This window comes from Monodelphis domestica, chromosome 5, assembly GCF_027887165.1.
Source record: "Monodelphis domestica isolate mMonDom1 chromosome 5, mMonDom1.pri, whole genome shotgun sequence".
Classification (NCBI taxonomy): Eukaryota; Metazoa; Chordata; class Mammalia; order Didelphimorphia; family Didelphidae; genus Monodelphis; species Monodelphis domestica.
Genome location: NC_077231.1, coordinates 294751440 through 294823528, shown reverse-complemented (window position 1 = coordinate 294823528; position 72089 = coordinate 294751440). Strand labels below are relative to the sequence as shown.

The 72089-nt window shown below is 35.9% G+C and overlaps 1 long non-coding RNA gene across 1 annotated transcript; it reads left to right on the top strand.

Annotated features, from left to right (window-relative positions):
- Window positions 1–31420: 31420 nt before the first annotated feature.
- Window positions 31421–71368, top strand: LOC130454666 (uncharacterized). Its single transcript, XR_008912482.1, has 3 exons — window positions 31421–32761; window positions 61313–65481; window positions 71122–71368. It is a non-coding gene; the product is annotated as an uncharacterized LOC130454666 (long non-coding RNA).
- Window positions 71369–72089: the final 721 nt, after the last annotated feature.

Below are 72089 nucleotides of genomic sequence, written 5' to 3'. Positions count from 1 at the left end.
CTCTGGTTAACTAAAGGGATTCCATCCTGAAACTAATTCACAGTCATTTCCATGAATGGCTACTTCTTATCTCAAAACTTAAATAATAACTCTGGAAAGTGAGTTGATTTCTTGGTAACTTTTCATGTAAGGTAGCAATTTTCAAGATTATTCTTTATTTTTTTGTAGCATCCCAAGCATATTCACATCTATGAAATATAAATGACTGCATGGCTACTGTGTCTCCAAGCATAAGGTTATACCAATGAGGTTTGTGAATGTAACCTTGAACTGGCCATGAGGCCCTTGGCTAAGACAAACTCATTAACATGCTCGGACTCAATTCCCTGGGAAAGCACCACGGTTTGCAATCTACACGCCCAAAGGTGTTCCCTCTACCTTGCCACCCAATCTTAATTGTCTATACTTTGTGATGTGGTTACTACGTCCTTGGGAGTACTGCCTAAGCAGGACAGGAATAAATTCAGAGGCAATCCCATGAACTTCCTCTTGGCCTTTCCCTTCCATGGAGCTCCACTGGGCTCCTCAATGACTATGTCTCTCTCCTCTTGACCTTCTCCTTCCCCAGAGGCTGTAACCATCTGGGCCTGCATTTCCTATCTTAATCTCCTCCTCCACCTCATGTTCCTTTGTACTCATACTCTCCTATCAAAGGGAGTATCATAGGGTTTGCCTGCCCTATCCAACCACTGACTTGTCCATGTCTTTCATTTCCACCCTGGTTCTAGGTTCCTACCTCTCCTCGGGTCCCATCACAAAGGTGAGCCCCTTCCTTTGTGGGACCCTGCTGGTCAGGGAAATCCATTAAGGGAAACCCCACATTTTTAATATTAGTAGAATATTTAGCTATCTTAGCATGTTGTGTGTGATAGCTATCATTGTTAAAATAGTGTCCTCTTTAGGAAGTTTCATAGAAGAGGTAATATTTTAGGCAATATGTCAATCTGGATAAGTTTCTGGTTTTGAAAAAGCATTAGAAGAACATTATCAGAAAGAATCAGAAGGAAAATCATATACATATATGATTTTTCTTGCTTACTCACTGATATCCAGATCAAAAGAATGAAGAGTTTCTTTTTTGTTTGGCTTGGTTTTGTTTCTTTTATTTAAAAAAAAAAGTGAAACAGCTACATTAACAAGGAAAAGAAAGAACAGCTGCAAAGGTAGGGGAGAGCCAACAATCTGATTGCAATCAATTAATCCCTTGTGTCTTCTCCTAAGCAGACATTCTGTCACTTGAAAAGCCCCAGGGTTTAGCAGAAACAGATTATGAAAATAAACTCTTTGGAGGCGAGAGGACTATATTAATTGAACTGAGAGGGTATGGACAGCAGGTAGCAAGGCTGGATTTTCCATCCATGTTGTTTTTGTTCTAGGAAGGGATAAAATTGCTTCATCCTCTAAATGCCTTATTATATTCTTTGTAGTTGATCAAAATGCTATGACTTATACGTAGTAATGCTTTTTAAAATAAGTTAAATGAATAAAAAGCTAGTATTGTAGCATTCATATCTATAAAAACACACATATATATTTTTATGCTACAATACTAATCATACAAAATATATATTTAGAATATACATATATATGTATTCCCATTTGAGTACAAAAATATGGTTATGGACGTGCTTAAGGACCTGTTATTCCTATTTTATAGATCAGGAAAATGAAGCTCGGAAATTATCTGTCAGATCTATGGATAGGAGAAGAGTTCATGACCAAAAAAGAGAATGATTCACAGGAGGTCATGTTTTTAGTGCCAAATATTTTTAAATAGTTTTTGCCAAACAAAACAATGCATTATTAGGAGAAAAGCAGAAAACTGAAAAATAGATATTTGTATCAAGTTTCTCCAATAAAGATTTCATTTGGGAACTGAGTTAAAGTTACAAAAAAAAGGAAAAAAAAGAAACTTTCCCTAATTGAAAAATGGTCAAATGGTATGACTAGGCAGTTTTTAAAAGAATAAATCCAAAATATCAATAAGTATACCAAAAATATTCTAAATTACTAATGACTAGAGAAAAACAAATAAAAGTTTTCAATTTCATTGTAACTGATCAGAGTGGCTAAAATGACAAAAATGGAAAATGCCAAATATTGGAGACTCTGTGGAAAAACATGTATGCTGATTCACTGCTAATAGAGGTTTGAACTAGTCTAACCATTCTGAAAGCAGTTTGGAACTATTCCCCCAAAGCTATTAAACTGTATATACTCAGTGACAAAGTAATTCCACTATTTCTTCTCTACTCCAGAGATCAAAGAAAGAGGAAAAAGACCCATCTGTACAAAAATATTTACAACCAGCTTTTTGGCCTATTTTTGTTGTTTAGTTGTTTGTTTTCTGTGGTTAGAAAAAATGGGAAATTGATGGAATGTCACTAAATGGATATTGGCTGAACAAGTTATTTGTGAATGTGATAGACAACCATTGTGGTATAAGAAATTATGAAAGGGATGATTTCTGAAAAGCACATAGACATGTATGAACTGAAAAAATCTAAAGTAAGAATTAAGAAAACAATTTTTATTTTAATATCAACATTATAAAGATAAATAACTTGGAAAAACTTAGCGACTTAGATCAGCTTAACAACCAATCAGAGTACCAAAGCTCTCATGATAAAACATGCTATCCATCACAAGATAAAGAGAATAATTAAAGAGAAAATGACTTAACCAAAACAAATGCTATCAAGGCAGAAGAGTCTAAGTATGGTCTCACAACAGTCTGGCTCTCTGTCCACCAAGGAACAGACTAGGTTAGTTGTGAAAAGATCCTCACATTCTTGCCTATAGTTTGATGGATTTTTTATTTTCCTCAGTCGCAGCAACTTAGGCAACCTTCAGCTTAGGTTATAGAGGACCTTTGCTCAGAGTAAAGACCCTGCCAGCAAAATGAGGGACCATTGAATTATTGGATAAATGAAATTAACAGGGGGGACTCAGGCTACCACAGTCAGAAAAAAAGTCTCCCTAACTAGGTATTCAAATGCATCACCTCTAAGCAAATGCCCTTATGTTTGGAGTTGACTCTCAGATTCATTTATTGTAAATCTGTACACCAACAGTATCTGACACTGGGTCACACATCAGCTGATGGCCCCTTTAAAAAAAATCAGCTTTCTCAACTCAGGACTAAAAATAGTTCCTAATCCTCAGCAAACAGAACTGTTCTGAAGCACAGCTGTGATTTCCTTGAACCGTTTCTGAGACTCCAGAATCAATTATCGGTCTTAGTCTATTGTGCCTTATTTTTGCAGTGAAGGGTCAGGTTAAATTAATTAACTTTAAATAACTACAAAAGTCTATGTGACATTGCTGTCAACCTCCTAATTAAACACGTTTCAGTGAATTTGTGTGTTAGGGAGAATCACAAGCTCAAAGTATGGGTCATATATTGAATGTGCTTCCTTTGAATCGATTTCTTCAGTGGCTCAGAATTCCAGAGCATGGCATGTTTGGTCTACAGTTTCCTGTCTCAGGGAGGCTTGCTGCAGTTCAGTGTCAGATGCTGACTATGATTTTTGCCTGGATTCCAGATCCATATGAATCTGACAAATGCAATTGTCAAAACCCTTATGTCTCAACAAATGGTAAAAATACCTTTGAAATGGATACCATTTTTGCCTTTATGCATAGATTAATGGTGGCCTTAGAAGGAATCAAAGAAATTAAATAGTCCAACTATTTCATTTTAAGATGAAGAAACTTAGTGCAAATATCAGTACATCAGTGGCACCTGTAAACCCCAATGGAATTGCTTGTTGGCTTCGGGAGAGAGGTGGGAGGAGGAGGGGGAAAGAATATGAATCATGGAACCATGGGAAAATATTCTAAATTATTTAATTAAATAATTTTTTTCCAAATTTAAAATAAAAAAATGAGGAAACTAAGGTTGAGGGACCTAAGGAATTGGCCCAAGACAACACAACTTATTTAGTCACAAGAGCTGTAACTAGGACCTGAGTATCCAGCGTCTTAAAGCAACTGTCTTTTCACAATGCCATGTTGTCTGTGCTCAAAAGGAGTATTTTCATCTCTCCTTCATGTACCTGTCCCATCTTTTTGTACAAGTTTATTATGTAGGGATTTAGCCCCCAAATATATTTCTACAACGGTGTAAGACAGAACAAAGGAAGGACATTCTCTAGCAATAGACGCAGTAGACGATGTAAGCTCATTGACAGAAACCTTTTTTAAGTTTCTTTTTCTTTTTATCTTACTTCCTATTGTTTATTGAGGTTGTGGTTGTTCAGTCATTTTTTGACCCTGTCCCACTTTTCATGATGCCATTTGTGGTTTTCTGGGCAAAGATATTGAAGCTGCTTGCCATTTCCTTCTCCAGCTCATTTTATAAATGAGAAAACTTGGGCAAAGAGGGTTAAGTGACTTGCCCAGAGTCACATCATTAACAAATGTCTGAGGTCAGAATTGAACTCAGGAAGATAAGATTTCCTGAGTTCTGACCAATCACTATCCACTGCATCACCTAGGTGCCTGGGACATTATGCAAATATAAGACAGAAATAAGGTCTGATTTCACCAATGGAGGAATCTTCCCCTAGATCATAAACACTATCTAACCCTTAGTAAGGAAATCAGTATGGGTTCAAGAAGTTATGATACACCTAAGAACCCAGAGCTTCAGAGAGCTTTTAATTTATGTCCTCATGGTTCCAACTCTTTCTGCTCTATCGTGCTACTTCTACCTACCTGCTTTGTACATAGAGGCAGCTAGATTCTGAACTCCATACCTACAATAAGGAAGAGCTGAGTTCAAATGTGACCTCAGATACTGGCTAGCTTTGGGACTCTAGGTAAATTACTTTATCTCTGTTTGCCTCAGTTTTGTCATCTGTAAAATGGGGATAAGAGTAGTACCTCCTAGAGTCATAAAGATCAAATGTGTAAAGTGCTTAATACAATGTCTAGCACATAAGTACTATATAAATATTAGCTATGGGGTGTTAAAGGAAGATTAGCACCTCTAGTGTTAGGATTTGGTGAGTCCTTTTTAGGACTGCTCATCTACCTCTGGTGTCCACATTTTATCCAACTCTTTCCTGTGATTCCAGGAAGCTGTAATATGTGCGTCAGCCACACATCTGTAAAACTGTCTCTATAGATGGGCTAAAACCAGACTGACAGATTTTAAATGTCAGTGAGTTCATGGGATGCCCACCCCAGTCATGTGAAGACTTCCTTTTCCTAGTGGAATGACCAGATGAGAACACTTAATTCCAAAGGCTATGAAGGCAGCAAAAGCAGGTTCTGTAGAGTGGTTGGAGCTTAATGAGGCACTGAAGAAACCAAGTCATCTACCACATCCCGAACCATCACAGCTGGCCTAACTTTTGTCTTGCTTCTGGACTTTGATGGCTCTGGACTGAGCATGAGCCTGACAATTGGCACAATTCTGCCTCTCTTAAATCCAGTTCATGTATAAGTCAAAGCATTAGCCCATGATGTGATTGGTCCTCTCCAAAGGCAAGGACAAACAACAGCATCTATCATCATCATAATCATGATCGTCTATTGCTTGCTGAGTTAGTTTGGCCAGTTGCTTTCCAGAATACAAAGGATTCCATGGAAATTAAGTTGAACTCCATTATATCACATTTTCTCTTAGTGCTTTCTTCTAGAGGATTGGGGAGTAAGAGCAGCATTTCCTCTTATTCTGCAATGCTTCTTTGCTAGATTAATGATTTTGATGAAACCAATCAGATTAGAAATATTTGGATTAGAGTAACTTTGATGTTAGAAGGGTAGCACCTACCAGAATACCAGTAGATGAGGTCCTTCTAAATTTACTGTTGCAAAATAGGCACAGAATGTTGACAGTTTCCCCATATTATGCAGAACACTTAACATATGGACAACTTAGCTCAATTCAACATTTTCAACTATTAGGAGCTCCAACTCACCCAAACTTCCCTGAATTTCAGCCTTCAATGTCATTCACACAAAAGGCAAGGGGCTTGTGTTTGGCTAAGAAGATCTAAGTCATAACCTGAATTTGGAAAGGCCTTAGAGTTCATCTAGTCATCAGGTCATTGAATATAAGCAAGAAGGAATCTTAGAGGACATCTAGCCCAACCTTCTCATGTCACAGAAGAAGAAATTGAAGCCAAGAGAAGTGACCCACCAAAGGCACACAAAGTAGTAATTGGAAGAGGAGAGATTTGGACACAGGTCTTCTGAATATATGCCTTTGGCCCATTATTTTATAGATGAAGAAACTGAGGACCAGATAAGTTGAGCATTTTAATTAATGTAACATAAGTAGTATATCAGAGAGGGGTAGAATCCTCTGAATCTCAATTAATATTCTTTCTACTCTATCCCACTTCCTTTCTCTCTTTATTTTATACATGAATTACTAAGGTTGAGAAAGGTTAAATGACTTGTCCACAGTTAAGAAGTGTTGAATAGCTTGGATGGGATTGAGTTAGGGATGCATCTACCTCCTTATCTCTACTCCCCCACTGACTACACATCTGGTTATAACCACTGAGGGAATAGTAAGAAGAGCCCTTTCTGAAAAAGACTGGTGCAAAAATATTTATAGCCACACTCTTTATGGTGGAAAAAAAATGGAAAATGAGGGGATGCCCTTCGATTGGGGAATGGCCGAACAAATTGTGGTATCTGTTGGTGATGGAATACTATTGTGCTCAAAGGAATAATAAAGTGGAGGAATTCCATGGAGACTGAAATGACCTCCAGGAATTGATGCAGAATGAAAGGAGCAGAACTAGGAAAACGTACCTAGAGACTGATACACTGTGTTACAATTGAAAGTAATAGACTTCTTTACTAGGAGCAGCACAATGACCCAGGACATTTCTGAAGGACTTATGAGAAAGAACGTATCCATATTCAGAGGAAGATCTGTGGGAATAGAAACAGAAGAAAAACATTCCCTTGAACACATGGTTCAATGGGGATATGATTGGGGACTCTATTGCAAATATTAATAACATGGAAATAGGTCTTGATCAATGATACATGTAAAACCCAGTGGAATTGTTCATTGACTATGGGAGGGGGCAGAGAGGAGGGCAAAGAAAGAACATGAATCATGTAACCATTGAAAAATAGTATAAATTAATTAATTAAAATAAATAAAGTTAAAAAAAAGAAAAGGTCCTTTCTGTATTCAGTACTCCTCATCCCTAACAACTCAGAATAATAGTGGGTGATCAGGAAGGGGTAAAGAAGATTGTACGGCTCACCACTCACTCAGAACCTCTCCTAGTTCTTTTGGCATAGCCCGCAATCACTGCTGACCTCCAAGTACCAAAGCAACTGAAGTCACGGTTTTAATCTGTTAGTCTAGCCATTCCTGCTAGCTCCCTGCTTCCTGAGCACCCCAAGCCCATTATTCTTCAGTCATGTGTTCTGAGTTTGCCCTATATACACCCTCAAAAATAGAAGATTGTTTATACTAATGAAGGGAGAGGCCTGACAGGGGTCATTTTTTTCATATTAATTTACAGGGAAACCAAACGTCAGGGATACTTACAGATTTACTTTGTAAATGTCTTTGTGTACTTCCATTTGGGTACATACTGTCATAATAATGGACTTTCCTTCCAATATAACAGTGAATCAGAGGGCATCCCCTATATATTATTTATATTTCCTAATATAGGTGATAGATTTGGGCTTCTTTTTTTATCAGAATTTCCCATTTGCAACCAAGGTCATGCATGTGCTATTTGGATAACATGTTATGGCTATTTGGATATTTGGGTAACACAATGGATAACAATAATGATAATATAACAGTGATAATGACAGTAATAGCTTATATATATATATATATTTATAGCGATATAAATATATATGTAATGTGCTGGTATTTGCTTTACTTTATCACATTTGATCCTCATAGAAACACTGTAATGTAGGTGCTGCAGACTATCAATACCCCCATTTTATCAATGAGGAACCTGAAGGCCCAGAGAAACTTGATCACATAACTAATAAGAGTCAGAAGTCAGACTCGATCTCACATTTTGCCCTTGCTAGCTCAGTGCCAGATAGATTAAATTAAAATCACTCTTTCCTCTGCTGCTTATCAGACCTATGATTGGGGGGAGGTAATCTTTGAAATGAGCCTAAATGTTGAATTGAATATAGATTTCAACCCCCTTCACCTTGGCTCTACATGCAAACTAATGTCTTAGATCTACTGTAAAAGCCCAGGTATCCTGAAGTCCAGAAGTTTGTTTAGAACGTGACTTCTGCATATTTAGTTGGTTAATACAAACAAGGAGCTCTCAGTTTGGATGTGGAGAAATCAGTACACAATCATATAACTGCTTAAGTGAATTTTGGTGTGCCATATTTCAGGAAGCACGTTGACAAACTGGGGGGCTTCCAGAGATGGGGAATGTAGATAAGGAGAGGATTTGAGAGCCTATCCTGAAAGAATCAGTACCAGGAACAGAGGATGTTAACCTTAAAGAAGAAAATACTTTAGGGCAGTGGTTTTTTCATGTAAGAGCCTCTGACCTAGTTTCTTTAAAATGTTGATAACTATATTTAAATATAAATGATTCCTTTGTAATCCTACATCATGTTTTTCTACCTTTACAACATAATTCTGAGAAGGCTTCCTTAGGGTTCTCCAAACTGTCCTGAAGCATGATACAAAACTGTTAAGAATTTTGCTTTAGGGCAAATCTTTTAACTAGGTTTCAATCCTGTCTGGCATTCTGGGATTTGTAGTGCAGAAGGGAGAGTCCACTTGGCAGTGCTATTATAAGTATTCTTATTCATGGAGAAATGTTCAAATTTGACTTCTGAGCATGAAATTAGTGCTGAAAGGTTGCAGAGAAGCAAAATTAACTTCTAGGTAAGAAAAACTTCCTAACCAGTATAAAGTTTTCTCTGTGATATTGCAAGTTTTTCATAATCTGAGACCTCCATATTTTTACAGTCTTCTGACCACTTCTACCTATCTATGTATTCTTTTTTCCTGGTTTATTTTTTTTTTGCTTATTTATTTTAATTAATTGACTTAGAATATTTTTCCATAGTTACATAAATCATGTTCTTTCCTTCTGCTCCTTCCATCCCTCCCCCGTAGTCAATGAGCAATTCCACTGGGTTTTATAGGTGTCATTGATGAAGACTTCCATATTATTGATATTTGCACTAGGGTGCTCATTTAGAGTCTACATCTCCAATCATATCCCCATTGAACCAGGTGATCAAGGTAATGTTTTTCTTCTGTGTTTCTGCTCCCACAGTTCTTTCTCTGGATATGGATAGCATCTTTCTCATAAGTCCCTCAGAATTGTCCTGGATCATTGCATTGTGCTAGTAGAGAAGTCCATTACATTCGATTGTACCACAGTGTATCAGTCTCTGTGTACGATGTTTTCCTGGTTCTGCTCCTTTCACTCTGCATCACTTCCTGGAGGTTGTTCCAGTCTCCATGGAATTCCTCCACTTTATTATTCTCTTTTAGCACAATAGTATTCCATCACCATCATCATCAGGAGGAAGAAACCAACAAGAAGGTTCAATGGCTGAGATGGCGATGCAGCAAGGCACTGTGGAGTGCTTAGGGCGTGTTGGAGCACAAAGGACAACACGGCCATCCAATGCAGCTGAGGAAGTCTCCAGGTGTAATGGCTTTTTGTGCCAATGGACCCAGGCTTCCAACGCCGAGAAAGTGGGACTGTCACTGTGCTTCGACTTTTCCACTTAAATCTTCATGCACAGGTGTCTTTGTGCACAAAAACGCACAAAGACAATCGTCATCCTCAGTTGGAGAGACAACCAACCATTCCATCACCAACATATACCACAATGTGTTCAGCCATTCCCCAATTGAAGGGCATCCCCTCATTTTCCAATTTTTTTTTTGCCACCACAAAGAGCACAGCTATGAATATTCTTGTACATGTCTTTTTCCTTATTATCTCTTTGGGGTATAAACCCAGCAGTCCTACCTATGCATTCTGACCCTGTGCCACTGACTTCTTTGTTGGTTGCTGTTTATCCCACATAAACTCCATCTCTTGTCTCTGAAGGTCTTCTGTGGTTGGCTGTCATGTCTAGAGTGATCTCATCTCTTACCTCCTGGCTTTTCAGGCTTCTTTAAAGTCTCACTTCTATAAGAAACATTTCTTTCTTCCATTTATTGCTAATATCTTTTCTCTGCTGATTATCTCTTACTTAACCTGTCTGTAGCTTGTTTGAACACAGTTCTTTACATACCTGAGCTCCTTGAGGACAGAGATTAGATTCAGCCTTTCTGTGAATTCTCTGTATTTAGCATGGTGTCTGTCACATAGTAGATGCATAATAAAGCTTATTGACTTAGCTTAGGATTTGAGCTATTAGTAGTAAAGTATAAAGGTTGCCTGGAGAGAAGCTGAGCATTCCATCACCAGAAGTGTTTTTTTTTTAATAATGGATTATCAATTATATAGTATGTTGAACTTGAAAATTTCTTTTCAGAAAAATATCAACTAGGTGGCACAGTGGATAAAGCAATGGCCATGGGGCCAGCAAGATCTGCATTCAAATTTAATATCAGCTAATTATTAACTCTGTGACCCTGGGCAAGTCACTTATTTGCCTCACATTCTTCAACTATAAAATGTAGAAAATAACAGTACCTACCTCAGGGTTGTTGTGAGAATCAAATGAGATAATATTTTTAAAGTGCTTAGCACAGTGCCTGATACATGATATAAATGCTTATTCCCTTCACAGGAAAATGTCAGACTAGATTAGACTTTTTCAAATTCTGAGATTCTGATTTTCTAATAAATAGAAAATCATATTGTTCTGTTATGTGTAAGTGCATTTTAAAATGCTAAGGGAAGAAAAAAGGACAACGTTCCTTTAAAATTCTTGAAAGGGGCTGAGAGTTTCTAGGCAGGATAAAGGATAATCTCTAGCCATTCTCTTCAAATTAACAGTAATTCAAATGGTGAGCATCAAAGGAGTCAGGAGAAAGATGTACAAAGACTTTTGCCAGAGTAATCTTATAATGATTGGAAAAGAGAAAGTCACAGGGTTATTCATAGACTCAGATCAACGTCACATAGCTTGTCCTTTTTTCCTGCCTTTTTTGATCTGAAAGAGGAAATATGAAGCGTTAATGATCACAAGAAAAAGACCATTATCCTTAGACTCTTCGGGCAGTTCCCATTCTGGAGAAATGCCAACTAGCTGTAGCTAAAAGCTAACCACTGGGTAGTAGTAGCATCCTAAGGAAGTCTTCCACATAAATAAGGAGAAATGTTAACAGTAGTATAGTAGAAGGCACTACAGAGGCCAGTAGATTTGGGTATCAAAAGTAGGAGAAAATAGAAAGGAAAATTAAGATTTTTGTTAAAGACATATAGACGTTTATGCCTTTGCCCCTGCTCCTCTAGGGGATGCTGGAAAAAGTCTGGGAGGAGGCTAATGAATACAGTGTACAAGGTTTGTTTATAATAATTGGAGTTGTTGAATTTACTAATAAGGGTATTTTTCTCTACTTCTGTATTTCTTTTGGACATTTCTTTGAAAATATGTGTTGTATTTTAACTTAAAAGTGTTGTCAGAGTGATAGTAATTAGTCGCTAAATAATAATCTTTGTGATTATTTTAATTTTCTAAAAAGTTATGCTTTTAAAGTGGAGAGAATAATGGTAAATAGAAAAAAAAAAACAGCCTCAGAAGCCAAGACATCAAGTCCTATCCTACTTCTGACACACATTTACTATGTTATCCTGATAAAGTTGTTTTGTTTCTTAGCACTCTGAGTACTCTGGGAAACTCTTTGGTTATAGGATAGAGAAAGATACCACTATGCATTGGCAGAATTTCTATATCAGTGAAATCACAGGAATGAACTGTATTCTTACCCCTGTGTTTCTAAAGTGAAACCATGTATTAAGACTATAAATCTTTAAAAAAATCTACACTTGTAATTAAAATACTGGCTTGAATCCAACCTTTTATATTTTCTAGCAAAATGATCATACGTCTGCCACTTCAGTTCAATGACTCATAGTTTCCTTATTTGCAAATGAGAATACCAATAACAACAATATTTTTTACATGTTGATATTATTTTAAATAATCATTTTCTAATGTTTTGGGATCCATGTTCTCTCCCTTCCTCTCACCCACCTACTCCCACAAGATAACTGGTAATATGAGATAGATTATACATGTGTTATTATAAAATACATATTTCCATGTTCACCATGCATTGAAATGATTCATATATCATTTACCTTAGAGAAAAAATACATGCAGGATATAAAGTGAGGAATGGCATGCTTCAATCTGAATTCAGATTTCATCAAGTCTTTCTATGGTGATAGATAGCCATTTTTATCATGAGTCTGTTGGAGTTATTCTGGATCCTTGCACTGCTGTACCTGTATATTTTTAAAAATTTGTTTAAGGTATTATTTTCTTCAATATTTTTGTACATATTTTTAGCAAATTGTTAATTCTATTTTCATAATTGTCTTTCTCACTCATTTCTTTTCTCAATTTTCCCTCTACTCCTCTTATCTGTTTCCTTAACTCTTCCAGGAATTCTTTTTGGACTTGTGTCCAATTGATATTTTTCTTTAAGAATTTGATTGTAGCTATTTTGACATTGTTATCTTCTTCAGAGATTTTGTCTTATTCTTTTCTGCTATCAAAATAGCTTTTTTTATAGTAATTTCTATTTTTCTTATCTGCTTGTTTTCTCAGCCTATTTCTTGACTTTGAACTGGAAGTTAAAATTATGCTCTCCTCACCTCAGTTGGTGAGGAACTATCCCAAGCTTTAGACTATTTAGTGCTGCAATTTTCAGAGCTAGTGGTAGAGTTTTGCAAATTTTCAATGTTTCCAAGGAGACGTGATCTTGGGAATGTTGTGATCATTATTCTCCTGATCTTTGCTCTGGTCTTTTTCCATGAAGGGCCCCTGTTCCTCTGCATTTGCTAAGGTTTCCCATTTTTCTCATCCTTGAAATTCTGACTAGATTCCCTTTTTCCTTATAACTAACCACAAGTACTCCTCTCCACCCTGGAACTGTGATCAAGAACTGTCACTCAGAATTACAAATAGGCAATAATACAGTTTTCAAATAATGCCAGGAGACCTTAAAAAAACAAACAAACAAACAAAAAAACAGATTTGGCCTAATAGTAAAAAAAGAACAAAAAAATCACCAAAGAAAAGAAATTGCTAATTGGAAGAAAAAAAGTTGCAAAGACTTTGCAAAGAAAACAATTCCTAACAAATTAGAATCAGATATGTGGGAGCTAACTCCATGAGACATGAAGAAATAATCAAAGTTCTCCCATTTCTATTTTTTTTTTTTGCCTTCCTTTCTATAAAGGAATTGAGGATAGCCATTTTGGATACCTATTTCTTTATTTTGCATCTAGAGTTTATATTATTTTTATCTATGAATAGCATCATCATTTTTCTAATTTAAAATTATGGCATTTCTATACATATGTGTGTATATTATAGATAGTGCTGATACAAGTTGCAATACTATTTTGATTTTGTTACACTGTGTTCTGTAGAGTATTGTTTAGATAATGAAATCTTTTTTGGAGTTGGATAAAAGGATAATATAAGATTATTCTATATAGTTTCATTGAAAGAATCTTTAATATCATTCTAGTAAGAGGAAGAGTCATTGATTAATCATTCTGTTTCTAGATGATTTTGTTCTCTGCCATATCTATATATTTTAAAAGTATTTTCCCCAATGTGGCTTAGAGACTATAAATATTCAGTATGTTGAAATATACTAAAAATAATGTTCTTATATTGTTCTGCATCAATGTTATGTTCAAAAGTTTGTGGGGAATATTTTGATACTTGTTAAATCTATTTTACTAGCTCAGTTTACTGGTTAAGTTTCCAAGGATATCTCAAGTTCATTACTTGTAGCACAGGTTTTTGTCATCTGTCAATTCACAAAATAAAACAAGATTTTGACATAGAATTATAGCCTTCAGGTCATTCCTTGCTTGGTATTCTGTAGGTGCCAGATTTTTGCAGCTTTCAGGGTTGAATAGTTTTTTCTATAGTGAATAGCTTTTTTCCTTCCCTTAAATGTTCTACAGTTATCACCAAGTTTGTGCTCCTTAAGAATAATTCTTCTAAAATTTCTAGTGCCAGTTTATGAGCTGCCATCATACCCTATTCTGTTTCTATAAATAAATTCATGTGTTAACCAAATACTTAATGCATCTGTGTGAATTCATTATTGATCTTTGACCTGCCTGTTTTGAAGAATTAGATTATTTAGTTTCCAATTAATTTTAAGTCAACTTATTATTGGATTACTTTCTGTGAGTATCACCCATGGACATTTCATAGGCTATGTGTAGAGGAAAAGTGTTTTTATTCAAATTGAACAAATTCAATGCTGTATAGCTGTTAAAAAAAGAAACTTTCCATTTTTCAATAAGGTGATAGCTGATTTTTCCAAAAATCTCTTTTGAAAAACCTGTTTATTAATATAAAATAGCAAACATCGATTAATCTTATGCCTCTTTTTGGATGTGGAAGTTTGAATATTCTTCTAATTTCCTTAATGAGATAGGCTCTGCTTAAAAATAAATTTATAGAACTTATTATTACTTTCCAAATCTGTTTTGTTTCATTTTATATTTCCAAAAGTATACATTAAGACTGGGTTTATAAAGGTATGGTTGCTTTAAATGTATTTTAACATCTCACTGCCCTAGGAGACCTCCTAAATCTCTTAAGTTCCGGAGAAGTGACACTGTCCTTCAGTAGAGAGTTCCTCTGGTTCAATGGCTCTTAACGTTTTGTGTGCCCTGGACCCTTTTCAAAGTCTGATAAAGCCAATGGAGATTGACAAATGGTAAAAGGATAGGAATAGGCAGTTTTTAAATGAAGAAATCAAAACTGTGAAAAATCACATGAAAAAGTATAAATCAAAACAACTCTGAGGTACCACCTCACACCTAGCAGATTGACCAATATGACATTAAAGGAAAGTAATACATTTCGGAGGGGATGTGGCAAAATTGATTCACTAATATACTGCTGGTGGAGCTGTGAACTGATCCAACCATTCTGGAAGACAATTTAGAATTATGTCCAAAGGGCTTTAAAATAATGCATGCTCTTTGATCCAGCAATACCTATAACTATAAGGTTTATACTCCAAAAGTAATAAAAGAAAAAGGTTGTATGAAAATAGTCATAGCCACACTCATTGTGGTGGCAAAAAAAATTGGAAAATGAGGAGGTGTACCTCAAAATTGGGGAATAGTTGAAAAAATTGGGTACATGATGGTGATGGAATACTATTGTGTTGTAAGGAATGATGAACTGGAGGAATTGGATGAGAACTAGAAAGACCTCCAGGAATTGATGCAGAGTGAAATGAGCAGAACCAAGAGAACATTGTACACAGAAAGTGAAACATTGTAGAACAATCAAATGTAATAGACTTTGCTACTAGCAGCAATGCAATGATCCAGTACAATCCAAAGGGATTTAAGAGAAAGAATACTATCCACATCCAGAGAAAGAACTGTGGGATACTTCTCAATGGAGGTCAGGGGATGGAGGGAAGGAGAGAATTTGGAACTCAAATTAAAAAAATAAATTCTAAAATATTTTATATGTAATTTAGAAAAACAAAATATATTGCTGGAGACTGGGTTGTGTTGACCAATAGGCAGTTCAGAAAAATACTGAAGCCAAGGAGTTGAATGGTATCTGCTTCTGCCTTCTGGAGATGTAGGAACTTTCAGACTCTCTTGATCAATTGGATGACAACATGAAACTTTTAGACTTTCAAAAAAGATGAAAACAAACTAAAAAATGTAAATGAAGCCAATGGAGACCTTAGGAAATTTTTTTAAATATAAAATAAATGCATTAGACTACAAGGAAAATCTATTGTACTTTTAGAACAAGTTTATAGATCCCAAGTTAAGAAACACTAATCCCCAAATCCCCAAATCAATGTGTAGTCCATTTTATTATTTGTAATTTAACATTGTTATTATTATTTAATTCCTATCATTTCCAAATACCAATATATGTCATTCATCCTAACTATCCACTAGGTTTATATAACCAAAGTCAGCATGTTCCATTCACCTAGGGGCAGTTACTGAAATTGCAGAATACTGACAACATTGTAGTAAGACTCCATGGGATTGACTGGCCTGGAAAATCCAAACTCCTTGACGAACAACAAATGTCAGAAAAGATGAAAAGTCAAAGAAAAGCCTATTTCTGAATCTGTGATTCTTGTTCAATGATAGTTTTAACTTATTGAGGGTCAAGACTATGAGACTTTGAACTATCCATAATGGTAGTATCCTTAAAGCTGACTCTAATGCTTTTTTATTTTAAAATTTTAAAATATATAAATATTGGATTTTAGCTCTGTGTGTGTATATACACTGATGTGTACTGTTCACATTCTGAAAACCTGTTTAAAATAATCTGGAATCTAGTCACAAGGCAACTGCTTCACACTTTGTTCTACCTATGGACTTTCATTTCTCCAGCTTCAGAAAGTCAGATTACTTTCAGATTCCTCACTTTTCATCTGAGTAAAAGGAAATCCTGGCAATTAAATTATAAACCAGGATAACCTTTTGGGGCACCTCTCAGTGAATATGCTGCCTTATTTTTGAGGCTCTTGACTGCTATGTTCTTTCCTCCCCCAAATCGAATTGTCTGTGCTCCCTTTTGTTGGAAGACACCGATTAGTGTATTGAACATCAAACTGAATGTCACTAAGAATGCATTACATTGCATAAAATCATTTATTGTTTCTCTTCTCATTTAATGACTGTGCATGTTAGACTAATTTTGTTTCCCTAGTGTGCATCTGAAATGCTTCACTAAAAATGCATTCTTCTGCTAAGACTGTATTTATCTTGTCAATTATTCATTATTGATTAGTCAGAATATTGTTTAATGGAGCTTAGTCAACATAGTGGATTCTGCCTTCCTTCTCTTCATGGCAGCCCATTGATTCAAGGTTGACAAGACTAGATCTTCCCTTGACATGAAGTATCAGGGTTCTTTAGGAAAGAATCTTTGGGGTGGGGGGTCGAGGATTGGGACTTCATAGAGAAAAAACCATGAGAAAATTTATGGCAAGAATACGTTTAGAGTATTATGTGTAATAAATCATGCATGTAACCTAATGATACATTTTAATCTCAATTTAATTCAGAACACTTTGGTGTTGGATTGGCCCTTATAGATGCAAATAAAGTATGACAACTCGAGTTTCTACTAAGAGTACACTGATATTGGACTTTGGCCCCATGGAAACATAGTTAACCATCGGCACTGGTAAAATAGTCTTTAAGTGAAATATAGAGCAATCTCCTTATTTTGGCTTAATCTATGTGCTAATGAGTCTGTATAATGTTGTTGCTACATGATTATGCAGCATATGACTTCTGTATCAGGGAGAAAACAAGGCAGTCTATGTATTTTTTTTTAAATAATGCTTTCTGAAATGGAGATAAAATGTATCTTGTTTTCTCCCATAACTCCTGCTAGCTGATGTTATTGCATTTTAATGTGATATATTTCAAGCTGTCTGGGGAATGTGATGGAGCCTAAAATTCCACCCCCACAAATAGGTCCAATTTCTGCAAAGCACAATTTGCTTTGAGTGCCCATCTAACAGATGGAGAACATATTCCGGCCACAACAAATACACAACCAAGAGAGGGGCAGAAATCCCATCCAGTATTTTGAATTTATTTCTGACATCCTCCTGTAACCCTCTCAGACCACAGGGAAATACCTTTAGATGCTATTCAATGTGCCTACCTTAACAAAGTAGTCACTATTGTTAGATTCTTTGAAAGCACCCATCTTTAAGAGTGACAGCATTCCTAAACAAAAATACCACTTTCATTTACTCCTCATATAACAGTTGATTAGATTTTAGCCAAAAAGCACACACATTGTAAACAGTTTCTATTCAAAGGGAATCAATCAGCAAACATTTATTATGTGCCTACTTGAGGCAGGGCTGAGCAGGACGCTAGTTATACAAATCTAAAAGTGAGATGTCTCCTAGCATTCCAGAATTATCTACTACATGGGAATGTGGGTGGGTAGAGGCTTTAGTGGATGGAGTACTGGACCTAAAGCTAGGAAGACTCATCTTCTAGAGTTCAAATCTGGCCTTGGGCATTTACTAGTTTTGTGATCCTGGGCAAGTCATTTATCCCTGACTGCATTAGTTCACTATCTATAAAGTACATTTGAGAAGGAAAAGACAAACTATTACAGTATCTTTGCCAAGAAAATGCCAAATGGGGTCATAAAAAGTCAAATATGGCTGCACAATAACATATGAGAAAGTAAGAACTTCCTGAAAGTCAAGATAGTGTATTTTTGGCACTTATTTTTTTCAATAAATGTCTATAAATGTAAAAAAAAAACAAAACACTCTGCTACCTACTACTTTGTGACCTTAATTTCAGTGAGTCTCAGTTTTCTCATCTGTAAAATATATGGAGTCAGAGGATATGACATATGAGTTCTCTTCCAGCTCTAGTAAAGTGGAAAGAATGCTAGAATTGAAATCAGGGACTGTGAATTTAAATCTGAGTTCTGCCATTTACTACCTGTGTGATCATGGTTATGTTTTTAGCCTCAGTTGTATCATATGTAAAATGAAGGGATTAGACCTGATGGTTTCTAAGAATGTTTTTACCTCTAAGTCTATGATCCTAAATTCTGTTAAATCCAGAATGGCAATTACCTGGTGAAATGAACAAGTATAAAATGAGGGAGTCAACCATTATTTTATATCTTCTATACCAAATCATAACCACATTTCACTGTTACCTTTACAAGTATAAGTAACATATTTGAGGGCAATAGAAAGAAGGTACTGCCCTTCCTATCCCTTTGGATGAGTAAGTAAGAATGGATTGTTACCTGTATGTTAGATGGGATACTTATATGGATCGGATTATAGAAATATTTAGGTATTAGGAAATTGAGTAAATAAGCTGAAAAAGTAGATTCCATCCTCACTGATGGGTGGATGATCCATAAATATATATTTTACCCAGCAAAGGGTTCATCAGGCTCCATTCAGTTTTATCTCTTGTGAAAATGAATACTTCTTATTTACTTCTTTTACAAAATCCTGTGATTTTAGAGGTCAAAAGTCTTCCCAGTTGAAGTTTACTCTCTTGACACCTTCCTCTTATTTTGGTTTTCCTTAACACTTATACATACAATCTGTAGTACTGTTATTTATACGTTGCCTTAGCATGATTTCCTGCTGTTTCATGTCTCTTTGTATGTTTTATCCACTAATGAGATTAACAGCTCCTCATTGCCAGAGAGCTATGTCAGCTCTATTAGTCTTCTACCTAAACCTAGCAAAATTTCAATGTGTGATGGATGTTTCATTAATTCTTATTATGTTGGAAACATGGAATTTGGATGATTTTGCCACACTACCATTAGTAAACACATACATAACAAAAGCAATTACTAGTTATTAAGTATATAATGTGTATGACCATGGGTAAGGCAAGAATTTGGATAACTTAGCCATAGTAGATAGAAAGCTAGCCTTGGAGTCAAGAAGAGCTGAATTCAAGTCCCACCTCTGATACACACTGCCTGTGTACCTGTTTGTAAGTCCTTTAACCTCTCAGCTTCCTCGGGAAATTTTCAAAAGATTATGTTATGGAGTAATTGATGATACTCTTTGGAAGAAGGAGTTTGCACACTGGAAGTGCCCAATGCCAGTAGTGTCAAATCACTAATCTGTAAAGGTGGATTCTTATGGATTGCATATTTATTTAGTCTAAAAATGCAATGTTATCAATGTTTTATTGTAGTTTTGTTTATTTTGTTAAACATTTCCCAATTATATTTTAAATTGGTTCTGACTGGACTCAGGAGAAGGGTGCACTATAGTTAAATCATAGGTTCTCTCTAAAATGATAACATGTAGACTTCACTGTAATAACAGTGGTGGGAAACAAAGGAGTAAAGTACAAAGCATCTGCCCTCAAGAAGGGTCTAATTCATAGTAGAAAATCAGACTCTATCATTAAAAAGCAAACAAAAGGAGTGATGTAGAGAACCCATTATACACATATTTTGCAATGTTCTGTGATTTCAAATGAGATAACACATGTAAAGCATTTTGCTAATTTAATAATTCATCCAGTTCTGTGAGCTGGGAGAGCTCCTGTCTTTGGAGGCTCCCTCTATCAATTTGTAAAGGCAGCTTTGTGGCCCAGCGTATAGAATGCTGGCCTGGAATCAGAAAGATCTGAGCTCAAATCCAGGATCAGTCATTTAACTAGTTGTCAGACCATGGGCAACACATTTAATCTCTCTCAGCTTCACTTTCTTCATCTTTAAAATAGGAATAATAGCACCACAAGGCACTCCAGACTTCCTCTATCATGCCCTCCCTGTCTCTTCTTCTGAAGCCATACAAATCTCTTGAATTCATTTCAAGAAAGAGGAAGAAGACCTCATCTGGCATAATTTATCTGGTTAGGGGAGAGGTGAGTGTCTGAAAATTTCCATGGAGGGTGACGTGATATGGGGAACATTAGACCTAACATTACATGGACATATGAGTTGAATCCCAGGATTGACAGTGAGGAGTAGAGAATATATGGGAAGACTTGAGAGCTCATTGTGTGTATTTGAAAGACTGTTATTTGGAAAGAAGGCTATATCATTCTGTTTTATCCTGTAAATGGAAAATGGAGCAATGAATGGAACTAAAAGTGTAAGTGACTCCACTTGGAGTGAAGAAGACTTTTCTAAAACAAAACAGTACAGAAATGGAACAGGTTGACTCAGAGGCTATTGGGTTTCCCTTCACTTTTTCTTTTATTGTTTTATTTGTTACATTAAAATTCCCAGCTATCTTTCCCCCTTTTTGCCTCCCCTCCCTTCACTAGAGAAGGCATCACTTGATCAAAAAATGTATGTGTATATATAGCATATATATATATATATGTTATATACTTTGTGTTTTTACTTATCAGTTCATTTTCTGGAGATGAACATTCACAAGTTATTCTTCAAACATGAATTCTATTGCTGTATATGTTCTATAGTTCAACTCATTTCACTTTTAATAATTTCAGGTAGGTATTTTCAAGTCGTTTTTTTAAATCAACCTGTTCATTTTTTCTTACCACATGATTGTAATCTATGCCACAACTTGTCAGCTATTCACCAACTCAGTGATCATCCCCTTAGTTTCAAGGTCTTTGTCACAACAAGGTGAGCTGCTATAAATATTGTAAACTTTTCCCCCCTTTTTCCTCCTGATCTCCTTGGGAAACAGACTCATAGAGGTATTACTAAATTGAAGAGTATACACAATTTTATAACTCTCTGGCCATAATTCCAAATTGCTCTCCAAAATGCTGATTATAGTTAATTCATTTGCAGTTGACCATCAATGTGTCCAATGTTCCTGGTTCTGCTTACTTCACTTTGCATCATTTCATATCAGTAATGATTTAGAGAATTTTTTCACTATATAATAAGGCTTTGATTTCTTTATCCAAATACTTTTTGTTTGTATTTTTGGATTATTTACCAATTGGAGAATGGCTCATGCTCTTATAAACTGGACAATGTTCTCTTTATATTTTAGATATGAGACCTCTTTCTGAGAAATTGTCTCTAAACTCCCCATAATTTTCTGCTTTGCTTCTAATCTTGAATATGTTAATTTTATTTGTACAAAAACATTTTAATTTAATGTATTGAAAATTATCTCACAATGCTTTCTATCTTTTGTTTATTCATAAATTAAACTCCTATCCCTAAATCTGATAAATAATATGTTCTCTGTTCTAATTTTTTAATGACATCTTCCTTTATGTCTAGGTCATGTATCCATTTTGCTTTTATCTTAGTAAATAGTATACTGTTCTATATATAGTATCTGGAAAACTGCTTTCCAATTTTTCCAGCAATTTTTTACTAAGTTATGAATTCTTATCCCTCACACTTGGACCTATTCTTCTGTCAAATCCAAGATTAATATTTTACTGCTATTTATTATATGTCAGTTTTATTCCACTGATCTACCTTTCTCTTTCTTAGCAAATATCAAATAGTTTTGATAGTTACATCTTTATAATTACAGTTTAAAATCTGGTACTGCTAGACTTCTTGCTAATTGTTACCTTGTGAATCATTTGGATCAGACAGATAGGTAAGTAGATAGGTAGGTAGATAAATATATATAGAGATGGATGGATGGATGGATAGATAGATGGATAGATAGATGCGTACTTAGAGAGATTAGATAGATAGTAGGAATCTTTTATTTCTAATTCAAAGACGTCTATTAATAGAAATAATAAGTAATTCATCTATTTCTATAGCTATTTTTTATTTGTGTTTATATTTCAATTAAAATAGACACACCAATAATTCCTGTGTTTAGAATGATAGGTAATCTGTCTTGTGTATTCTAGTAAATCAAGACACACATACTAGACAGACACACACATATACATACAAACCTACGTACATTTTAAGAATATTCTTGGCCTCTGAAACTATTTCATCATTTTAAATGTTCCAACAATAGACCATTTATTACTATATGACAGTTTATTGGTGCCATCTTACTTGCCATTATTTACCTACTAAAAACAAAATAATTTTATAGCTATAGAATATGAGAATACTCAGAGAATTACATATTATTCAATTTGATCCGTTATGGAGAATGCATCTTTAAAGAAAGGAAGAAATTGAATTCTATATTATCTTAAAAGAAAAGTATTTTATTACTTTCAAATGTCTAAGATGAATTAGAGAAACGTGAGCACATGAGGAATGAGAAGTTCTTAATAGCTAGAACATATGCTACATTTTTCAGTATACAAAAACAATCTTTATATGAGAATGATCTATTTATGTATCAAAGGTATCCTTGATAAAAAGATAAAAATTCATACTGTATAAAATGATTTACTAGAATAGACTGCATCTTTTTAGTCATACAAATGACTAACAGGAATAGAAAAACAAGATCCCACTATTGTTTGTTGACTACAAAAAGGCATTTAACTTGATAAAACAAAATGTCTCCTTAAAAGCTCTTTCCTTGAGCCAGGTGCCTTTTATGAATATATTAAGAATCATATAGAATCATGTAAAATTTCTCAGTTGAGTTCCAAGCATAGAAACAAACAACAATACTTGAAAAGAAGAAAGAGAAAAATGGAGGAAGAGAGACATACAGAGAGACACAGAGACACAAAGAGACAATAGCAGAGAGAGAAGTAAGGGGGTGGCAGGACAAAAGGAAAGATAGAGAGAGACAGGCACAGAAATAAAAGGGTTCAAGCTCATGTATTAGCTTGTTGTTCAGTTGTTTCTAAGTCATGTCCAACTTTCCATGACCCCAGTAATGTTTCTTTGTTGGTTGGTTATTGTTTTTGCAAAGATTCTTTGCAGTTCATTATTTTCTTCTCTAATTCATTTTATACATGAGGACTCTGAGGTTGAGTTAAGTGACTTATCCAGGCTCACACAGCTATTAAATGTCTAAGACCAGATTTAAACTCAGGAAGAAGAGTCTTCCTCATTCCAGGCCAGGCACTGTATCCACTATAATTTTTAGCTGACTATATTTGCATAAGACTTATATTTATTTATGCCAGGTGTGGGTATACAAATACAAGAGCTGAGTTTACATTCTAATGGAGGAAACAACACATGGGGCAATGGTGATAAGACATATGTTGTTCAGGAAAGTTGCAGAGATGGTTGAATGTGGTCATAGTTTACTCACTGAATTCAAGAACAGTGATAACATTGATCTGATGATGCTTTATGCTTTCAGAATTTGGGGGGGAAAGGAGGTGACAACGAGGATGTGGAGGTGGAGAGAATCAATGAAAGCATGGACTGAGTTTTCTTGGAATACTATTGGAGAAAGGCAGTCAGTAATCAGGGAATGGAGCTCTAGGACAGAATTTTCTCCAGGCTATAGTTTCTGGAGAGGACTGACAGGTGGTTTTGTGGAGAGGGTGAGAGAGGAGGGAGCCATTCCCAAAAGTTTTCCAGCAAGTTCTTAACCCTTTTTGTTCCCTTGCCACACTGGATAAGGGTAAAGCTAAATCCTTTCCTGACCTCCCCTGGCTCTTCACTGGGTTGTAGTTTAGTTATAGTAAATTTTGATTCTTGTCCAGCTCCAATAGGAATGGGAATCACTAAGCCATCCCTAGGGGTCCCTGTAGAACAGTCAGCCAGGTGTGCATTTTGCATCTTTGGTTTTTAGCATAGGATCCTTCTCTCTGGCTCCTGCCTGTGAAACAAAGTGATACGTGTGCACCAAAGATGCTTGCATGAGCCAGAAATAAGGGACTCCAAGATTTCCATTGCTAGGAATTACCAGTGAGATGACTTCCATTCCTTTCATCTGCTATCATGTTTATTCTGAAAAAGCTGCCTGGGTCACTGTGAAGAAAAGTGACCTGATCTAAGTGACCTGATCTATTCCAAGTCCAACTAACAGTATAGTCCAGACATGGGATGTAAAACAAAACTGCCAAAACTAGTCCTTTAAAACACTAACAGTGTAGGCTGGACCCTGTTAACCTTTCATTTAACTTAATTTAATTTTTCTCTTCTAAAAAAGCTTTTCTGAAAGTATTTTGTTTTAGTTTTATTGGGAATTGATTTTATTTGAAATGTCCAATTTACAGAGTCTGGAAAAGTGTTTCTCAATAAAGAAATAAAACCTTCATAAAAACAAACAAACAAACAAACACAGTAACAACAACACAAAAGCAAAACAGCTAGCATTTCTATTAATTTTTAAAGTTTCTGAAAAACTTTATAGAGGACAGCTGGATGCTGCAGTGGACAGATTGCCAGACATGGAGCCAAGAAGACCCAACTTCCTGAGTTCAAATTCAACCTCCAGCAATTACCAGCAGTATAACCCTGGGCAATTTTCTTATCTCTCTTTGCCTCAGTTTCTTCATTGATAAAGTGAGATAGAGAAAGAATTGACAAACTTGGCCAGTGTCTCTTCCAAGAAAACCCTAAAGGGAGTCAGGAATTGTTGGATACAACTGAAGCAACTAAATGATAGCAACAATCATCTGTCCTGTACAAGCCCCTGTGCTATGCACATGCAAATGCAAAGAGTGAAATAATCCCTAATTTCAAAGAATTATATATTATCATTGTTATACTGGGAGAGATATGTACACATATAAATATTTATTAAAGGTAGATACATGATGACTTCTTTGGATAGATTCCCTTAGTAGCTAGGAGAATCCCAAAGGACTGCAGGCAGTCAATATTACTTGAGTTGTGCTTTGAAAGGATTTTAAAAGGATACTCAAAAGGGATTAAAATATATTCTTTCACAGAAGAAGAAAATAGTTCAAGAATTCCTATTGTGTGAATAATGGCATGCCTTTGGATGGGCATCTTATTGAGTTAGGCCATCAGCATACCTCTCTTGGACAGGTATTGCAGATTTACAATCAGCTGAGTTCAGAACATAATAGGAGGAAGAGTGTGGGTGGATTGCTTTTTGGAAACTGGCAGCACTTTCAGTGATTCCTACTGATTTCTCGACATAAAATACATCTTTTCAACCAAAAAAAAAAATTCTCCTGGGGTTTCCATATAATTTTCAAATCATGGATCAACCTAATCTCTGAAGAATCAGAATCATGGGTTCCCCAGAGAGCAATAGAGACATATGATGAGAGTAATTAGGCTGTAGTTTATTACTTACTGATGATGATTTTTATGCACAAAGGATTAAAATAACAACATCATCCTGTAGTATCTATAGCACCTGGAAAGGAAATGAGTCAGTCATGTAGTAGAAGCAAAAGATTACTAGTGTATATTCATTGAGTATGTATGTAGGTATATATGTATGTGTGTGCATTTATAGGGAGGACTATCGCCTCTGGTGAGAGGGTTTGCTGAGTCCTTTTCAGGGCTACTCATTTACCTTTGGTGTCTGTTATCTGTTTCTCATCTGTGGCTCCAAAAAGCTGTAGCACTGGCCACACTGCGGTAAGACCATCTCAGCAGGCAGGCTAAACCAGATGGAAGGCTAACCAACAGACCTCAGGCTTTTCAGTGAGTTAAGGGGGATGTCAACCCCAAGCATGTGAAGACTTTCCCCAGCAGAATAGACAGATGAGGACAATATGTTCCAGTGGCCATGGAGGAGGCTAACAGGCTCAATGGAAAACTGAGAGATTGGTCAGACATCAAAGTTACTGAGGTCACTCACTGTATCCCAGGCCATCACCAGGCATTTGGGGTTTGGTCAATCACTGGATTTTGATGACTCTGGAAAAGAGAAGAAAGCCAAAGACTGAGTCACAAAACCAAATCACACACAAGTTGAGACAAAACAGCCGTTGTCATCGATCCTCTTTGAAAAACTTTGAAAAGGATGAAGAGCAATGTGTATATGTATATGTGTGTATACATACACACACCTATACCTGCAATGTGGTCTCATGAATGTTGCAGAAATCCCTCATGAAATACTATGGAAGGGCTGGATCAAAAAATTTAGAGCATCAAAAATTGAGGGGTTGCTATTTGGACAAATAGGGAGAATCAACCTGATCATGATTACGATCATCATAATCACCACCATCATCATCATTGCATTGTCTTCAAGTAGGTCGTGAACATTCTTCACATTAATTACTTACTGTGATCCTTACAAAAGCTCTGAGAGATGGGTGCTACTATTCTTCCCAGCTAAAGCTGAGAGAGAAAGAACTTCCTTGAGGTCATACAACCAGTACATACATGAGCCAGTATTTAAACTCAGGTATTTTAGACTCCAAAAGAACAATTCTATTGATGATATCCATCAAAGTGAAATTACCTACAAATGAATATGAAAACAATTAATTCCTGTAAGATTAAGTAATTCTCTTATCTCTGGTTCAATCTTATTAGGTTAGTCAATGAGAACATTTTTTTTTTCTTGGTTAGGTGAAAAGTGAGCTTCATTCTCACCCTTATATGAGGGATCACAAATTCCAAATTAGAAGGCCTGAATTAATTATGATTTATTATATATGTTTTTAAAATTAAGTGTGTGTGTAGTGGGTGCAGGTTGACTCTTCAGGCTTTGTAAAGCTCAAAATCCTTAGCAAATCCTCTAATTCCTTAGCTTTACAAAGAATAATTAAATTTTTAAGAGCACCATAACCCTCTGCCTCTTAACATTTGCTTTTTTATTATTCAATATAAGTAGGCAACAGAGAGTAGTTGCCTTAGTGCATGTTATATTCTATTTTTTAAATTACCTAAGTGAGTTTTCTACATACTCCATGAGTGTCTGAGTATTCAGTGTAGGTTTTTGTTATTGTTGTGGTTTTATCATGGAGTCTAAGGTGATGCCTACTACTTTAATCTATGATGGTTACACACTATTGGAGATTTCCATTATGATATCACTCAAATTTCTTTATTTCACATTCATGAGTTATTATAGTAATAAAGATATTTAACAATAAAGTTTTTAGAATGTTTCCCTTCAATTGATTGATTATGAAGATAAAAATGAAAAGGATCTAACAATGACACTGGAAAGGAATAAATCTTGTATTGAATTTATCTGGCTCAGCAATTAGCCATTTGAATGGTAAGTATTATAATTATTCTTATATACATTGTAGGCACAGTGTCAATGACAAAAAAGATACCTTCACAAAATTTTTCAATCTATCAAGCAATTATTAAGCTCCTAATGTATGTCAGAAATTGGAAAGGCAAACACAAAGAATGAAACAATCTTTGTCCTTAAGGAGTTAACAAACATTTTTGACTATTTATACAGTGTATATTTTTCATAGGTATTTAAGTAGGTGTGAAAGCAAGGTTGTACTTGGGGTATAACCATTTTCCTTCCATATCGCTATCATCTTCTAGCCATCTCCCTTCACTTGTTTTTTGGCTAGAAGAGTGTTTAAAGAAATCTAGTTATATTATGTAGATGTCCTTAAATGTATACACAGGGTTAATATTGAATTGGGATATATGTACAGGCTCAGAGTGAAATGATTAAAATTCTCTGGAGACCGTATCTTAGTTTTATAATTATTCCTCATTAAAAAGCAAAAAGGAGACCAGAGAGGAAAAGAGAAACACAGACAGAAGCACACACACACACACACACACACACACACACACACACACACACAGAGAGAGAGAGAGAGAGAGAGAAAGAGAGAGAGAGAGAGAGAGTGAGTGAGAGAGAGAGAGAGAGAGAGAGCATGAGCTAGCTGCTAGCTGCCTGGTGGGCTAGTGGGAGTGCCAGAGCCTGAAGGCACCTGGCTATTCAGTCTCCAGCTGCAGATGAGCAAGTCCAGAGCCAGAGCACATGGCCCCCTGAGCCCACAGTTCCAGGGGGAAAGGGCCAACTTTCTGTCCTCTCCATCAGTTTATCATCTTTATGATGTCCCTTTCCAGAATCTCTCTGATTGGAGGACTCAGACCTCAATTAGGACAAGAAGGGGGTCTTCTAAATGCCTAGAGCAACCAGGTCCAACCAAAGTACATGTGCACATGGGTTTTCCCAACATGAACTGATTGTTATTTCACCTCCCAAGAGTCTTGTTTACAGATGAAACGAGGAGCTTGTCTCTATCCTGCCCATCCTTAACAAAAATAAAATATCTAGACAAAAGAAGGGAGGACCCCACCCTTGGCTTCAGAAGGGTGCACAATTTGAGCTTCAGTTCTAATATCAAACTGTTTGAGCTTTAAAATTAAGACTTTTTTGGTGGCCAAAGCAGGGTAGGTAAAAATGAATATTAATTTTTCCCAAGAGTTAACTAATTTCAGCAAATGTTAATTAGACACTATTATACCATGCAAAGCATTATTTGATTGGGAATCAGACTTAAATGATAAGTAGGAATGAGGAAAAATAAGATAAAGAAATATATGATTAAGACTGGGAATATGGATGAAATTGGTTCTCCAGCAAGAGAATAATAGGACAGGAGTGAGATCTGAGAGAAATGGGAAATTGTTCAATGATAGGCATATGGATGTGGGTATTGGTTAGCATTTGACTCTTAAAAAGATAAGTGATGCTGGGTAATTGAATAGGCGTGAATTTGAGTGAGAAAAAGTATTAATGGTAGGATTTAGAAAAAGAAATTTGTGGTAAAGGTAAAATGGAACTCACAGCTAGAAAACCTATACAGTTTTCAAGTAGAAAAGAATATTGTTGAATGTAGATTTGTATAATATTTTCTTCCCAACCTTACTGCATAAATCTAAGTAGGAAATAAAATGAAAAACTAAGAACATAGTTTAATACTTGGAGCTTGGTTGAATGAGATGATGTGTAAGTCTTCTTCCACCTCAGAAATTCTGTGATTTCTCCTCCAACCTTGGGGTAATTGCTGGTCTCTAAGGAGGCAATAATTAAAATTTTATGTCAATAGTTTTTGACTTAACTAGGGAGGGGCTGATTTTTCTACAATAATGTAGATTGCAACAGTATGTAGTTTAGTATCTATGTCTTGGAGATTTGATTGATTCAGAGAAATTAAATAACTTGCCTATAGTCACATAGTAAATATCAGAGGAGAAATCTGATTTCCAGAGTCCAAGTCTATTCACTGAGTCATCCTTTCATTGTAACAAAAAATTTGCTATATAAAATATAGGAATATAGAATGTTTCATATTTTATATGATATGTACATTATGTGAATATATACATATGCATATATACACATAGTGAGTATACATTTATATACAACTTGCATGTAGATGTATGTACATGCACATATGTTCTTGTTGTGGACAATTTCTAACAGAATGGATCTTTTTGTTATAAGCAGTCACCAATAATGTACTAGTTTCCAGGTAATGATCACATTATTTTGAATTAATACCTTAATTGTGTTGAAAGAGAACTACAGATACAAGTATTTTCTTTTTGTTATTATTTTTTAAATTTCCAATCACATATAGAAACCATTTTTAACATTTGTTTTCTAACTTTCTCTCTCCCTCTCTTCCTCCTTCCCCAAGACAGAAAATAATCTGACATATATCCATATTTATCAAATTGTGAAATAAGACACATATAATAGAAGACATTCATGAAGGAAATAAATTTTTAAAAAAATGGTATGCTTTAAGTGTGTTCAGACTCCATCAGTTCTTTCTTTCAGTGAATAGCATTTTTCATCATGGGTCCCTTAGAACTGTCTTTAATCTTTTCATTGCTAAAAAAGTTAAAGTCATTGATAGTTGATAATTATACATTATTGTTTTTACTGTGTACAACATTATTGTTCTGCAGGCTTCATTTTGTATCAGTTCATATACGTCTTTCAAGTTTTTTCTTAAGTCATCCTGTTCATTATTTCTTAAGCATAATAGTTTGCCATTATAAGTATATACCACAACTTGTTCAGTCATTTCCCAATTGGTGGACATCTCTGCAGTTTCCATTTCTTTAGAGCTGCTACAAATATTTTTGTTCCTTTCCCCCTTCCTTTGTTCTCTTTGGGATACAAGCCTAGTAGAGGTATTATTGGGTTAAAGGGTATTCAAGGTTTTATAGACCTTTAGGCGTGGTTGTAAATTGTTCTCCAAATGGTTATATCACTTGACAACTCCACCAGTAATGTATCAATGAACCAATTTTTCCACATCTCCTCCACATTTATTATTTTCCTTTTTTTGTCATATTGTCAGGTTGATAAATGTAGATATAAATGTGTCCTTAGAGGTTAGCAGTATAAACACCTCTTAAAAATCAGATAACACTCATGGAGAGGTTAAATGACTTGCCCAAAGTCACTCAGTTAGTAGAGGCAGAGTGAGGATTTAAGCCCAAACCTTTTAGATCCAAAGTCAGTTCCCTTTTTTCTGCAATACTCAATCTATGTTTAATTTGATTGTGGACACTTCAAAGGGGTCAAGAACAGAGGCGAAGAAAAATAATTTATAGAAACAATTTTCAGATGGAAAGAAATATTTTTGATACATCTCAAAAAGAAGAAACGAATATCTTGAGCATTCAATTTGAAAAAAAAATAAGCAGAGTGAGGTAAATTCAAGAGACTCACAAAGGAAGCAAATTAGACCAGGAGATCACAACTTAGATATAAGGTGATGCTGTTGACAAACTATCATTAGGGCACACCCTTTGATCTGCTATTCTAATTGCGACCATGGATATGTTGCTTTATTGCCTACCTTTTATAGGTTCTCTCTTAGAATCTAATTGTGAACTGTTCTTGGGGTCTATAGGAGACAACTTGATCCTAACTGTCCTCTCTGACCTCCCTAGTTCAGCATTGAAACCAACTGATCTCAATAACCACAGAGTAATACTAATTTATTCTCTCTCTCTCTCTCTCTCTCTCTCTCACACACACACACACACACACACACACACACACAGAAGTAAAAACAGAAGAAAGAAAAGAAAGTCACATTCTAAGTAGATTTTCTAGGTGTATCACTATAAATCTAGTACTGGGAAGAACCTGATCTGCTTTCATTTAGTCCATGTGAAGTTAGAAGCAAGTGAAACCTCTTGTAATTGCACTAATAATTCACAGTCACACTTGAAGTCAACCTTGTCTTTGGTCATTAGGATTGTTGGCAAAGAATTCATAGGTCTGGACCAGCTTGTACACAGGCTATCACTTGCCAGAGAGAATGGGGTAAAGGCTGTTTCTCAACAAGCTCTTGTAAATAAGATTCTTCAAGGAAGGAATAGAAAAATGGAGAGGGAGGCTAGCTAGATTGACCTGGGTTTGAATCCCAAAAGTCATACAGATTAGTTATGCAAACAGCAGTATGTCTCTTGGTCTAACTGATCCTCAGTTTTATCATCAACAAATTGGAAATAATAATACCTATCAGAGGTCCTGGGGCTTAGGGGAATGGCAGTTGGCCTCAGAGTCTAGAAGAACTGGGTTCAGGGTCATCTCATAGCTAATGGCTTTAGAAATTCTCCTATGAAAAACTCCTTGAAAGTAACAACCTTTAAGCAACTCTGTCAGTTATCTAGAATATGAATTTTCCAACAAATATTTATCTCTACCAGGACCCATTTTTCCTACTGGGTTTCCCTAACCCTAGCACTTTTCCTTATGCTGATAAAATCCTTGTTAGTCCAAACAAAAACAAATAGCTCTGAGAGGCCACTTTATAAGGTGATCATTAGGCTCATATGACATAATGTAGGTAAAAGTGGCCTGTGAATCACTAAATAAAGGTCAGTTTTGTTTATGGGAGACTCATTGGCAGCAAATTGTCTGCTTATTTTCAAGGCCATATTGAAAGAGTGGTTTTATGAACTGTGATATGAGAGAAGGCACATTAGTTCAATTCCTTGCCATGAGCAAATTTGGCCTGATCAAAGAGGAGTTTCCTGTAACTCAGCATGGATGACATTGACTAGGAGGAATTCTTCAGGTACCAATGGCAAGGAGTCTCTATGACTAAACAATGACATGGAGGAAGTGGCAATGGGAAGGGAGGCAGCCACTGAGCTGTCCTCTCATTTTACGTGGCTAGAATGAAGCTGACCAATCCTATAGCTGCCATATTGGACCACTCAAGAGATGAGATTGCCAAGTTGGCAGTTCTCCATCCATCTAGCCTTCCCTTGACCCCAGTCCAAGGGTCATCTGCTGCCTAGATGTGCTCTAGATTTCAAACATGCCTCAAGATCTATAGTAGATATCTTAATTGATTGTTTACCAGCAGAGGTGCCCAGAATAACCCCGGTGGGGAGTGGGGTGGGGAGTTACAGGATAGCCAAATGAGAATTAGGCAGTGAGCCGAAAGGGAATTTATTGCATGCTGGCCTCTTTTAATCTGGATTAACAAGGAAACATTACATGGAAATGCTGCCACAGACAGATGTTTGCCTTCTGATAACCTAATAAGACTCAGTGAGGACAGTACAAAAAGATCCAAATGACCAGAATGCATGAGGGAGAACATAAATAAAAGTGACTGATAGTTCGTAGTTTTAGCAAGACTGGATTTCAAACCTATCTCGAAGATGCCCTTATATCTGGAGCAAAAAGATGCCTTATTAAGATAACTAATTCATTTATCTAGGGAGCTTAGAACTAATTGCTAAGCGTTATATAGAGATTTAAGGTTTGCAAATCACTTTACCCATATTATCTCATTCCATGGTAGGTGCCGTGATTAACTTCATTTTCTAAATGAGGGAACTAAGGTTCAGAAAGGCTAAATGATTTGCCTAAGGTTCCACAGAAAATATATATCCAGGATCGGATTTTGAACTGTCTCCAAGTCCAGGTGTCTATGTACAGTGTTATCTAGCTGCCACTAGCTCATCTTCTTGAAAAGCATCATCTGTGTAATGGAGAAAGCTCTACATTTGGAATTAGGAAGATCCAAGTTCATATCCTTCCTCAATCACACTGCTGGGTGACTCTGTGTGAGCCTCAGTTATCTCTTCTGTAAAATGAAGCTAAAAATAGTATCTCCCTTGCCTGTTGTAAGGATTGAGTATGATAAGGTCCTATAAGGAGTTTTGCAAACCTTAAAGCACCCCAGAGATTTGAACTATGGTGATGATGCAATTTGTGGTGGTGGCATTTAGAAGATCCTAGGATGATTAACTTGAGAAATAAAAGGGACCTCAGAGGGACAGGTTGGTGGTTCAATGGAGTGTCAGGTCTGGTTAGAAAGACTCATCTTTATGAGTACAAATCTGACCTCAGACACTAGCTGTGTGACCCTGGGTAAGTCACTGAGCCCAGTTTGCTTCAGATTCCTCTGAAAAATGAGCTGGAGAACAATAGCAAGCCACTCTAGTATCTTTGCCAAGAAAATCCCAAATGGGGTCATAAGGCATTTAATCCTCATCTGAATTTCATACTAAATCCCTACCTTCCAACCCCATAAATGACATCTGATAATGGAAATAGAAAAAAAGGGCTCAGATTCCACCCCAAAGTCTGTATTCTTAGGTGCTATCCCCCCCTCCAAGTTTAGTTGTTTCTTCTAGTCAGCCTCTGTCTGAAATTATTCCCCCATTTCAGCAGGATGTGGAGTGTAACATACTCTATGTCCCTGGGAAGTGAGGCATCCATAATGCATGAATCTTTGGGAGGATCTGAGCCTTGGAATACACAATTACTTTCTGGATTAAAATGGAAAGATGCATATTTGGAAACAACTGAAAGTTTTCCTCACATCCCCCCAAAATAGTTGTTTGCCTTTCTAATTTCAATAAGTAACCTAAGGATTATAATTTTTCCCCCTTTTTCCTTATCTTCCAATTCCAGGGGTGAGGTCAGCATGTGGTAGCTTTATGGAAAATGTCATTAGAACCATTTCCTGTGGTTGCCCAGGAAGCAGACACTAGAATGATACTGCTGCTGCTGCTTTTGCCACAGAGATGGACCTGTCCCTCCATATGGGGCAAGTTGCTCTCTTCCATCTCTTTCTCCAGAGCACTCTGTGTTTCCTGGTTCTCCAAGTAGGAAAAGAGAGAGAAGGCAAGTGATCTCATTAGCATGAGAATAAAAGCTAAAAGTGGCTCTCTCTTTTCATTTTTTCACCTCCATCATTAAGAATGAATTCAGGTCTACACCAAGGAGCTCACACTGCCTGAGGCTTCCAGCAGGTCCTTGTTGTTAAGGCAAATGGGGGACTCACAGATGGAGGACCAGGGGCCAGTGTTTTCTAAAGAAGGCTGAGAAGTCCTGGGAGCAGCAAGCCCCAGGTGCCATTTTCACCATTTCCTTGTTTTCCCAATCTGTATTTAAGGAATAAGAAGCTCAGAAACTCCATAACAATGGAGGGCTTTAAAGTTTGCAAAGCACATTCTAAATATATATGTATTCATTTTTTTCTGCACAATAATCATATCCAGAAAGTGTGATTATTTTCTCTATTTTATAGATGAGGAAACTGAGGTAAATTACCTACTTAGGAACACACTACTGAAGTGTCTGAGGCAGATTTTAAACTCAGGTTTACACAACTTTGTCTAGTACTCAGTCTACTATTTTATATCATTGGAATTCTAATTTTTTCTTCTCTAATTCTTCATATTTGGAGACAAATTTAACTGTTTTATGTTGGTGTAATTTAGTCATTTTTCAGCTATTTCTGAGTCTGTGGGACCTGATTTGGAGTTTTCTTGGCAATGATACTAGAGTGGTTTGCCATTTCCCTCTCCAGCTCATTTAAAGTTAGAGAAACTGAGGCATATAGGGTTAAGCGACTTGTCTGGGGTCCCACAGCTAGTAGATATCAGAGGCCAGATTTGAACTTAGATGGATGAGTCTTCCTGATTCCAGTTCTGATACTCTATCCACCTGAACTATGTGTACTTCCCCTTTAATTACCCCCAAGTAAGAAGAGTAATGATGGTATTTTAAAAAGTACTGGATTTGGAGTAAAAAACAAAACAAAACTGAGTTCCAATGTGGATCTATTATATTCTAATTTTGTGACCTTGGATAAATCATGACTTCCCTGGAGCTCAGTTCCTTCTACTTTAAAATGAAGAAGTTGCATCAGATGGCCTCTGGAAAATTCTATGTCTTGTGAAAGGTTTCATGGGTAAATTCAAATCTGTCTTCTGACTTCCAATCATATATTCCTCCCATTGCATTCTGAAAGATGGGCAAGTAAACTGTGGTACATGAAAATGATAAAATCTTGCTATACTATAAGAAATTATGTAGGGGATGAATTTATAGAAATGCATGGAAAGATTGAGAAGAATTCATGCATAGTGAATTCAGCAGCGCCAAGAAGATAATATATACAAAAATAAAACAATTTAAATTGAAAGGACAAATGTCAAAAAAAATCAAAAGAGAATAAAAATAGTAAGGTCAAACATTACTCAAATAAAAGATGTGAGAGGGCAATTATACAGTGTCAAGTGGGATGTTTCTATAATAGCTAGCTTGACTAAGAATGGAGAATACCTTAGAAATAGATTTTCTAAATGTGTAAACTGAGGCACAGAGAAGTTATATGAATTGTTCAAAGTCACACATGGAATATACATAAATGAAAGAAAGAAAAGTGATTAAGTTATTCCAATAAACTAGGTATTGTGGTTAAGTGCTGAGGGTTTAAATACAAAAATCAAAATTGCCCTTACCCTCAAGCATTTTGAGTTTTTGCGGTGATGGCAATAATACTTATAATTGCATTAAGACCATCAAAGGGTGTTTGGAACAGAGAAGACACAGGAATGGTGATTGAAGCCATAGGGTACCTTATTGACTCATGCTTCTCAATAATACTAATTTTAATAATAACAAATAGATTTATATAGAATTTTAATAAAATATATTACATATACCATTTATTTTTATTCTTAAAAGAATCCCATTGAATATATCTTATTGTTATCTTTATTTTATAAATGAGGAAACTGAGGCTTAGAGGATTAGTGAGTTGCCCAGGAGTATACAGTTGGAAAGTATCTGAATCATGATTCAAACTCAGGTCATCCTAACTCAAGTCCAGAATTCTATCTTCAGTACCATCTAGCATTTACTACTCTCAGAACAAGTGATATATGAGAGGAGGGGTGTCGGAGAAGGGATAGTAACATCATACAAAGATGGTCAGGAAGAAATAGCCTGTGGAGTAAGTTTTTGTTGTCCTAGAAATGGTGAAGGCTCACCAGTAATAAACCGATTTTTCTAGGCAAAAGATGAACAGCCTCATGGAAGGTGAAAGTTTTAGTGCAGTCCAGAGTGTGACAAGAAGGTGTGTGTATGTGTGTGGGGGGGAGATTTAAACCCAGGTCCTCTGTCTTTAAGATCAGAATTTTTCTACTACCCTATGGTTCCTCCTAAAAGGTATCCTATTCCCCAAGGTCCTATTGTTTTGTTTTCCTGTGCATAGTTTTGAGTGAGCTCAGCTAAAATTCAGGAGAAATATTATAATGGAGATAGGCTGGAAAAACAAAACACAAAACAAAAGCCAGGATCCCAATCAGAGAATCAGAGATGCAAAGCTATAAGTGACCTTAGAACTCTTTTCATGAGCTATGAAATAAAGCAGTTCAAAGAAAAAATCAAAGAAAAAAATTAATAATTATGTGATAAAATATTTCCCTTTTCATGGCAGCAAAGAATTGGAAGCCAAGTAAATATTCACCATTGGAAGAATGGACAAGTAAATCGTGGTACATGAATATATTGAAATATTGCTATGCTGTAAGAAATGATGTAGGTGATGAACACAGAGATATATGGGAAAATATATGGAAAGAATGAATTCAGTAGAGCTAAGAAAACAGTATATACAATAACTAAAGCAATGGAAATGGAAAGAACAAATTCCAAAAAAATCAAAAGTTAATATAAAAATATTATAGTCAAGCATGCCTCAAATGAAAAGATAAGAAAGGATAAAGCCCCAACCTAGCTCTTCATGAAAGAGGAAGTCCACCAATGTTAGATATTTCATATATTTTTGGATTTTTTCAATATATTAATCAGTTGTGTTGGTTTTTTCCTTCTTACTGTCTCTCTCCCTTTTTTATTATTTGTCTTTTTAAAAACACTGTGATATAGAATGGCTCTTTGGAAGCAGTGTGAGGAATAGTAGGGATGACTGTGATATAAAAAAGACTTTAAAAAAAGTTATTTTCACTTCACAGCTGTATGATCCTGGGCAAGTCACTTGACCCCCATTGCCTAGCCCTTACCAACTCTTCTGCCTTGGAACCAATCCACAGTATTGACCCAAGACAGAAGGTAAGGGTTTTTAAAAAAAAGGTTATTTTAAAAAAGAAAGGATTGGGTAGATTACCTTTAGGATCTAGCTCTACATCTATGATTTTGTTAGCTAATCTCACCTTACATTTCATAAATGAGGAAAATGCAATCATAGCTATATAAAGAAGTTATCCTAGATTACACAGGTAGAAAACAACAGACAGGATTTGAATCTATGCTCTCTGAAAATAAATCAAACATCCTTTGTTACTTATTGCATTGTATCGGTTATGTCATAGGTTCCTTGAAATTCTTTCTAATATAGTGGCTCATAGTGAAAGCACAGCATAACTTATGGGGATACAAGTACATATTTTTTATCCCTTCTCCCCATATCGTTGTTATAGAGGGATTCACTCTATTTTTGGAATAATTTTTCTGTTAATAAAATGGTGATTTTTTCACATGGATAGGATCATATGCTTAAATCACCAGAGATCTCACAAGTTCCTCTATAGTGACCTCTTTTAATAAGAATAAAAAAAAAGAACCTGATCCCAGTGCCTTTGACAAGCTTTGGGAAACCAAGTTATGTGGCCTTTATGTATGTGATCTCTATAATGTAAAGACCACTTAAAATATATAGTATGGATAGATGTATGAGTCAGGTTAAGGTGAGAAGAGATATGGAAGTAACCAGCGGTAAGGGATTTTGGAGTCCAGGAAGTCAAGAACAAAGCTAGAACAGGAATGAAGATTGTCCATCCTAGACTAAGGAAGGAAGGAGGAAAGAAAGAGAGAGAGAGAGAGAGAGAGAGAGAGAGAGAGAGAGAGAGAGAGAGAGAGAGAGAGAGAGAGAGAGAGAGAGAGAGAGAGAGAGAGAGAGAGAGAGAGAGAGAGAGAGAGAGAGAGAGAGAGAGAGAGAGAGAGAGAGAGAGAGAGAGAGAGAGAGAGAGATACAGACTAAGGAAGGAAGGAAGGAAAGAAGGAAGGAAGGAAGGAAGGAAGGAAGGAAGGAAGGAAGGAAGGAAGGAAGGAAGGAAGGAAGGAAGGAAGGAAGGAAGGAAGGAAGGAAGGAAGGAAGGAAGGAAGGAAGGAAGGAAGAAAAAGGCCATGAGATCTTAACAATGGGAGAAAAGGGCCGAGGTGGCAGTGGGATATTCTGGTGTGAGGACACACATATAGTTGAATATTACAAGGCATAGAGGCTCTAAGTGTTAAGCTAATGACCTTAAAGAGGCAGCAGCTGAAGCATGGTTTGGGAGATTGGAAAGTCAGAAGCAGAACCAAGAGGGACAAGTAATTCTTAGCTTGCTCTCACCACCTTAGATCATTTGTCAAATGGTTGCACAAGCATCCATCATGCATGGCTAATAAAATGATCAAAATAGAAAGCATAAGAAATTAGGGAAGTTATACATATTGATTATGAGACAAATAATGCATAAGTAAAATGAGCACTTTGGGAAAAAGGGAAAACTAGGAGAGATAGGGCAATCTCAATGGGGAGTGACAACTCCATTCTTCATGGTCTTTATGATTGCAATGGTTGGGAATGTAGGATTATGTCAGGGGCTCGCTCCACATATTTCTGTAACATCAAGAGAGTCTTCTCCTTCCTTCAAAGATTTCTACTTGGCCCTCTCAACCAGAGCTCTCAAGTTTTTACATCATTCTTCTACATAAACAATTCAAGGTGTAGTAGACTCAGAAGTTTCTCAGCCAATCAGGACTCATCTACCTATTTACCTATATGCAATGCAGAATACAGTATTTCAAGGCTTTCATTTAAGGTGTTATTCGATCTGAATAAGAGAAGGAATTATAATTAAGACTTTTTTAAAATAGGAAAGAAATGAAAGCTGGGCTCAGCATTAAGGATAGATGATAGATAGATAGATAGATAGATAGATAGATAGATAGATAGATAGATAGATAGATAGATAGATAGATGGATGGATGGATAGATAGATGATGGACAGAGATGTTAGCAGATGATTGATAGATGGTAGATGATAGACAGATGGGGATAGATAAGATTTTTTAAAATACTTTAGTTTCATTCAGGAAGGCAAGTGATGTGAACTTTGCTCACTGAGATCTACAGGGAGCGAGAACTTTCTGGGCTGCATCTGTAAAGTGAGCATCTTGTCCTACCCTGAGCTCTGATTACTTCACTGAGTAGCACAGGTGCAATCTCAGCTGGAATGGTGCAGTTTGGAATAGATAAGTGCTAAAATTTGTCAACAATCTGGAGATATGTCAAGAAAAAGAAACTGAAGTGATTTGATGAAGGTAGGGATCAGATCGTAAACTAAGGGAAAAAAGGAAAAACAGATGCTCATCATTATAACTCCTTTCAAAAGAGGGAATAGTAAAGCTGCCAGCAGCAGTTATGTACTGTATATAGACCTAAACCTCAGGCTTTTTCTCTGTATTTTTCTCATTTTTTGGTGGGGGGGGGTGACTTTTTTCTGACTCGTCTATATGTTGAAACTTCTTTCCATTCCTGGGATAGGAGTACTGTCCTTAGCTTGAACTATATTGTCTATTCCAGTGTCTGGGTTCAACTCAGCTGGTTCACATCTTAGATTGAGCACTCAGCAGAGGTGATCCGGTTGGCCCACTTTGGGAAAGTTTGCAGCTGTTTCTTCCAAATACTGATTGAGTTGGATTTCTTTGTGTTCCACCTTCTCTAGCTGGACCTTTTGGGGTTGAGTTCTTTCCACTGCTGCTCAGCTTGGGCTCTGCTAACTGTACTGTGCTGGGCTGCATTCCTCCTACTGCTGCCTGTTTCTTCTCTTCCCTTTCTGAGGCTGGACTGTGCCTGGTTGGACTCCCTCTTTCTACCCTGAATGCTGGATGGCATTTTCCCCTCTTAACCCAGCCAGACCGGCACTCCTTGATGTCCTTCCATGCTATTCTATGCTGGAGCACTGCTTCCCCCTGTCTCCTGCTGATTCTGCTGCTGCAGGATGGATTTTGAAAGCATTCTTGTTTTAGTGTTGCTGTATGGATAATGGTTGACAAGTTTTGAGCATTCCTTACTCTGCCATCTTTGCTACCTTGTCCTAAACCTCAGAATATCATGAAGTAGATCATATCAATAGGACATATGATAAATCGAAGAATAGAGTTTCTCAGTCAAAAATTCTTTTCACCTGGTGGGTATTATGGGAATGGAAACTGAAGGAGCTTACATTATTTTTACAGTAATGATGTGAAACAAATTAAAAGAGCTTGTAAACCCTATGTAAGCATCCTTGGCAGCTGCATATTGACTTATATAATAACAAATTGACATTATCTGCTTTATTCTTTTTATTTCTTTGGTTAATTATTTCCCATAATATTTTAATCAAATTCAGGCCACAGTTGGAAGTGTTAGCTCTGTGTTTGACACTTCTGATTGATAATATTATCTCAGACTCATAATAAATGGATATGGAAGTAAGACATGGATGAAGCAAGTGATGATGCCTTAAAGGCAAATACAAAACCAAAAATGGTTTAGGTCTCTAAGTAGCAAGAAAGTGAAAAGACGAGAGGATGACCAAAAGGTACTAAGTCACCACCCAGTAACTGATTGAATAGAAAGATATTAAGAACCTAATATATTCAAGCCATTGTATTAGGTTCCAGGAGGGAAAGATGAAAAATCTGATCTGCTCTCAAATAGTGACATTCTACTAGGGAACTCTCCTTCCAATAGGGATGGCAGTTCTCTTTGTGAATCTGCTTTTGCCTAGGATATGATCTGAATTATTTTTGCTTGGGGTTATGAGGAAAGTGTAGGAACCAATCCAACAATTCACTTCAATTCAATAAACATGTATTAAGTATCTATTGTATATAAAATAGTATTTGGAAGTGAGAATACAAAGACCAGCATGAAATCATTCTAGCATTCAAGGAAATTGTATGATACTGGGGGTTGTCAGAGAAGCTACATCATGTATAAAAGTAAGTATAGTACAATATAATTGAAGAGGAAAACAGGATTCACAGTTAAGGAATCTAAGATAAATCGGAGTTATTGCCAAAACTTAAAATAATATAATTTTTTTTTTTGAAAATGAGGTGAGAAGATCCACCATTCCAATCATACAAGATGAGTTTTTTGGAATACACTGAGGGAGAAAATGGAATTCTGGGTTCTGGGAAACAAATATAGATATTTTTAATGCAATATGGAGTGCATAAAAATTAACAATTTTGAAATAACATTGGAAAGATAAGTTGGAGTGGGAGGAGGTTGCATGAAGAGGAAGAGAGGCCTGAACCAGAATTAAAAGTTTGTTTTATACCAGTCACTAAGGACTCACAGAAGATTTTTGAGCAGGAGATTCACATAGTGTGCTGGATATCTTAAGATTATTCAGGCAGTTATATAGAAAATGGATTAGATGTAAGAGAATTGAAACAGGACAAAAAAATAGGATGTTCTTACCATAATATATATGAGACTAGAAGACAGGACTTGGGCAGATCTAATTTTTTTTACAAGGAAGGAAATGAATGCAAGATAAATTATAGAATTACAGCGGTCAAAAATTGGGCAGCCAACTGACATTTGGAGGAAAGAATCCAAGTCAAGGAGTAAAGTCAAGTACAATTAATGAATTACTCCAGAGAAATTCCATGTGAACTAGAACAACCTCCAGGAATTGATGTAGAGTGAAAGGAGCAGAACCAGGAGAACATTGTACACAGAGACAGATACAGTATGGCACAATCAAACATAATAGACTTTTCTACCAGCAGCAATGCAATGATCCAGGACAATCCTGATGGACTTAGAAGAAAGATGCTCTCCATATCCAGAGAAAGAACTGTGGGAGCAGAAATGTAGAGGAAAAACATGTGATCAATTATGTGCTTCAATAGAGATGTGATTAGGGTTTTGATGTTAAAGGATCACTCTACTGAAAATATGAATAACATGGAAATAGTTTTGAACAATGATACATGTATAACCCAGTGGAACTGCTTGTCAACTTCAGAAGGGGGGAAGAAAGAGTGGGAAATGGGGATGGAATCATGAATCATGTAATCATAGAAAAATATTCTAAATAAACATTTAAAAAAAATTTTTTAAACCCTTACCTTCCATCTTGCAGTCAATACTTTGTATTGGCTCCAAGGCAGAAGAGTGATAAGGGCTAGGCAATGGGGGTTAAGTGACTTGCCCAGGGTCACATAGCTAGGAAGTATCTGAGGCCAGATTTGAATCTAGGGCCTCCCGTCTCTAGGACTGGCTCTCAATCCACTGAGCTACCCAGCTGCCCCCTAAATAAACATTTTTAATGAATTACTCAGAAGTGTCTAACCCAAGTGAATAGGACATTAGAAGTACCCACTACAAATATCAGGAAATTTAAATGAAAGATGTATGTTGACAGGTGGTAGAAAGTCAGAGTCATTTGGAAAAGTTTGAGTTTGAGACCAGCCATTGTAATAAAAGCTAATTATTAATTACCAGCTATCAATAGAGGGGCATATAGGCGGCACAGTATATAAAGCATTAAACTTGGAGTAAGCATGTACTGAGCTCAAATCTAGCCTCAGAAACTTATTAGTTACGTGCTACTGGGCAAGTCACCTAACATCTCTGTGTCTCAGTTTCTTCTTCTATAAGATGGAGATCATGGCTCCCACCTCTTAGAGTTGTTATGAACATATAATATTTATAAAATATTTTAGAAACTTTATAAAATTACATAAAACCAGATATTAGTTTTAAATGAATTATTTGATACTTAGTGGACATTTGACAAAATGGGTCTAGAGTTCAAAAGATATGCATGTCTATATATACATATACATACACACATATAGAAAGAAGGAAGAAAGAAAAAGAACAAGAACTTTGGTGCTATGTAACTGACTGAAAATCTATTTTAGCTTTCTAAAGCTTAATTTCTTCTCTTCTAAAATGAACAGAATAATATGTATATCATCTACCTTACAGATTCTTCTAAAGAAGTTTGATAACAAAAGGAGCTCCACGTGTGTAAAAAGTATATAAATGATAATTATCATTATTATTATTTTTAATAGCAAGCTATGATGAACAGGTCATTTCTTGGTTGGTTAATTTAATGACAATAATTTTTTTTTCTTTCTTCTGTATTCATAGTAGCTGAACATAGAGTCAGAACTCTTGTTGATTTTAACCAATGGCGACAATAAGTTAAGAGCAAAATCTTAAGGGTTTCTACAATTGTTTGTTTATTAGAAATGAGAGGAGGAAATTAAAACCAAAAATCAACATGGTCTTCAATTTTTCTGTCCTTAAAGCATTTTGTTGCTTTCCTCCACTTGGTTCTATTAACATAAAATTCCACCATTATCTATTTAGACCTAGAAAAAAATTCAGAAAGTATCTAGTTTATCCCTCTAATTTTATGATTCAAAAAAGCCACCTGGGATTTATTGTTCCCCTCTACTTTAGAGATCTCTGTCCTTCCTCTATTCCCTACCTTTCTGTGAAATGTTTAGCCCCCTGTCCTTGGTTTTATCAATTAAAATGCCTCTTCTGTTTATTCTCCCTATTCCACATCTGCTCAAGTATAGACACTTAACCAAAAACAGAATTATCTGGCTCTGAATATTTCTCTGAAAACAAGATGTCCTATTTTCTCAAATGGCACCATATCAGTGGAGTGACCCCATTGACCTTCCTCTACTCAATAAAAATTTGCAAATCAACTATTTAGAATTATAGTCATTTAGTGTGACTTTTAAATTTTAAAACATGTAAAAGCTAGAAATCAATAAAACCACATTTAACATTGACATTTTTCATTTAAAGCTCTTCTCTCTCTTCTTTTTAATTTCTTCTTCATGTTAAGGAAGGTATTTTAGGAATAGTGCCTTTAAGAAGGGATTATGGAAAGGGAAAGGGTGAGAAACTTGATTAAACTAACAGGCTTTCAATGTTGTTCTTTTTTTCTTTAGTTTTTAGTTGTCTTTTTTTTTTGTGAAGGACGGCAAAGACAAATAGCAGGTACTTTGAAGTTTTATAGTCAGGAAGCAATAAAACACATTAGTGAACATAGAAATTTTAAGAGATTTTTAAAAGGAAACATCTGTCAAAATCTCTGCATATATATGTTAATTTCCAGGATTAACGTTTGGCCATTATACCCTACTATATGAGGAAGTGAAATCATTGAAGCAAAGAAGAAAATAAACATATGTAGATATATGTACATATACATACATATATATTTCCTGAAAATGAGAATTTTTAACAAATGGGTGTCAACCAGTCATAATGAAGTAGAGTCTTCATTCAAAATCAGTTTATACTATATTTTTACTTTAAAGCATAACATGTGTTTATCAAAAAATATTAAAAATATCTAACACTGACACTCCTCACTAGGATGGGGCAAGAAGGTTTTTATTACACGTTGCCATAGTTGGGGAGTATTGAGAACACTAGAACATTGCTTAGCATGTAGTTGGCAAGAAAACTAGAAAATTACTACATAACGGGTCAGAGTAAGCTCCTTTCCTATATTTTGTCCCATGTCAGTTTCCTGTAATTTATGCAGCTTGCCCCATGAAAAAAGAAATGATGGTAAATTCTGTATTGAATATCAACAGAAAGATATTGAGTTAGAAGGGAACTTAAAAGTTCATTTAGTTCACCTCCATAGTTTAACAAATGAGGGACCTGGACCAGAAAGACTGACTCCAGAGGAAGTAAGTGATTGACAGGATTCAAACTCAGATCCCATTCCTCTAGTATTCTTTCATGGCTCTTTTCATATACCAAGGCTTCTGTATGACAATTTACTTCACAGATTTCTCAGGCTACAAGCAGCATATAAGGCCTTACATATTTGGAAGCTAAATAAGAGACCATCTGACCAGGGAAATTTTATAATTTATATATATATATATATATATATATTTACATATAAATATATATATATATAAATATAATAATATACTCACATTCGACTGTGAGTAAAGAGCATTATTAAGTTTCAGGTAATAGTTTTGATTACAATACCAAGAAGTTTATATTTCAAAGCAACTATCATTCTAAAGTAGGCTAATTAATTCAATAATGTTTTCTTATATTATTTACTCAGGGTAGTTTGGGAATATTTATTTATTTATGAGAAAATAGCATATAAAAATGAAAAGAATCTTAGTACATATTAAAATATTGTGTCATCCTTCAATCTTGGTATTTATCTGACACTAAGATCTCTTATAACAGTGTCCTAGTATACTTATTGAGGAAGTCACAGAATATTCCCTGCAAAAAGAAAAAAGCTGGTCCCAGAATTAGAGAATCAAGGGGACTGGATTATGTGGGGGGAAAGATATCTGGGAATTTTAATGTATCAATCAAATTTATTATTTTTTAAAAATTTGTGACACACCAATATTGGCCCTAAGCTGTACCCTGGCAGAAAAGCTCATCTTTGTAAGACTAGTGATTCTGTGTGATTTTGAATTGTAGAACTCTTTATCTCTTAAGAATCAGAATGAGCCACAACACCCTTCCCCCACAGATTTCATTGAGAGCCAAGGTAAGAATCCTGTTGACTCTGATCCTGGCAAAGGCTGCAACCACAACAGAATACCTTGATAACAGGACAGGAAGCACAACTCCCTTCAGCCTCCATACCTTCACCTACACCTTCAGCATCTGTTGCCAGCTGGGGCAGATCTGACCTTGAGGCTCATTAATACTCCATCAACCTAATCTAGTCAATCAGCAGAGCAGAGAAGAAGCCCCTTCAGGACAGAATAGCCGAAACCCACAGATCCAGCAAACAACCAGAGGAACAAGATTATAGTCAATGGCAGAGGGGAAAGAAGGGAAAAAAAAATTTGAGCAAATGACAGAAAAATAAAAAAGAAATAATTGACAGTTTCCATGAAGGTAATGAACAAAGAGTAAAGGGAACAAAGGAGAACCAAAGAACACCAAGAAAAAACACAGAAACTCTAGCAAATTGAACTCAGGCTTTAGACAAACTCAAAACACAATTCAAAAATAAAATTAATAGAGACTAAAGACAATTGGGAAAAGAACTTAAAAAACAAAATAACTCATTTGGAAACAGAGGCATGTGAACTAAAACAAGAAAATGGTGTCTTGAAAGCCAGAAATGACCAGCTTGAAAACAAGGCAAATAAAGTGAAATGTAACCTACAAAAAAAAAAAAAACAGACCAGAAGGAGATGGATGACCAAAAAGCCAGGTATTAAATTCAGTTTTTAAAAATTAGAATCAAACAACTAGGAGCAAATAACTTCACAAGGCAGCAAGAGTCTATAAAACAAAATCAAAAGAATGAAAAAAATTGAGGAAAATATGAAATACCTTATTGATAAAACTACAGATCTGGAAAATAGATCCAGAAAAGATAACTTTAAGAATTATTGCACTCCCAGAAAATCAAGACAGAAGAAAAAGCCTGGGCATCATTCTATAGAAAATTATCCAACAAAACTGGCCCAACATTCTTGAACAAAAGGGTAAAGTGGAGAGTGAAAGAATCCACAGATCACTTCCTGCCTGTAATCCCCAATTGACAATGGCCAAGAATGTTATAGTCAAATTCAAGAACTACAAGATCCAGGAAAAGATACTACAAGCTGCTAAGAAGAAACCATTCAGATATCATGGAACCACAGTTAGGATAGCACAGGACCTGGCTTCATTCACACTGAAGGACCAGAAGGCAAGGAATATGATATTCTCAAAAGCAAGGGACCTGGGTCTACAACCAAGAATCAACTACCTTACAAAATTGACTATATTCTTGCAGGGGAAATTGTGATCATTTAATAAAATAGAAGACTTTAAGCATTCTTAAAGAAAAAGACCTGACAAACAGAAAAATTGATATATAAACACAGAAATCAAAAGAATTACCAAATGGCAATTAAGAAAGGGAAACAAACAAACAAGAAACTTTTATTTGTGACCCAATAAGATCAAATGATTTGTATTCCTATAAGAAAAAAATTATATTAGTAACTCTTAAAAATTGTTATTATTATCAGGATAGCTAGCCGTATACTTGGAAGGAATAGTGACAAACTGTATAGGATTAACTGTCAAATATGTATATATATGATATATATGTACTAGAGGTAAAAAAGAGAATAATACTAAGAGAAATGGGAAAAGAGATAAAATGGGGTAAAGAAATATTTCATAAAGAAGTACATGGGGGAGGGGGAAAAACAATACAATAGAAGAGTGAAATAGGTTGGAGAGAGTCTCCTAGAAAATTTTAATCATTAAAATGGGAAGGGTCAGAAAGGTTCAAATGAAAGGAAAACCTCCAACTCCAAACTCAGTCATCATCATCTTCATCATCATTAACATCAAGATCATCATCAAGATAAACATCATCAACATCATCATCAACAACAATATCATCAATATGATAAACTATTACATCATCAATATCATCAATGTCATCATCATATATGTCATCAATGTCATCAACATCAACATTTAACTATCCATCTTTTCCTGCTGCAGGAAAGATTTTTGCTGGGTGGTCTAACCTAATAGCATACTATGCAGAGTACTGAATGAGAGCCATAAGACCTAAACTCTAGGCTTGAGTGCCACTATGTGTCCTTTGGGGATAAAAAGAAAGCCTTCTTTTTCCTGGACTCAGTTTCCTCATTTATGTATGAGTGAAGCTTACCCAGACTCTGCATTAAGTTAATCAATTAAATCAAAGAATAAACCAGATGTAAACAAGAAAAAAATGTTTTCTTTTTGGAAAACTTTAATTAATTTAGAATATTTTCCCATGGTTACAAGATTCATGTTCTTTCCCTCCCCTCCACACAATCCCATCCCATATCTGATACACAGTTCCACTGGGTTTTACATGTGTCCTTAATGAAGACCTATTTCCACATTCATACTTGCACTAGGATGATCATTTAGAGTTTATATCCCCAATCCTATCCCCATCAACCCTCGTGATCAAGCAAATGTGTTTCTTCTGTGTTTCTATTCCCACAGTTCTTCCTATGAATAAGGATAGTGTTCTTTCTTATAAGTCCCTCAGAATTGTTCTGGATCATTGCACTACTGCTAGTAGAGAGGTCCATTACATTCGATTGTACCACAGTATATCTGTCTCTGTTTATAATGTTCTCCTGGTTCTGCTCCTTTCATTCTGCATTAATTCCTGGAGGACATTCTAGTTCACATGAAATTCCTCTAGTTCATTATTCCTTTTAGAACCATAGTATTCCATCACCAACAGGTAACACAATTTGTTCATCCATTCCCCAATCAAGGGACATCCCCTCATTTTCTAATATTTTGCCACCAAAGAGAGTATGGCTATAAATATTTTTTTTTGTATAAGTCTTTTTCCTCATCTCTTTGGAGTATAAACCCAGCAGTGGTATGGCAGGCAGTCATTTAGTGCCTTCAGGCACAGTTCCAAATTACCATCAAGAATGGTTAGATCAATGCACAACTCCACTAACAGTATATTATTGTCCCAATTTTGCAATATCCCCTCCAACCTTTATTACTTTCCTTTACTTTCATGTTAGCCAATCTGCTAGGTGTGAGGTAATTGTTTTGATTTTCAATTATCTGATTATAAGAGATTTAAAACATCTTTTCATGTGTTTATTGATAATTTTGATTTCTTTACCTGAACATTGCCTATTCATGTCCCTTGCCCATTTATCAATTGGAGAATGGCTTGATTTTTTTGTACAATTGATTTAGCTCCTTATAAATTTGAGTAATTAGACCTCTGTCAGAGGTTTGTGTTATGAAGATTTTTCCCCCAATTTGTTGCCTCCCTTCTAAATTTGGTTGCATTGGTTTTGTTTATACAGAAATTTTTTTAATTTAATGTAATAAAATTATTTATTTATTTTACATTCTGTAATTTTTTCTAACTCTTACTTGGTCTTAAAATATTTCATTTCCCTGTAATCTGAAAAGCATACTTTTCTTTGTTCACCTAATTTACTTATAATTTCCTTCTTTATATTAAAGTCATTCACACATTCAGGAATTTATCTTGGTGTACAGTGTAAGATGTTTATCTAAACCTAATCTCTTCCATACTGTTTTCCATGCAGTTTTTTTTATCAGATAGTGTATTTTTGCCCCAAAAGTGGGGATCTTTGGGTTTATCATAGACTGTCTTGCTGAGGTCATTTATCCCAAGTCTATTCCAGTGATCCTCCCTTCTGCCTCTTAGCCAGTACCATATTGTTTTGATGACCACTACTTTATAGTACAGTTTAAGGTCTGGTACTGCTAGGCAATCTTCGTTCACATTTTTCCTGCATTAGTTCCCTTGACATTCTTGATCTTTTGTTCTTCCAAATGAACTTTGTTATAGTGTTTTTTTTTAATTCATTAAAAAATTCTTTGTAGTTTGATGGGTATGGCACTGAATAAGTATATTAATTTGGGTAGGATTGTCATTTTTATTATGTTAGCTCATCTTATGATGAGCAATTAATGTTTTTGCAGTTCTTTAGATCCAGTTTTAATTGTGTAGAAAGTGTTTTGTAGTTGTGTTCATATAATTCCCATGTTTGTCTTGGCAGATAGATTCCTAAGCATTTTACATCATCTAGGGTGATTTTAAATGGAGTTTCTCTTTCTAGCCCTTGCTGCCAGGATGTGTTGAAATATATAAAAATGCTGATGATTTATGTGGGTTTATTTTTTATCCTGCAACCTTTCTAAAGTTGTTGATTATTTTCACTACCTTCTCAGTTGATTCCCTAGGATTCTTTAAGTAGACCATCATATATATCATCTCCAAAGAGTGATAGCTTGTTTTCCTCATTGCCTGTTTTAATAACTTCAATTTCTTTTTCCTTCTCTAATTGCTAGCACTAATGTTTCTAGTACCATGTTAAATAATAGGGGTAATAATAACCATCCTTGTTTCACTACTGATCTTATTGGGAAGGTTTCTTATTTATCCCTATTGTGGATGATGCTTGTTGATGGTTTTAAATATATACCATTTATTAGTTTTAGGAAAGGTCCTTATATTTCTATACATTCTAATGGTCAATTATATGCATGGTTTTCCTAATATTGGATAATTCTTTCATTCCTGGTATAAATCCCACAAGAACATAATGACTAACCCTTGTGATCACTTGCTGAAGTCTTTTTGCTAGTATTCTATTTAAGATTTTTGCATCTATGCAACATCTCTAAGAAGATTAGTTTATAGATTTTTTTCCCTCTGTTTTTGGTCTGCCTGACTTTGGAACCAGCACCATATTTGTACCATAAAAGGAATTTGGTAGAACCCTTTCTTTGCTTATTAAGTCAAATAGTTTGTGTAATATCGGGATTAGTTGTTTTTTGAATGTTTGATAGAATTCATTTGTGAATCCATCTGGACCTGGGGATTTTTTTCTTAGGGAGTTCTTTGATGGCTTGTTCAATTTCTTTTTCTGATATGGAATTATTTAAATATTCTATTTATTCTTCTCTTAATCTACACAATTTGTATTTTTGTAAATATTGATCCATGTCATCTAGATTGCCATATTTATTGCCATATAAGTAGGCAAAATAGTTTTTAATGATTGCCTTAATTTCCTCTTCAATAGAGGTGAGGTCTCCCTTTTCATCTTTGATACTGTTAATTTGGTTTTCTTTTTCCCTTTTTAAAATTAGATTAACCAGTATTTTGTCTGTTTTATTTGTTTTTTTTTAATGTACCAACTTCTAGTCTTATTTATTAATTCAATAGTTTTTTCACTTTTGCTTTTATTAATTTCTCCTTTACTTTTTAAGATTTCTAATTTAGTTTTTATTAGGGATTTTTAATTTGTTCACTTTCTTGTTTTTTAATTTGCAAGCCCAAATCATTGACCTCTGCCCTCTCTAATTTGTTAAGATATGCACTCAAGTATTAAATTGTCCCCTGAGTACTGCTTTCGCTGCGTCCCATAGATTTTGATAGGATTTCTTGTCATTGACATTCTCTTCAATGAAATTATTAATTGTTTCTATGATTTGTTCTTTGACTAACATTTGGGAGAATCATACTATTTAATTTCCAATTAATTTTTGATTTGCCTCTTCATGTACATTTACTAATTATTATTTTATTGCATTATTATCTAAAAAGGTTGCATTTATTATTTCTGCTTTTTCACACTTGTCTGCCATGTTTTTATGAGCTGGCACTTGATCAGTCTTTGTGAATATACCATGTGCTAATGAAAAGAAGGTGTATTCTTTTTTTCCCTATTTCTCTTTTTCCACATATTTATTAACTCTAATTTTTCTACAATTTCATTCACATCTCTTACTTTTTTCTTTATTTTTTGGATTGATTTATCTAGATATGATAGAGGAAGCTTCAGGTCTCCCACTAGCATTGTTTTACTACATATTTGTTCCTTAAGCTCTGCTAGTTTATCCTTTACAAATTTGGATACTATACCATTTGGTGCATACATATTAAGTTCTGATATTTCCTCATTGTCTATACTGCCTCTTTTCATGATGTGGGTGAATTCATATCATTCACATTCAGAGTTATGATTACCACCTGTGTATTCTCCAACATTTTGAAATCCTCTTCTAGTCCTACACTTTCTTCTTTCACTATTTCCTTCTACACCAGTGGTTTGCTTTTAATCAATCCCACTAATCCCCACCGTTGTTGTTTTATTTACCTTTCTTCCCCCTCACTTTATTCTTTTTAATATTTTAAAATCCTTACTTCTGTCATGGAATCAATACTATGTATTGGTTCCAAGGCAGGGCTAGGCAATGAGTTAAGTGACTTGCCCAGGGGTACACAGCTAGGAAGTGTAAGATTTGAACCCATGACTTCCCATCTCTAGGCCTGGCTCTCAATCCACTGAGCTACTCAGCTTCCCCCACCTCCTCCCTTTAGAACTTAAGTTTTTTGATGGAAAAAAATAATATGCTTATTGGAGAGATGAAGAAATACAAACTTTGGAGTTTTTTAATTTTTTAGAAGATTAAAGAACAATATTAAAATGTGCTAATTAATAGATCAGTGTCAACCTGAAAGGCAATTCTTAGTGCTATGCAGAAGTTTTCATTTTCTGGCTCTTTTGTTTAAGAGATTATCTGTGACTTGCATGAATATATCCAAAGAATGGTTGTCAAATTGACAAGAGAACACAAATCTAAGAGAGATAGTTTATATATTGGTTGTCAAAATCAATATTCCAAAATTTGACAGGTTAGGACCAAGGGTCAAATATAGCAAGTTTAAAATTAATAGAGATACATGTAAGGCCCTACAGGAAAAAAAAAAGAATCAGAATGATGTGTGGTCTTAGAGTAGATATCAGTAAAATCCACAAGTTAATGTCTGTTATGTACCAGGTACTGACTAGGAGTAAAAAGGGAGGCAAAAAAATCATCCTTGTTCTCAATATGCTCATGGTCTAAGAAAGTTCAACACTAAAACAACTATGTCCAGATAGAATATTTACCATACAAATTGGAGATAATTTCAAGTAGAAAGCATAAGCATTAAAAAGCATCAGAAGAGACTTACAGAATTTGGTATTTTAACAACCTGCAAAGAAGCCAAGTAATCAAAGAGATAGAGTTAGGGAGGGAGGGAGAGAGAGAGAGAGAGAGAAATCAAGGCATTGAGTCAGCCAGTGAAAACTCATAGAATCAGGATGTGAATGTCTTGAATGAGGAACAGAAAAGAAGCCAGTGGTATTCATCTCAGTGTATGTGTAGGAAAATAAGGCATATGAATACAGGAAAGGTAAGAAGGTCTAATTCATAAAAAAGCTTTAAAGGTAAAAAAAAATTCATTTTTAATTTTAGAATTAAGAGGTGGTCACGGAACTTTAAAGAGTGATTAGAGTAAAGGACCGAGGACAAAATCTTGTCCTCAAGAAGCACCTACAATTTGTGGCTGAAAACAACAAGAAATCCCAGCAAAAAACACTCAGGAGTGGTCAGATATGTAGGAAGAGAAATGCTTTGTATGTTTCAGACAAAAGACTATGAAGAAAACCTAAATAAAATAGAATGATAATAACAGCTAATATTTTTGTGCTAACTATAAGCCAGATACTATACTAAGTGCTTTATACTTATTTCATTTTATTTTCATAACAGTGATTGGAGTAGGTGCTATTATTATCTCCAATTAAGAGTTGAGGAAACTGAGGCAAAAAGGAGTTAAGTAATTTTTCCAGGGTCACATAAGTAGTAAATGTCTGAGTCTAGATTTGAATCATGTTCCTCTGGATTCCAGGCCCACTGCTCCTCTTAGCTGACTCAAGTATCAAGAATCAGAGGTGAACAACAGTGTCTAGGCAGAGAAGTGAAGGATAAGTACTGAGAAAAAGCCATTAGGCTTAGCAATTAAGTGATCACTGAAAACTTTGTAGAGAGAAGTTTCTGTTGAATGATGTGGTCTGAAACCAGATTGCCATGAGTTAAAAAGAAAGATGAGAAAGGAATTGGATGACATTGTAGAAAGCCTCCCAAGACTTTTAGCCACTAAGGGGAGGAGCGATATGGGGCACAAGCTAGAAAGAATGGCTCAGTGAGGTTTTTATTGATTATTGGGGAAACACAAGTGTTTTTTGGTTTTTTTTTTTTGCACTATGTAATCATGCAGTAGACAAGGAGAGATTGAAGATAAAGGACAGAGTATAGACATAGCGATCTACTTGAAAAGATGTGAAAGGATCGATCATTTGTGAACATAGAACGTCTCCTTTTTCAAGGAGAAATACAGAGATGGAGGAGATAGTTATAGAAATAATCATCTTAATGATGAATTGTGAAGAGAAGACAAGAAAAACCTCTCAGCAAATGGTCTCAATCTTTTAACATAATTTATAGGATGCATAAATATGTGTCTCATTACCCAAATCCCCTCACTGGGTTTGACATAGTCTGGTTTTGAATTTGTAAAGCAACCCTTTAAGTTATATCCTAGTGATTCTTGTCATCCTAACACACATTTCCTAGGGAAACTCAAAAACTATAGATCATGTTTAGATCTCTACTGATTTTGACTGAAGGTTCTTATTCAAACTCTCAAGTTAATAATGTCTATCCGATATATACTAATATTTATTTCACTAATCAGAAAGAAGGCAAGGAAATAGTTTCCTCATTTTTACATGAGAATAATAGCGGCACCTACTTCACTGTGTTTGAGAATAAAAGGAGATAGTTTCATTGTGAAGAGTAGTGCCCTTCCTCAGTGAAGAGAACATGGTCATACCCTTGACATTGTAGTAACTTTAATTCCTCTACATCGTTATCAAACAATTCCTCAATCCATCCTTCTCCTCTCCCATTCCAAAAATTCAACCAAGCACCATTTAACCCTTCAATGGTGTCCTCTACATATTTCCCTTCTTTGCCTTTCTACTCCTTCTACCTGCTATCTATTAATGAAAATTGACTCCCCAACAATGACACAGCCTCCCTGGCCACCCTTTCCAGTTCTGGCTGCATCTTCATTCATTCTCCTTAGTTGGTGCTGAAATACTTCTTGCTTACCATTTAGTAACCTCTCTTCTTTTGATATTCATTATTCACATTGGTGTTGGATCTACCAACCAATCAAAATCATTGTAACTATTGTCAATAGATCACCTCCGGGAGGTCACCACACTTCCTTCTACAATGTCTTCCATACTTGGCTTTTGCCACTCCTCCTCCTACTCCTTCAGGTTCAAGAACTTGGAGACATCTCTGATCCTCTCTGTTTCTCAGCCCCTAAGTCCAAGTTGTTGCTAAGACCTTTCAATTTCACCTCTTACAAAATCTTTTGAATACCTTCATTTTCTCTGATACTGCTTTCCTTCTAATGTAAACTGTTATCACTTCATGCCTGGACCATTATAACTGCCTGCTTATGGGTCTGCCCACCTCAAATCTCTCCCAAGTCCAACCTCCGTTCAGATTTTAAAGTAATTTTCCTTTCCTTTATCCTTTACAGTGAAGATCCAGTTATGTCACTCTATCAATAATACCCAGTGCCTCCCTCTTACCTCTAGAATCAAATACAAAATCCCCTGTTTGGCATTCAAAGGCCTTTAAAACAGTTCCCTCCTACCTTTCTAGCCTTCTTATACCTTACTATCAAACACATACTCTTTGATTTATTGACATTGGCTTTTTTGGGGAAAAAATACTCTATCTTTTGGCTCCAAGCATTTTCTCTGGCTCCAGGCATTTTCTCATGCACACAAAACTCTCCCTCTTCTACTTACCTACTGACCTCCCTGCCCTATTTTAAGTCCCAAATAAAATTCCTTCTTCTACTGGAAGCCTTTCTCTAATGTCTGTTAATTCTTGTGAATTTTCTCTTTTAATGGTTTCCTACTAATCCCTTTTATATATTTGTATGTCATTTCCCCCAGTAGTTTGTGAGCTTGCTGCAAAGTATGGATTATCTTTTCCCTTTTTTCTTTTAGTATCTCAGCACTTTAGTACATAGAATGTAGAAGGTGTTTAATAAATGTGATTGATCAGTGGTAGCACTTTGTAATCTCTTCAATTTTGTAAATGTGACCCTCCATGATTTTGGTGATGATCTCTGTGAGTTGTTGTGTTAAAACTGCCATCCCTGACAGCCAATGTGGTGATAAAGCCCATCTGGGATATAACTAATCTGGTCCTTGAACAGCAGATTTAGTCTTCTAGCAAATGTGTATGTACAGTTTTCCCTGACAATCTACTCTCCATTGCACAAAGCATTTCAAGCAGTAAATCAATTACGAGATATTTATCAAGTGCATAATATTGTGATAGACATGGAGAAAAATGAAGATAAAAGTAAACCTACTTCTGCCCTCAAGAGGTTTAAAGTCTACCAAAGGAAATATAATGTGAATACATATAATATGGGTATCTAACAAGGGAAATTCAATCTTTTCTGTGTCTTGGAACTCCTTTGGCCATCTGGTAAAGCCTATGAATCTCTGTTGAATATAATATTTTAAATGGATAAAAGAAAATACAGAGGATTACATAGGAAACCAACTTTACTGAACAATATTTTATATGTGTATATATATATACATATATATCAGTCAATTGATTAATATAAATTTCAAGGTTCCCAGATTAAGAACCATTGTTAGAAATAAAAGAGATTATGGTAGGGCAGTGAGGTGGTTCAGTACAATAAGACTCAGGCCCAGAGATGGGAAGTTCTGGGTTCAAATTAGACCTCAGATACTTCCTTGCTGGTTGACCCTGTGAAAGTGTACTTAACCCCAATTTCTTAGAGCCTATTGCTCTTCTGCTTTGGAACCAATACCATCAATTCTAAGAAAATTCTAAGTGGTTATAGGTTTTAGAAAAAGAAAGAGATTATGGTGATGGAGGGAGATGTAGAGAATTAGCAGAATGGACTCATGTTAAAAATGGATTACCTATACACCTTTTAATTTGTATCTGTCCTGCCAAGAACTTTTTCATTCTCACTTATCTGGAATCCTGTCATTGATGCAAGGAGGAATTAATTGTCCAATTACCTGTCAAATTGTGACCCATTTGAAAAACTCTTTTTTCCTATATATTTTCCTCTTTACAAATAACTATTATAACCATTTTATATAAATATTATATACAATATGCAACTTTCATATACTATATATAATTTTATACATAAAATTTTAAAAATAGTAAAAGGAAGAGGAAGAAGAAGAGGAGAAGGAGGTTCCTATTGCCTATTGTTCCCAGCTCTGATTTTCTCCTCCCTTGTTCTGCATTCCCTCCTGCCAAGGCACCAAGGGAGGCTCAGCTGGGCCTGCAGAGGACAAGGAAATCTAAAATATTTGAATTAACTATTTTATTAGCCTGCCTGTTAGGAAAACTGCTTTGAAAAACTCCTTATTTATAATATAACAAATGGTAAAGTCAAAAAATTTCTTCTAAGGAAAATCATTTAGCCATATAGATAGATACATACATATGTATAAACATATATAAATACATAAGTACATACATAAATTCCTATATGCATGTGTATATACATAAATATATATGAATATATATGATGTGTGTGTATGTTTTCCTGGTCGTCAGCCTTCAAATTCTGCCCAGTGAGTGAGTGTGTTGATGCTATAATATGAAATTTCTCGAAGGTTATTCAGGTGTCTTCGGCAGGTGTCTGTTTATCCATCAGAAAGCACTTAAAACATGAAGGGGACGACCACATTGTGGTTTGAAATGGGAATTGGGGGGGGGGGACATGTTTCCTGAGCTAAATGGAAAGTGGTTCAGCTTTTCTTAGTTCATTTAACTAAAATGGAAGGTACAATGGACTTATTTGTGCTTAGGAAGGTCTCTATCAATGTGCAGAATGGTTTTCCCAGATGAAAAAGGCAATTTAAAAAAATGGAATATAGTATCCCCAGTTGTAGCAGCTGTGGTATATTTGGAGCTTTTATGTCTGAGTTCAAGTCACATCCAAAATTATTATCCTTATTATATTCCATTACACAAAAACGTCACATTTATGCTGAAAATACGGCTATCAGGCACACTTTAAGCCTCGACAAACCTGTTTTTTTTTTTCCTTTTCTAAATCTCAGGCAACTATTGTATATCACAGAGAGCAATTTAACAAATCCAGAGATGTGCCTACTGGTGGTTTGCCATTCTTTGAAAAAGTCAGAGGGCAAAAGATAGATCACAGGATGATATAATCATAGGTTTAGGCAATACACGACCATACATTTAGCAGTACAAGACCTCATTATTCCACAACTCAGAGAGGTAAGTGACTTCTCCAATTTTCTAGGGCTACCCAGCACACACACACACACACACACACACACACATCATGCAGAAAAATTTTCTATATATAGATTTATCTTCATCTATCTGTCTATCTGTGTCTGTCTATCTGTCTCATCTATCTATCAATCTATCTAAAAGGAGATCGGAGGAAGAGATAAAGGGAAGGAGAGGTAAAGGGAGAGGAAAGGAGAAGAGAGCAAGAGCAACAGGGAGAAAATGAGTGTTTGTGTGTGTGTGTGTTTGTGCATAGAAAGAGACAGACAGACCAACAGAGACAGACAGACACAGACAACCACAGTGAGTTAGAGACAGATAGAAAGAGAGAGACAGACACAGAGAGTAAGAGACAGAGTGACAAGACCTAAAGAGAAAGACCTAATCTAGGTATCAGTTGAGAACAGAGTAAAGTATCGATATAGAAAACTATTCATATAGAGGTGATGATGGAATAGGGCAATGGTGCAAATCATGCGAGCTGGTAACAAGTCTCCCTGTGACTTAGTTTTCTAACTTACAAACTGATGAATTAGGGACTGAATGATATTTAGGTTCATGTCCAGCTCTATATCTAATGTTCACACAAATTAAAGTCTTAAAAGTTTCCTGTTTCACCTACAAAAATCTATCAATCAATTCAACAAACTTTTGTTATGTGCTGATTATTTACTAGGCATTAAGCTCAGTATTGAGTGTCCAAAGAATAATCCAGAAAAAATCCCTTTTCCTTGAGGAGTTTACATTCTAATGGGGGGGGGGGGTTTGCAAAACATACATCAAATAGTATATACAAGAAAAATAATGAATGGATGGAAGGTAACCTTTGAGGGGAGCACACTAGAGGCTGGAATAACTGAGAAAGACCTATAGAAAACAACATCTGAGCTGAGTTTGGAAAGAAGCCAGCGGTTATATCCATGACCTACTCCACCTTTGAGGTTCTGAAATAAGAGAATGGGAGCATCTCTTAACAATTTTGTTCTGAGGCTCCGGATATTTACCAGATATTCTTCTCTAAAATAAACCAATGTTTTCAATTAAAAAAGCTAATGCACATTGATTAAACAGATTTTTTTCTAGAAAGAATTTACTTTAAAGCATTTCAGATTAAGACCAGGCATTGAACTGGAATGCTGGGTAATGTCATTTTGAAAGGGAACAGGTTTCGAGCCATGCTACCACAATCTCCAGCAGAGCCCTATTTCTTTGACATTAATGGTGGGCCCATAATGCACTTGCTTTGAATTCTGTCTTTAGAAATGGCCTTATCAAAATATTCCTCTAGAATCAACTTGACTGCCATTTGACAGAAGATCAAATATAGAGGCAACTGGGGCTGCAAATACTCTATTTCTACACCATTTTGGCATTCAAAAGGTGATGACTGACTGTGAAGTTGATGCTGACTTAAACAGGCAAATACTTCCCTTCTGTTTCTTTCTGCAGCTGTAAAAATTCATTCCCTGTATATAAATTCTCATCTTCAAAAAGCATAAGGACAAATATTGCCGAGATCTAAATACAGGGTCAATGTAAAAAGATGCTCAATTGTGAACATTCATGGCAGCTCTGAAGAGCCAAGAATTAAGTAAATTCTGTTTGAAATTGCCCTAGGAGTTTACCTACCATTGCACTCCTTTGTAAAATTGTTAAATTTAACTCAACAACTGCTGAAGAGATTTAGGGAGATGAGTCAGATACAAGGGATTACACGATAATCACAAAATAAAAGAGAGAATAAGAGGAGCTAGGAAAGATACTTCCCTTTGAAAAAAGGCAGGTGGGGGGCATCTAGGTGGCTTAGTGATTCAGAGACAGGCTTACAGACAAGATGTCCTAGGTTCAAATGTAGCCTCAGATATTTCCTGACTGTGGAACCCTGGGCAAGTCACTTAATCCTTATCATCTAGCCCTTACTGTTCTTCTGCCTTAGTACCAGTACACAGAATTAATTCTAGGATGGAAGCAAAGTGTTTAATTAAAAAGAAAAAACAAGACTTGGCAAAATCTACCATCTAATGACATACTGGAGAGATCAAAAGAATTGAAGAAAGAAGTCATGGGTTTAGACCTGAGTTGTGTGATTTTAGGCTAGTAACTTACATTGCCTAAGCCTCAGTTTCTTCATTGGTTGAAATGAAACTATTTGCCCTTTTTTATAAGTCTGTCATGTATGCAAACATACATAAGGTGCTTTACAACCAAATGGTACTATACATCTATCAAGGAAAGTCAAGTCAATAAGTGCTTCATGTCTGTTATCTCCCAGGGGTAGATTTTTTGTGCTAGGGGTACAAAGAAAGGCAATTTTGTTATTTATGAAGTTATGTCAGTACCAGTGAGAGCTCACATTATGCCACTAGTATAAGTATTTTGCCATATGTTTACATTTATGTACATACTCATATATAGGTAAGGTAGAGCTATATATACTCTGTGTATTTTTTGTTGGCTATGTGATCTCACCAATGTGGTTATTCTCTCTATAGTTACATATCCAGATCCAACCATGCCTTCTCTTCCTGTGAGGCTCTTATCTATGTCCTGCTGTAAATTTACCACAAAACATTCACTTAGCATGCTGGGGGTCTTTTTCTAGATCCTTTGGCATTAGATATATAAAATATATATCTGTATTGTCTACTGGTTATCCCTTTCCCTTCTTGTAAAACTAACTCCACTTCATTTTCTGGTTATACTTCACTGATGTCATCTGCATTCTCTCTTTTGTATCATTTTCACTCATAATATAGCCCAGCTTATCCAGACCTGCCATGTCTTTTGCAACTCACTGTTGGGTGATCTTCAGCTTTAGTTCTTCAGAGACTGATATTCCATAGCATATGGCCCTATGTCAGCAGCAGAAAAAAAAAGAGGATCTGAGGAGGAAATAAAGAACTCTAGGTGGGTTAAGTAATGTAAGGAATAGTATAAGAGAATTAAAAGAGTATCCATAGTGTGAGTTCCCTCTGGCATTTATTACTCAGGTAACTTTGGAGAAATCACTTACCATCCTTAGATGTCAGTTTCTTCATCCATCCAATGATGGCATTAGAATATATGGTCTCTAAGGTCCCTCTCAGCTCTCATTTTGTGATCTTATAAGCTAGTTGGGCAGGATGCCACAAAGTTCCTTTTTAGCTCATGATCAATTATTCTAGACCTGACAAAAAGGAAACAGAAGTATAGGAATATATTTAGAGAAATATTTCTTCTAAATAAAATTAAGTATGACAGAGTAAAAAGTTTATGAATTGTATTTCTTTAATATTATGCTTTATCATGTCACTGATATTTGAAAATAGGTATTGGTGAGCCTTTAGCATTATGGAAGAAAATGAGAAAGCAGATAATGAGAAACTATGAAATTGGACAGATATGCTGGCCTTGGGAAAGACCTATTGATCCGACTTATATCTGTGATGAATTTAGGATGGACTGAAGTTATCTAGACAGTGCACTCTTTATCCCTTGCCATTTTGTACACTGTTGCTCAATTTAGGTCAATATTTTCCCATGGGTTTCTAATTGTAATGTGAAGAGTTAATGATGAAGAAAAAGTGTCCTATAATGGCAATCTGGAGCATGGAGAATGTTAATATAACTTCTGCATTGGACACTGAAGGATACCTTAACCTTAGATAAGAAAGGTCATTAAAAGGCTACATGGACCCTTAGGATAGCATTCTGGAGCACAAGCTTAATTAGGTAAATCCATCATCAGACTTTATACTTAGTTATGATCTTAATCAATCTGGTCAAATTAAGCTGACTCTAGTAACATCACACCCTCCAAAGCAAAACACTATTTGTTCAGAAGTCCTTGGACCAGGCACTTTACAGTGTCTATTACAGAAACCTCTCATATTAAGAACATATCCCATAGAAATAACATAAGCATCCAATAATACATAAATGTTCTTTGTATTCCAAACTCTATTAATCATAAGAGCTACAAACCGAAAAGGAAATAGACCATGACCTCAAAGAGCTTTATTCTAACAGTTCATTCAACATGCATATATATGTATATATTGTTGTTTAGTGAATCAGTTGTATATGACTCTTTGTGATCCTTCTTAGGGTTTTCTTTGTAAAGAAACTAGAGTGTTTTTTTTTTTTATTTCCTTCTCCATTTCTTGAGAAATGAGGAAACCGAGGCAATCAGGGCTTAGTGACTTGCCCAGGGTTGTACATATAGTAAGAATCTGAGGCTGAGCTTGAACTCAGGTCCTCCTGACTCTAGGGTAGATCCTCTATCCACTTCATCCCCTAGCTGTCATATATGCATATAATAAAGACATTTATGTACATATGCACTAAAATCAAATGAATTAAAAGTAGATAAAAGCAACAGTAGTACTTGAGAGACAGAGAGAGATCCAGTAAAGACTTCATAGAGATCAGAACCCTTGAATTGAATCATGAAAGAAGTCAGGGATTCAAAGAGGCAGAGAGGAACAGAAAAGGACTTTTAGTACTGGTGCCATTTATGATAAAATCACAAAGACAGAAGATAGGGTCAGTTAAGTCAATTAAGGGCTTGCTGGAAATTTTAAAAAGCAAATAGACTTTATTCATTCTTCAGGGATTAGGAGGGAGGAGTGACAGGATTAAATCTGGATATCTGGAAAATCAAGTCAGCAATTGTTTTGAGCAGAATTGAATTGAGGAAAGACTAAAGTGGGGGGGGGGGCAAATTCAGAGATCTTTTTAATAGTCTAGAGCAGGGATGATGAACCTTTTAGAGACAGAATGCAAGGCCACCTCCCAGACCAAGGGTCATAACCTACCCTAGGGACCAAGTGCTGCCTCTCATCCCTCCACCTCACCATCTGGACTCTCTCCTTATCCCAGACAGGGGAGGGAGGAAGCACTCCTATTGGGCTGCTGGGCAGAGGGGTGGGTGATGAGAGGCACATGTGGAGAGGGAGAAGAGAGTGGTCTGATTGCTCCATTCCACTCCATCTCTGGTCCTCTTCAGCTATGTGCCATGCTGTGAACTATGATCCCCTCAAACCTAGCTTCTTTCCAATCCCATCATGGGAATCACCTTTACCACAGACTCAACAGGCTGCTATCTGCACTGCACCATCACCCAGCATGTGAGTCACCCCCTCTCTAGCACCTTACCTCAGACACAGGAAGGAGGAAGAGCTCCCATTGCCATAGTGGGCAGAGGGGCAGGTGAAGTGAGGAATGTCCTTAGGCTCATGGAGAGGGGGAGGGGAACAGCTCCACCCAGAGTCCCTCTGTATTTCTGTCAGGTGACTGCAGGTGTGCCTCCAGAGAGGGCTCTGTGTGCCCTTTTTGAAATGGATGACATAGGTTCACCATCATAGGTCTAGACAAAAGGTAATGATGACCTGAACTAGGGCTGTCTAAATGGAAAGAAAGGGGCATATGTGAAAAATATGTTTTGGCAACTGATAGTATACCTGAACTGTTTCAGAGTGAGGAGTTGAGGATACTGAGTTTGTGAACCTGAGTGAGGAGAAGTGGAACTTCTCAAACTTGAAAGTTTGGGAGCAGAGATGATGTGTGCTATTTTTATCTAGCATATTAGGAAGAATGTGAGTTTCCTAAGGACAGGGAAAATACCCACCCAACGTTATTAAACTCTCCTCTGCCTTAATTTCCTTTTTAATATAATTATATTCATGGTGTATCCTCCATTTCCATTCACCTTACCCCTAGCTCAAAAGGAATTTAAGATCCTTGAAGACAGGAGCTTGGGTGTGCCTAGCATGTAGCACATTGCTTTGTATGTAGTAGGAATAAAATAACTGTCAAATTAAAATGATTTGCTGGTGATCTGTCATTCACCATTAGCTTGTAAAGATAGGACTTTACTTCCATTCAAGCTATTATCATGCATGCATTCATTTAATTTATTTCAATGTCAAAGGTTATAGGAAATATGAATCTTTAAACTTTGACGTGAGTATATCCTTGGCAGATTGTGCCCAGCAAAAATTTATGAACAGAAATTTCCACTTAATAAACCATTTTTATTTTTCAACCATGTATGAAAAAAGCATTGATTATCTTGTGAAAATTTTAGTGCAAAGGAAAATGTATGAACTCTGATCCAAAATGGGAAATCACCCTAAGGCAATAGTTTTCATGTGTAGATTATAGTTCTAGTAAATCCTAGCAATAACAACACCAAGAAAGATAGCAAACTTTTTTAATGCTTTTGGGAACTTAAAACAATTTACCTAAGTTTTCTCATTTAATTTTCACAATAACCCTTCCTTCCTATTACATGTATGTTTCTTTGAAACTTTGCTGTTTCCTTTCCTGTCCTCTCCCTAAATCTCCTAAGGATGAGCTGGGAATTTTCCCCTAAATTTCTCTTCTACTCTAGTTCAAATAGTATTCCCATATAATTCCTTTACTCGTTTTTTCACTCTTTCTTTTCCCCTCTGAAACTTTTCAATCCTATTGGGGAACATAAGTAAGGGCATATAGGTAAGGGTATCTAAGACCTTTTTCTTTACATTTCTTTACAGCAGATGTTTTCTTTACATCGCATTCATTCTGGTTACCTAAGTAGAATTGTGATTCAGGGCTTTTAATGTGCCAGGTATTATACTCTGACTATTTAAGTAGAAATAAAAATAAATACAGTTCTGGCCCTCAAGGGGATTGGAGTGGGGAGAAATGGAATACACAAAAACTGAAAATTAGGTCATAGTGGGTGAGAGGAGGGAGATAGCCTTCAGGGGCATTATGATGAAGTATGGAGAGTCTGAAGGAGAGCTGGGAGAGGAATGAAACATATCTAACTTGGATCTCTCCCCAAAACTGACATCCTAAGAGGAACTCACCTAGAGAAAAATGGACATTAATTGCAGAACAAGGTTCCAGAATGAGGTCTCAAGTGCTGAGAGAAGTTCCAGTGTGAAAAGGCAGCTAAGTATGGTGGCAAAGCTAAGAGAATTCATCTATGTATTTATGTATCTATCTCCCTATCTTTCTGTCTGCCTGTCTGTCTGTGCATCCATTGATCCACTCAACTACCCATTTGCACATTTGTTTAACCATTAATTTATTAATTTGTTTTTCTATTTATCTACTTATTTATTAATTGATTTATATTTCATTAATTTATGTATTGTCTGTTTATTTACTTGTTTTGTTTGTGTGTTCATGGATAGAGGTACCATACAATAGTGAACAAAGGGTTGTTTTGAACGTAGGCACTGGGTTCAAAACCTGCCTCTGGTGATACTTGCTGTGGGATGCTAGGAGAGTCAACTAGTTTCTCAGTGTACTAGGCAACTCACTGAGACTCCAAGCAACAGAAAGGGCTCAGTTGGTGGAAGGCATTTGCTCACCTTGGAATCAGTTATGCCATTGAAACCAAATATCCTCCAATTGCTCCTAGTGATCAGTGAACATTTCTATCTAGATAGATCATCTATTAGAAGCCTATTAGGAGGCAGCTGGGTAGCTCAGTGGATTGAGAACCAGGCCTAGAGACAGGAGGTCCTAGGTTCAAATCTGGCCTCAGACACTTCCCAACTGTGTGACCCTGGGCAAGTCACTTAACCCCTATTGGCTAGTCTTTACCACTCTTCTGCCTTGGAGCCGATACACAGTATTGATTCCAAGATGGAAGGTAAGGGTTAAAAAAAAAAGAAGAAGAAGAAGCCTATTATATGACATTTACTATACTAAGAACTTGTTTTTCAAATACAAGAAAATAAGATAGTCCTTGACCTCAAAGTGTTTGCCTTCTGGTGAGGGGAGACTATACATAAATGTGTGATAGAAAGTTGGGGTTTGAATGCATAGATGGAGGCATGATTTGGAGATGACTGGAAGGCTAGAGGAAGGTGTAGATAGATCATGCCAAGAATAGGCAAAACCCCATCCCTGATACCAGGTGAATTCTGAGGGGAGTCCAGGTTTCTGATAGGGTAGAGAAGGGGAGGAGTGTCAGAATGTAGACAACATAGCAAAAAAAAAAAAGAAAGAAAGAAAAGAAAGAAAAGAAAGAAAAGAAAGAAAGAAAGAAAGAAAGAAAGAAAGAAAGAAAGAAAGAAAGAAAGAAAGAAAGAAAGGCCCCATAGCTGGGTCATATTGATTAGGTGGCAGAAGTAATTCTTTCTGGTTAGGAATTAAAACAGAGAACAGATTAAAAATGGTCAAAATAATTCATCTATTTTATAGGAACTATGTTAAATTATGGAGATAAAAAGGAAGGCAAAATACAAAAGCAAAATTAAAAAAAAAAAACAACCTGTATCTTCTGCCATCAAAGAGATCACAATTTAATGGGGACCTAGCATACAATTTTTTTAAACCTTTACCTTTTGCCTTGGAATTAATACTGCATATTGGTTTCAAGTCAGAAGAGTGGTAAGGACTAGGAAATGGGGATTAAGTGACTTGTCCAGGGTCACATAGCTAGAAAGTGTCTGAGGTCAGATTTGAACCCAGAAGCTCCTGTTTCTAGGCCTGGCTCTCAATCTACTAAGACACCTAGCTTACCCCAATGGCATAGAATTAACTCTAGAAAAACAAATCTTATAAACAAGATAAATTAGACATAATCCATAGTCCATAATCCAAGATAGGAAGCACCTTGGAAAAACTTCTTGCAGAAAGTTAGACTTTAGCTAAAACTTGAAAGAAGCCAAGGAAGGCAGGAGGCAGAGATGAGAAGGAAGAGCATCACACACATGGAGCAAGGACAGAGAAAATTCCTGGAGTCAAAAGATGTAGAGCCATGTAAAGGAACAACTCAGTCAGACAGAAAGGTACAAGGAGGTGAGGATACAAAGAGTTTTAGAGGTCAATAAGACACTTTCACATTTGATCCTAGACTTTTCAAATTCGAAAATCCTGATTCCTCTAGTTGTCATGTTGATTTCCTTGAGGGAGGGGAAGGGTGAAACCTCATAGAAATCCAGCTCTACTTTGACAAAATTACATCTTCTATCCATCTTACTTTCCTGACTCCATTCTGCCCCTCTTCTACCTACTACTCTAGAAATTCTCAGAAATGCAGCGGGAAATTAATTCATTGACTATGACTATATTATAGCCTAGTCCTAGAAGTCATCAGCTAACCTATTTGCCATCTTACCGACATTAATTATCCTTTAATCTTCTTCTTACAAAGACCTGTCCATGGTGAACAACTAGCTTTTTAGAGTAACTCCCTCTGCCTTGTTCCTTCAAAAATTCTAGATTTTATAAGTATAGATTATATCATATTATGTTATATCATATTATATTATATCATATTATGTTATATTTTATTATATTATATTGTATCATATTGTGCCATGCCATGCCATGCTGTGCCATGTCATGTCATGTCATGTCATATTATATTATATTACATTACATTACATTACATTACATTATATTACATTATATTATATTATATTATATTATATTATATTATATTATATTATATTATATTATATTATATTATATTATATTATATTATATTATATTATATTATATTATATTATATTATAATATCATGTTATGTTATGTTATATCATTATGTTATGTTGTTATGTTACATTATGTTGTATTGTTACATTATATTATATTACATTATTTTACATTACATTGTTATGTTATTTTATGTTATATTATTATATTATTACAAGATTTTATAGTTGCTTCCCAAATGCCAGTTTGTTACCTTAGTGAGAAGGGTGGTATCCTAGGCAGAGGCAGACTTAACCATGAGTGGAAACAGCTACACTTGGCAGGGGTGCCTGTTCATGGTTTATCCAGGACATAACTATGGTGTGACTAGACCTGGCAGCTCTTTCTCTCCCAGAATGCTAAGATTGTATCATGTGTTTGTAACTAGAAAATTCCCATACTTTGGGGCTTGCCATCCAGACCCAATACAAGCTCCATTTCTCCAATCCCCTGCATGCACCTGGCTTGTTCCGTTAGCCTGGAGTCTTTGCAAGGGCACAGTTTCGGAGGCCAGTATCACCTTACCGAGGCCATCATTTTCTTTGTTTCTGCAGCCCATCCTTTTTCTTTTCCTTATTGCAAGAAGGCAGGAGCATTCCCCAAACAAATCTCATAATGAAATATTTCCTGAAAAGGGTGTTCGTTTCTATTGTACTGAAGGCTTATTCTACTTTGCAATTATACAAGCATGGCCATTTCTTTTCATCCACAGTTAAGGGAAAATGCAATAGAGGGGAAAATGCTGGAAAATTGGCTGCAGTGAATCCAGGAGACCCGAGATGAAGGGAGTTAGCAAATGCTTCAGGATAGCTAGAAGGCATAGCTCTGAGACAGGGCCAAGGGGACCTCTGAGGAAGAAATCTGACAAAGTAGCGGGGAAGACTGAGACAGGTTTTCCTGAGCCTCTTGTTCCTTGTTTACCTTCACTCCATTACCTGTAACACCTGAGAGGCTTTATGCTTTATGGGCCTGTAAAGGGGCCTGCTTCCAATTTCTATTGCCCTTTCCTCTAATTGAGCTCAAAAAGCCTTTCAAACAAGGATGCCTTCCCTGCTTAACTGTGGATTGGGAGGTTAAGCAACTTGCTCAAGGTCAGATAGTAGGGAGGGAGAGGAGGGAGAGCCAGAAATAGAACACTGTTTAGCATCTGTTAGCCCCATGTTTTCACTGTTAGATGTGGGCTTTGAGGGGATCTAGAGAGCTGCTTAATACAGATTCTCCCTTGACTTCCCATGCCACCCACACACTCCTACCCTGCCCTTCCCCATCTCTCACCCTGTCAGTGTTGGTCCTAACTCCATGTCCCTACTCTGCTCCTGTCTGGCTATTAGGATGGCCCATTATCAAGACATATAAAAAGCGTGAAGTTCTAAGTTGGGGAATGAGCCTTGCTGGGAGTGAGACTGTAGATCACAAGTTAAGTGGGTGCTAATGACAACATAATCAGAAAAGCGACTCTTAAAAATGATTTAATGCGAATTCCCCTTGTATTTCCTTGTTAATAATGCCTACAATAAATGCATTCATTATAGGTTAAAAATATATGCTCTGAGTTCAAGAAAAACAAAACAGGCCAGCCTGGGCCTTGAAAATCATTGCTCCCCCTGCATCTATTGTTTGTGTGACCCAGGGTGAGTTATTTAACATCTCAGTGGTCTGGGCAACTCTCTAAGATTTTATGTTTCAGAAAAAGTGCTGATCTATCCTGGCAGGGGACATTTTCTCAGCCCAGAGCATTTTATGCCAACGTCTAATCCCTCTCCCTATAATATCTTCATCTTTTATAAATTGAATATATACTTCAAGTCCCAGGGTGGGGGGAAAAGTTGATATGAGTCCTGAAAATCCTCCCTATAACCTCCCATCCCCAACTTCTGGCATATGCTGCCCCTGTGGCTCTGAGTATGTCCATTATCTCTCATCACTTTGGGTCATTCTCCAACCTAAAGTTGAATAGAGGGTGGCTATCTTCATGGTGTAAAGAGCTATCTCCAGTGGGAGCTCCCAAACCCAAACAAACAATAGATTCTATTCTTCTATCTTCATTACTTATAAGTTAAAAGTATATTAAATTTTTTTTTTAAAAGACAGCATGAAGTTGAAACCCTTCATTCTCCCTCTCCCACCATCATTTGTATCATTCTTACTCAAGATTTTGTTGAAATCATTGAGAGTAAAGGACAGCCATAATAGAAACTGGATCCATTCTTTGATCTCTGCCATGCTTTGGCAGTTGTAAAGGCAGAGGTTGACAAAGTACTGGTTCCTGCAAGAGACAAAGAGACAAGTGACAGAATCCATAGAGAGGAAGAAGATGGATGGTCATGAGCAGCTGTTACCAACTCACTTTAATGACAGCACTTGTGGAGATCACAAATTAACTGTGACAGTCATAAGGTCATGGAGAATTATGGGAGCCTTAGAGAGGTTATGCGACTTATCCAGAGGTTAAGTGAGGACCAGTAAGCCTTCCAGACAAGATTTGAACTCTGGTCTTCCTAGGTTAGTATCAACCTTCTATTCACCAAGGCAGTGACTCTCAAAATGTGATCCTGGAAGCCCTGGGGGTTTCCAAGATCGTTTCAGGCCTTTCTTTGAGTTAAAAGTTATTTTCATTATATTAAAAATAGTTTAATGTCTCTTATGGTATTGATAGTTTAATCCAATGAGTGATGTTAAATATTTAACAACCAGCTTGATGAAAAAAAATATTTTAATGCATACATCACAGACTTTCAAGTTAATCTCTACTATGAACATTTTTTCAAGAATGTTCTTAAGTCTAATATATCAATGAAACAAAACAAAAAAAAAAATCAAGCCCTGATTTGTAGTGTCATTTTTTTGTTTTTCTTTTTTTTTAATTTCCAAGTTATAAATGCTTAACCTGAAAATTTAAAAGTCAACTCGCATAAGGCAATTCAATCTGACTTCAATATATCACTACAAAACATCTTCAGGGGAAGTCTTCAAAAAGGTTAAAGAGAGCAAAAGTATCTTGAAACTCAAAAGTTTGAAAGCTGTGATCCTAGGCTATGCTGATGACTTTAATTCTACCTCATAATCTAGAATATTGTGCTCAGTTCTGGTTTCTACATTTTAGAAAGCACATAAACAACTTGGGGACTTTCCAGAAGAAGTCAATGGGGGAGATAAAGATCCTTTCATCTGTCCAGGATTCTAGAATTTCAGAGCTGGAATGGACTTCAGAGCCTCTTTAGTTCAACTTCTACCAAAAAAGCATGCTCACTCTCATTTGATCAATAAACCATCATCTGGCTTCTCCTTGAGGACCTTTAAAGATATTCCATTTTAATAGTTTCAATTAGTAAAAACCTTTTCCAAAATCATCTAGATTTGCTTTTTTTTTTCAGCTTCCCTTTCTTGTTCCTACTTCTTTCTTCTGGGGTCAAACAAAACAAACAAACAAACAAACAAAAAAAAAAAAACTCTAGTCCCTCTTCTTATATTTCAAATACTTGGAGATAGCTAGGTGGCCCAACCTATTGGAAGCAGTAAGACTTGAGATAATTCTTACTACAGACACTAAATGACTCCTGGATGAATCATTTAATTTCTGTCTTCCTCAATTTCTACCTCTCTAAAATGGGAATTACACCTACCTCCCTAGGTTATATTCTATGCAGATTCAACCACCTATGACTTTAGTATGTAATCCCCAGATAGATGCTAGAGATACAAGGAAATTGATCGACTTGCCCTGGATTATTATGAATATAAAATAGGATAATATTTGTAAAACACATCACAAACCTTCAAGTGCTATATAAATGTTAGCTAGCTATGGTAATAATTATTATTTCTTCAATTACTTTATAACCACCTAGCTCAGACCTAGAAGTGAGTATACTCTCATCCTAACCTTCAGTTCAATCATTCTCAGTTGTGTGTGGCTCTTCATAAATACATTTAGGATATTCTTTTCAAAGATACTGGAGTGTTTGCCATTTCCTTTTCCAGCCTACTTTTAAAATTCATGGAGTTTGAGACTCTTCCCAATTCATAGAAAAAAAAAAAAGACATTGCTGGCATGTCTCACATAGCTTCTGA